Source organism: Antechinus flavipes, chromosome 1 (assembly GCF_016432865.1).
Source record: "Antechinus flavipes isolate AdamAnt ecotype Samford, QLD, Australia chromosome 1, AdamAnt_v2, whole genome shotgun sequence".
NCBI lineage: Eukaryota > Metazoa > Chordata > Mammalia > Dasyuromorphia > Dasyuridae > Antechinus > Antechinus flavipes.
In genome coordinates, this window is record NC_067398.1 from 326,301,223 (window position 1) to 326,373,311 (window position 72,089).

General features: G+C 35.1%; 1 protein-coding gene across 3 annotated transcripts; it reads left to right on the forward strand.

Annotated features, from left to right (window-relative positions):
• The first annotated feature begins 10,128 nt into the window (after nt 1–10,128).
• Nucleotides 10,129–46,284, forward strand: NR4A3 (nuclear receptor subfamily 4 group A member 3). 3 transcript variants are annotated; one of them, XM_051966762.1, is made up of 8 exons: nt 10,129–10,759; nt 13,891–14,228; nt 16,078–16,979; nt 20,393–20,522; nt 20,954–21,126; nt 29,812–30,011; nt 32,262–32,440; nt 43,229–46,284. In XM_051966762.1, exons 3-8 carry the CDS (start codon nt 16,080–16,082, stop codon nt 43,492–43,494), a joined length of 1,848 nt encoding a protein of 615 aa, XP_051822722.1. In that variant the 5' UTR covers nt 10,129–10,759; nt 13,891–14,228; nt 16,078–16,079; the 3' UTR covers nt 43,495–46,284. The 3 variants fall into 3 exon arrangements, with proteins under 3 accessions (XP_051822722.1, XP_051822719.1, XP_051822714.1); XM_051966759.1 differs by having other exon boundaries at nt 14,049–14,228; XM_051966754.1 differs by having other exon boundaries at nt 10,162–10,759; nt 14,049–14,228; nt 43,232–46,284.
• The last annotated feature ends 25,805 nt before the right edge of the window (nt 46,285–72,089 follow it).

The window sequence follows — 72,089 nt, forward strand, 5'->3', positions numbered from 1 at the left end:
CAATTGGAATTTCTCCTATGTATTGGCTTATCATATAACAGAATAAATAATATATCTATCTACATTTGTAAGTATCTTATCAACATTCTAATTGCATTTACTTTATTGAAACCTTCACATTTTTAATTTCATATCATAGAATGGTGTTCAATAAACTTTTTCAAAAGGAAGTATTTCAAACCAAAGTCTGAATTTATTCAAACCCTAATTGAATGGAATAGCACAAAGAGGACTGTAAAAAAGTAATAAAGGTACAAGTAAATCTGAATCATAACAGCTATCATTGACAGAATGCATTATTCCCACTTACAACTCTTGATGACATTTTACAGGCAACAAGATCAAATGATAGGAACTTGTTGGCAGGTAGAGAGCTGTGGACTTGCTTATTTCAACTGTCTCCAGTAATTTCTTTGTACATAGTCTTATGTAGTCAACTTCATATCATGTGGAGCAAAATCCAATAGAATGGTATTGGTTATTATTAGTTATTAGTATACTCTGGCTCAAGCACAGATCACTATGCTGATTTAAAAAAAAAAAAAAAACTTTAACCTTTGACTTAACTCTACCACCTATTTTTAACATAATTCTGGAATTAAATGGCTAATATGGCACAACTTTGTTCATCTATTTCCAGTTCCACACACATGATTTCAAGCATTTCAAATGGACCATTTATATCATTAAACCATTTACTTCATCTCTGGGATCTGCTAACAAGCAAATTAGGAGAGATTCAATGTTACAAAGAAAACTGAAAATTAAAGTGTGTCTTCCTTGGAAAATAATGCAATTACCACAATATTTTCTATCCTGTTGAAGTATATATACTTTTCTATCATACCTTTGGCTGCCAGGCTTCTCTAAATCTATACTAGATGCCTAATAATCCACTCATATCTTTACTTAGTTTTACCACTCCCACTGTATTAAAACCATTCTCCCAAAGTTCACCAACAATTTCCTAATTGCTTTTTATCAGTCATAACCCTTAACTTCTCCCTTGGGTCTATTATTCTACACTATACTTGTTTTTCTCTTATCCCTCTGCTCACTTTGTCTTTGTTATCTGCACCTTCTTCCTGCAACCTTAAAAGAGAAATATTGCCCAAATTTCTATCCTTGACTTTCTTTTATTCTGCCTATATTATTCTCCCTTAGCAACTTCATCCATTCACCTGGTTTCAACTATCTTCTGTGTGAATGATTTTCCAATCTTGGTCTGTTGTCCTGATCTCTTATCTCTAATACAGCAACTCCCAATTTTTCACATACAAATAACCCCTACATAATAATACAGTAGTTTTGCAGTTATTCACTGACTGAAAATACACACAATGACAAAAAGCTACTACAAATTCTGTAATACTTTTAACTATTATTATTAATCACATCTACATAATATTTTATATATTTTAAAATGCATAGATACTATTACTTAATAGACATAGTACATTTATCTACATTCTAGACAAATGTATCTTCTCCATAAACTTGATGTTATATTTCCTGCCTTTGTGCATTATATAAACCATCATCTATATTCTATGCCTGTCACATATCTCTTTTCATACGTACAGATATAAATAACCCCATCCTTATCTTCATTTAAGACTAAGATCAAATGCTGCCTCCTTCATGAAGCCTTCTATGACCGCAAATATTAGTAATTAGTAGTCTATTACTTTTTATTTCTTTATCTCTATACATGCTGCATACTTCCAATGAAATATACATTATGAGAGTAGAAAATGTTTTATTTTTGTCTTCATATCATCAATACCTAGGTGTCTTGTACATTACAAGCATTTAAATTCAACTGGTGTAAAGGGCTGAAACTAAGAAAAGGTGTACTTGAATCAGACAATCAATCACTTAAGGCTAATTACCTATTCAATATGAGACAATGACTCTATTAGCATATGTTTGGAAAAATGGCTCTTCTCACCACTGGTGCTGGCTCAATGTTTGATGTTAAAATAATCCTAGGCAAGGATTAGAGGGTGGGGTGAGAGAGATGAGAACTTACTTTGCAGCAGGATGAGGAAGAGAGAAGTTGGTGGCAAGCCTCGTGGCAGTTTGTCTCCTTCACTTCTCCCCCTAAAGACCAAGGACTTTAATTTATCCTGACTCTGGATGATCCTGAGGCCTCCAGGAAGCTAGCTTGGACTTAACAAACTAGTAGGTATTAAGCCCCTTACTATGTCTAGGACATGGAGCTAGAGAAGAGAAAAAATGAAATAGTACCTGTGCTCACAGAGCATGTAAAAAGCCCTTTTTGACATGATTTGAATGTGAATTTGTGGATGCCCTGCAATAACTAAGCTAACTCCAACAGGTCTACAATCCACATTCATAAGCATTATTCTAATCCTACCTTTCCAACTGTGTATCTATCCCATGCTATCCCACTGATAACTTCAAAATTAATATACAAAACTTTATAATCTTGTTCCGTAATCAGCTTCTCGTCTTAACATCCTTATTTCTGTTAATAGTACTACCATCCTCTGAGATTCACCTTTGGCCTTTGATCACTCACATCCACTCTATAATCACTAAGTCTTGTAGAGTCTACATTTGAAATCTCTCTTCTCTCTGTCTTCTTTTCTCTTCCCACAGTTATTGCCCTTGTGCAGGCCTCCATTCTCTCTCAGTTTGGCTATTGCAAAAGTATCTATGCCATGGCTCCCCCTGTTCAGTTAGTTCCTCCTCTCCTTTGATTCATTCAATGATCAAATCAATTTCCCTAACCTACACCTCTACTCATGGAATTAAATCTTTTCCCTGCTTGAAAAGATAGATTGTTTCATTTGTGAATTAATTAAATGATGCCTTTCCCATTTCCTATTAATTAAAGTCAAAATTCTTTAGTTTGCCACATAAAGCATTCTAGAAAGTCTCTAGAACAAGATACAGTGGAAAGAAACTTGGCTCTGTAATCAGAATATATGGGTTAAACATCTGCTTGTGATGTCTTCTCCCAACTCTCAATTTTCTCATAAAATAAAAAGGTAAGATCTCATTCATCTTTAGTTCTATACTATCCTAATATGTATCCTTCTTAGCTGTTACTCATTAAAATGAAAAACTATTTCATAATAAAATTGATATTACCAATTTTTCATAATTTAACAATTGATACTGACACTTCATTTTATCTGGTTGTTTAATCATTTCAGTGTTTCCTTAGCATAAAACACAAAACTGACAATAAACAATTCTAATTTTTCAAATTTCAATTAATTCTTAATGTTCTTGGCCCTCAAAAGCCCTCTTTTAAACTTCCAATACATAATTGCAACCCCATAGATCTTTGTCCTCAAGATTTTTGTCCCAATTCTACTTGTTTGGTAGGAATGTGAAATTCAAGAATCTGTATAAACAATTACTTGAACACAAAATTTGTGGTTCCAAATTTTCTTAAGTCCTGAGATAAAAACACAGAAAATTTACAAATAATTTGGGCTTTTCATTCTTAGCTCTTAGCTCTCTGTATACATTTCAAGTAAATGAGAATAAGGAGAAAAGAGAGTCAGAATAAAAAGAGAACCAAAAGTCTAGATGAAGAAATCCCACTTACTTTTCCAAAGTGTCATAGTAATAGTATATTTGGAGTAATTTGAAAATTTATGAAATCCAAGACTGTTAGTTATTAATATTCATGTATATGTTTTATGTTTTATAAGGTAAAAGTCATACAAGGTATAACAAAAAAATTATGTATTAAATCAATGATATCAAACTCAAATAAAAACAGCAGTATATTGGCTTAGAAAACTACAAATTAGGGGCAGCTAGGTGGTACAGTGGATAGAGCACCAGCCCTGAAGTCAGGAGCACCTGAGTTCAAATCTGTCCTCAGGCACTTAATACTTCCTAGCTGTGTGACTCTGGGCAAGTCACTTAACTTCAACTGCCTCACTCAGCCAAAAAAAAAAAAGAAAAAAAGAAAACTACAAATTAACATTATCTATATTGTATTGCATTTTTATTTATTTTGTTAAACATATTCCAATTATATTTTAATCTGGTTCAGGCTGCACTTAGAAGTTTTGTGGATCACTGGAAATTTGACATCTCTATTTTAGATAATACAGTTACAGTAACACCAGAAAAACTCTCTCCTGAAACAGTTTCTCCTTTCCTGTTTTCATCTTCAAAGACATATTTACTTACGGACATAGATAACTTATAAAATTTGGTCCTAAATAATTGTCTTTTGAGTGAAACAGACATTAAGTGGCAGAGAATATCAAAGGATGAACTCATATTGGCTTTTGTTTATCCAGTCAATTTTCTTCATTAAAGAAACTTCCCTCTCTGACTCACTACTCTGTATACAGTATTAATAGAGGTGCTGGAATATAATGGAAAGAATGATAGATCTGGAGTCAGAAGACTTCAGTTTCAATCCTGTTTCCATTTCTTAAGAATTGGTATAACTTAAGAAAAGTCACTTAATAGGGCCTCAGTTTTATCATCTGGAAGATGAGGGAACTGAACTACATTATCTCTAAGATCTTTTCCAGTTCTTGATGAAGAACAAAGTGATTCTTCATCACTGCTATATCAAAAAAGCACTTATAGTGATTTCAAAATTCATTTTTATTAAAATAAATACCAACTCAAACAAAATTACGTTCTTCTGGTTATTTTCTTTTCTCAGGAAAAGACATACTTTATTATATATAGGACTAGCCTACAAAACCAAAACAAAGCAGAAGGTACTATGAATCCAACAAATCTATAAAAGAATATAGTTTTTAAGATTACTATAATTTGTTTCTAGAGATTATCACAATTGCTTCCTTTGCTTTCTCTATGCTGACGAAGAAAGAAATGTACATTGAAGCAGCTATAGTTTCAAAATTTCACTAATTCAGACGTTCTTGCTCTGTTGAATATTCTATACTGAACATTTTAATACAAAAAACTTCTGTTTTACCTGTGCAAGAAAATAAAAAACAAAAAAATCAGGGAAATAATCAGCTAATTCTGCAAATTATATAATATTTGTGAATTTTCAAAATGTCATATACATATAAATATTTGTTATATTTCATGTCTGATTTTTTAAAATATATTTTACTATACATGTATTATATACTTCACTGGAGAAGCAGAATTGTCATACTGGTAGAGAATTGACACTGAAGCCAAAGAAACCTTGAATCAATATATTCTCTTAAAATCTACTGGCTATGTGACCCTGGATAGGTGACTTAATTCTCAGAGTCCTAGACCAGGGCTGTCAAAATGTTGGAATCTGATTAAAATGTAATTGGGAACTGTTTAACAAAATAATTAAAAATCCATTACAATGTAAATTAAAATATTAACATCTGATTCCACTGGTATCTGTTTCTATTTGAGTTTACCACCACAGCTCTAGGCAATTCTTTTAAGACTTTAACTTGCAAAGAAGATACCATCTTACATTAGCAAAAAGTTTCTTTACCTGGGAGTTTTTAGGTCCAGTTTCTATCCCTCTATGTTTTAATCAAAGTATATAATTAAGCATGTGTTTAGATAGATTAACATTTATTGATAATATAACCATATTTTACACACACATACAATTACTAATAAATCCACTTTTAAAAAGCATAAAACATCAGAAAATAATAAGAATTATTTTCATTTCAAGTAGCTTCAAGAACAGATCTAATCTCACAGGATTATGATAAAATTATGATTAAAAAATAAAAGTCCAATAAAATCTGAGTCACTCAAAATCCCTCATTGGTTTCCTATTGAACTAAGTTAAAACATTTTAACCTAATAATCCAAGTCTTCCTTTTTTTTTAAAGAAATCTTTTCCCCCAAGACATATATTGTTTAAGCATTTCTACCTTACATCATTTTCAGTTTCATAAAATATTTTAAAATGTATTCAGGTTTTCTAAAGGGGGGAAATGGGAGGGGTAGTGAAATATAATTTAATTAATATGGATTACTCCCTGTCCCCCTACCACATCTCAAGCTCTCGAAACTCTTATACATCTTTGATCATATTATTTCCTGATAATCTATAATGCTTTCATTAAAACTCCATCTCAGTAAAATTCTATTTGTTCTTTAAGGCCAATCAAATGCAAATTCCTTCATGAAAGAATTGGTCCTCCTTCCCCCTTCACAAATTATCTTTCTCCTTCCTGGTGTTCATATAGAGCTTGATGTGAATCTTTCCATACACTTATTTAACAGCTTTTTTCAAAGGTGTTTCATCTCCCCAACTAAGTTGCGGATATCAGGGATGGAAGAGACTGTTTTATTTAATATTTTCATCTTCCCCAGAATTTGTCACAATATCCTGCACAGAGCAGATACTTAATAAATGCTGACTATGTCTAAAGATCAAACAACTGAGCATCACATGAATTTAGGGATATAGGGAAAATTAAATAATCATTTGTAAGAAGTCTTAGTTCCAATACTATCTATACTTGCAAATTAATGCAACTTCTAAGTTATTACTGGAATCTCTCATCTCTAACTAGGTTTCCTTTTAAAAAGCACAATGAGCTAAGGAGTTGCCAACTGAATGAACTGAATCAGACAAGTCACAAGTGAAGAGTCATGGAGCAAAATAAGTAACTTGATGTACCTAAGATACAGTGAACATAAAACAATTACTATCATCCTACAGAAAGTAGTAACACAACCACCCAATGAGAAAATCTTATCCTGAGTTACTTATGCTAAAAGAAATGTCAAAGAAATAAGTGACAAATAACATGCAATTTTGAAAACATAAGTGAAGGAATTTATTGGAATGATAGAATAAGTATTCGGAAGTAAGAATAACCTTATTTCAGGTAGTACAATCCTATCAAAATATGACAATAAAAGTTTGACAACAGCCTAGATAGGCAAGGACTTTTTTTTTTTTTCATACTTGAAAGAAAACTGGGTTTGGAGGCAAGTGAAAACTAGGTTGGAATCCAGCCTGGCACTCACTAGCTCTTGATTATAGGCAAGTCACTCTCTGAATTATTTCCTCAACAATTAAATGTGGATGACAATAAACACAAGGGATTACACTAAAGATCCAGTAAGATAATGTGTAAAGAAACTTCATACTACAAAGTGTGATGTCGATTACTCTATAAAATAGTTATATTCATTTTTAATTTAATTAAACTAATCTGATTATATGCTAAGGCCCCTTCTATTTAATTTGTATATAGAGAAGAGAATTTTTTTAAGTAGAAGAGGCCTCAGCATATAATTTGTATGGTTAACTTCTGAAAACTTTCTCCAATTAATAAATCAGTCGAAAGACCTTTTCCCCAAGACTTTTTCACATTATTTTAGGAATTCTGAATGCCCATCTCAATTTTGCATATTTTTTTTCAGAAATGGATTTTGGTCCTTCAAAAGGGGAGGGCATGGAAATAAAAGTATTTTTAAACCTCTTTAGGGTGCAGTTAGGTAAGAAAAATACGTGGAAATTGTCAGATGCTTCTCCACATATCCACCCACTAGATACCATCAAAGCCTGCGTGGGGGAGTCTCCCCGATCTTGCCTGACAGCCTCCCTAACTTTCTTTGAGGTCTGGAGCTAGTTAGTGATCACACTGGCCCGTCATGGTATTTTCAGTTAACAAAGCAGTTACTCAACCAGGAGGGGGAAGGGAAAAGGGGGAAGCTACAAAGGAGGAGCAGCTGCTGCCGGCGCGGCAGCCGCTACACCCGTGATGTCAGGGCAGGATGAGCCCCGGGCCGCCACCGCCACCTCCTCGGCTCCTCCGTGACGTTCGGCCAGGGGGTATCCCCAAACTATCAGGAAGAGGCGGCGGCAGCCCGGATAGCTGCTGCTACTGGGGCAGCTTCTGCAGCGGCGGCTCCGCCCCTTCGAGCCGCAGCCGGGCACCTCGGGCCATCCCGGAGCCCCGCCTCCGCCCCACCTCCTCCCGCGGGGCCTCACAATAGATTCCCACTCACTCCCATCGACCATCGACGTGTGTGTGTGTGTACACGTACAAATGTGTGTGTGTGTGTGTGTGTGTGTGTGTGTACATGTACAAATATCCGGGCGCCCATAAGTTCAGGTCACTGGACAAGATTGACAAAAATGGCGAATGTCGCCGGGCGCGTACGCCTTTCCCCACCCCCCCTCCACAGACACACACCTCCGGGAAGCTCCCGAGGTCCTCAGGGCCGGGGTCAGGGCGCCCCCTCCCTGTGGGTTCTCATCAGGAGTGAACGGGCCTAGGCGGGAAGGGGAAGGGCAGGGAGCGGAGCCGAGGCCCACGAGTCTAAAAATAACTGCCCACTGCTATATTTGGTTCGGCCGGATCACAGCCCGGCCCGCGCCTGAATGGAGCAAGTGAGGAGGGAGTTGGGGGGGAGGGGGGTGACGGAGGGGAACCTACTCCGCTATCTCCGGCGCGCGGCGGCGGCAGGGCCCCGGCCAACTGCTAAATTTAGAAACCTCGCCTGCGTCAATCACGCGCCTCCCGTGCGTCAGCGCCTAGCTGCTCTCTGTCCGACTCCCTTTGAATAGATACAATGTAGCAGCGCCCTCCACCAGTCCCCGGATTGGTAGCAGCGAGAAAGAGGGCGGTGTTCCACGGTACTGGGCTACCTTCCGAGCTTTCTCCCACACTAAACTCCCCGGCTGCCCTCCAGTTTGAGAAAAGAAAGAAGAGGGCGAGAAGGTTGGAATATATACATATATATGTATGTATGTATTTCCAGATTCCTGTCCCCTCCCGAATCTTGTCTCAAGGAGTCCTGAAATGAAATATGCTGTCTCCATTTCTCAGGCTAAAATGGTGACATATTAAAGAGATGTAATTTCAACTCCCATTCAAGCAGGGAACCACGGGGATGGTCACCGATTGTGCGGACTTACCTAGACAACCACGATCCACAGCATTTGGTCCAAAAGATTGTTTGAATACTTAACAGTCGGAGTCCAATCTCGGGACACTTGGTGTATTTTTCTCATCGAGAAATTCATTCTCAAAACAATTTCCAGGGGATAGTGATGGAGGAGGCAAGAGTCTCACTTTCACTGGGTCAATAGCTATTTGTACATAATTCCATAACACAGTGGGACTATATATCCATACCAAATTCTCAAACGAATAATTGGTACAAATCTTATCACAATGTTCTAATTTGGGGACAAACAGAAGAAATTCATTTCCAATATGCAAAAAACAAGTGTTAGCTATGTATTCCGTTTTTGAAGTGGTCTGGGTGTGTGTGTGTGTGTGTGTGTGTGTGTGTGTGTGTGTGTGAAACAAGATACCAGTTCAGTTAAATCATACGTGTTCTGTGCTTGTGTTTTCAATGATTTTAATGTTAACAGCTAGACAAGAAATAACGTACCGTAATGAAATAAAACCTCACCCTGACAGTAACCCTCACACTGTGCAAAATACGCACCAGAGTCTGGAGAAAGGATTAACGCTTTTTGCTGAGGGCTGGATAGTAAATAATACAATAAGATAGTAAATAAACAACTTCCAAAGAAGTCATTAAATGAGGACGAAGCTTCACAATAAAAGGGCCATTTAACTATAGTGACCAGCCCCTGTGCATCATCCACTGCTAGGTAGGATCACTCAGTGAAATTGGATGGCAAATCCTTCACTTTATGAAGCACTGTTCCCCTTTTCACCAGGTTTCCTGGACACTCTGGGCAGTCCTGGAGTCGTGTCAACACGTCTTCTCTACCTTTATTCCGCCCCAGCCCAAGCAACCTGCGCTGACAGTCTCTGCCTAGAAGCAAAGACGAGCGATCTTCTGACAGTCCAAGAAGCGAACGTGTTCTGCAGAGGTTGGCAGCTACCAACTAGGATCTCTCAGAGTGACAAGCAGCTGTGCTAGGCTTCCATTGTAAAACAGCGAGTGACTGGAATACGCGCGTGAGCGCTCTCTCTCTCTCTCTCTCTCTCTCTCTCTCTCTCTCTCTCTCTCTCTCTCTCTCTCTCTCTCTCTCTCTCTCTCTCTCTGTCTCTCTCTGTCTCTTACACACACACACACACACACACACACACACACTCCCTTACTCACACACGCGGAACCGGCCGGGGTGAGGGGAGGGGAGGAGGAGGGTGACGTGAGCGTCCCATGGCGTCACCATTGACGTCTCGCATTCCAGGAGCTCTATGGAGAGGCCGCTAGGGCTCCTGTGGCATAAATGACGTTCGGAGAGAGCAAGCGAGCGCGCAGCCGGGAGAGCAGAGTCTCCTGCCTCCCCCCAGCTTGCAGCACCTCTCCCTCTCCTCACACAAACGCACACACGCTGACACATACACACTCTCATCCCCAAATACACACATCCAGAAGCGCACACTGCATACACACTCCACACGCTCACACACTGCATACACACTCCACACGCTCACACACCTCTCCGACAGAGCTTTTCGGTGCACAGCCGCGCCGGCGAACCCCGCCTCCGGCTCACATTGTCACCCTGACAGGAGCAGCGGAAACTGCAGCGGGAATAACAGAGGCTACGGCAGCGGCAGCAGCGGCGCGGCTGCATTTTTCCCTGGGTTTATTCCTTATTCCCTGGCTCAGGAGCAGCAGGAGCCAGGGCGCCCGCTGAGCTCCTCCTCCGTGCTTTCCCATGAGTTGGGATCGCAGCATCTCCTGCGAGTCCGCAGTCTCCGGGAGTTCCTCAGTTTGTACAAGTCAGCCCTTCCGGGACCTCGGCTACTACTCCCCCATGAAGATTTCGGGGCAGTCCTCTATAAACTCGATATAAAGACGGAACCGCCACAGCAGTCAAGTACGTATGAGATTCGCAGAGCTATTTAGGGGAGTTGCTAAAAGTTGCTCGGAGGGCTCTCTGGTAGCTACTGATTTTGACAACTTTTTGTGGTTTTCTCCTTTTCGCTCCCCGCAAGTGAGTCGTTTTGTAAGGAGTCCCGAGAGCTCTAATCTGAAACTTTTACCCCCTAGGAGTCCCGCTGGGTTATTAGGAGTTCGTGTGATTTCCTCCCCCTTTTGGAGAGGCTTTTTCTTTAACAAAGAGGAGGACCAGGATTTGTGCAATAGCAACTCCTGCGATATTATTCAGGGTATTTTCAGGCTCTGGTTGTTGTCATGGAAATGATGCTCTCGGCGGCGGCGGCGGCGGCGGCGGCGGCGGCGGCCGGGAGTTGCAGCTCCGGTGATGAATGGCAGTAATTTTCCTTCTTTAAGTAGGCTTGAAAATAGGTGATTTTGTTGGTACAAGTTAGTAGTACCTAATGGAAACTACAGGGCAGGTTGATTGAATTTGGACTGAGAGAGGAAAATAACTGGGGGCAGCGACTGCGGGAACTACAGAAGCAGCTCTGAGGAGCACAGTGGTAATTGTTGGAATGTGGCATATTGTAATGAAATGAGACGGGGGCTTCTCTAAGCACGTCTGCCCTGCATCTGCTCTTCTCACATTTACTCTTTCTCTTTTGGAGGTAATAAATTGTAATTACCAACTTTAGTCACCCAGCACGTGTGTGTGGTTTCCTTCTTCTCTCAGTCTTGGTTTGATGTAGAAATTACTTTTCCATTTTAAAAAAAATTGTTAATTGAAATAGCTCATGGCTCTGGAGGAGTAGAACAAAGTCATTTCTTTAAACGGCTGAAGTTCTCTGTAGAAGTTACAGAAACGTAGACAGTACCTCCTAAAAGATGTCTTATGGACGTATTGGAAAAGGTAGTGTTAGGATGTAAATAGTAGGTGTATATTTTTCTTCCAGTTTTCCAGTAATATTTCCAAAGAATGACATTTATTAGTGCTCCAAGTCAATAAGAGGTTGTAAATATCTTGATTATTTGAAATTTTTTTTGCACCTCCTCCCTTACTGAAATATAGCAGCAAATAAATACTTCCCATTAGAGGCAATGAATGCTCATTTATCTCGGCTAATGTGAAACTTTTCATAGAAAGCAAAAAGCTGGAAGAAATAAAATCTGCCTGACTCGGAAATTGAGCTTAAATGTAATTGTTAGCAGTCGTGTGCTAAACTTATTGTGATTTGATGAGATATTAAGAATAAATCTACCCTAACCTCCAATTTTACTATCCTTTATCCCCACCCTCACCTCTATCCCCACTCTTAATCTCAGAAGTACGTTTCCAGAAATTCTCTTTCCTACTTGCCACAAATGGGCTAGGACTCTACTGAGGACCCTAGCCACAAAGCTGCGTTTCATGGTTTCTTCCAAAAGTTGCAAAGGGGAGGGAAACCCGGGGGTGCCACTGGAGTCTGAATATAGGGAAGAAAGCGTCTTTGACAGGAGTAGTTATCCCTTCCTAATTTACAGCCCCCGAGGCTCTGTGCTCCAGGCTCTGGCGGCTGCAATCAGGAGGAGTGTTACGTGTTTAAAGGCGCAGAGAGTGTTTCTAGGTAACCAGAGGCTTTGGGGGCGGAGAAGAGCCCTAGGGCGCTCAGCTTAGAGAGCAAAGCAACCTCGTTCACCAGGGGGGCTAACCCCGAGAACAAGAAAGAAACAAAACCTCGGAGCACAGAGATGAACCTCTCACCTCCCCAGCTGAGACCCTGGTGAAACTCAGTGGTAATGGAATGGCACAGCAACGTTCCAAAAGTGTCTCCCCGGTTAGAAATCATTCGGAGATACGCCCATCAGGTTTCATCAGTTGGTGAACTGGGGGGACGAGAGACTGAGAGCTCATAGCAAAGATAAACATTAATAATAATAAATGTGAGGAGTTCGGTAGAAAATGAGATGCGTTACCACTTACATGTGGAACAGAGCTGAAGGTTTCAGGTCTACCATATGCTAAGAAACCGGAGGGGACCAGAGAGGTGAGAGATGGCTAAGGAATCCCCACTTTCCCAATCACTGATGCTGCGGCCGTAACTTCGCTGGAGTAAGAAGTTTAAATTTGCTGCTAAGTGTTTCTTCTCAGACACAATCCAGTGCCCCGCACTTCTAAATAGGAAATGAAAGTTTTCTGAGTCTCCCTCCAGATTATGTAACTAATGAAATTTTTGCTCCAAGTTCAAAAGCGAAATCTTAAATTCGTCCAGTGGAAGGGGGCGCTGCAAGCCGAAGGTTGTGGCTTGCCAAATCAAGAACCCAGACAGGCGCTGGAAAGTTTCACTGCTGCTTTTTGTGTAGGTATCTCCGAGAAGCCCTTAATAAAAGCTAAATGAGCCAGAAAAAGTTGTCCACTAAAGATACTGACAGTGGAATTAAAGAGGAAAGAGTGGTTGAGGGACAGATGTGTGAGGTAGCATACAAGTAGACTTCAAAAACAGATTCACTGAAAGTCTCGTCAGCAATGTCTAATTAACATTGTCTTTTATTTTTATTTGCCTTACCTCTGGAAAGTTAAACTCTGGTAATAGAACTGAAGATCTATTAGCATTTAGACTAAAAAGCAAAGATTTTTCTAATTCCCTGGAGTAGTCTTGCATTCGTTACGAAAAATGTGCACCAACTCTGCACCTTGTAAATTTGTATTCCTTGACAGAATAGAGGAAAAAAACCTTCATTCTGCATATTTACGTTCATTGATCCACCAGTTCTGTTAGAATCCCGAACATATTTTCATTCCTTTCAAGTATATGTATGTGTATCCCCCAAGTTGATTTTTTTTTTGAAATTTTGAATAATTTTGAGAAGTGTTTCTGGTTGATGAAATTATTCGGGATTTTCAAAGACAGTGTCCTGATGTCAGACATATAAGCAGTATGGACACAGTAAGTTTAGTTGATATTACTTTTTTCCGTGTGTTGCCTTCTCTCCAGAAAGGTATTAGCCTATTCTTTAATGCTGGAAAATGAGGAAATTTCTCTCTTATTACTGTCCCTAGAATAATTATTGATAGTTACATGGCATTTTCATTATTCCCTGTGCCTATCTCTCTCCCCTTTCTTTTCCCTTGCCAAATAACCAATCAACCAGACAAAAATCTAGCCCAACACCACTGCAGCGTCGAAGTCGGAAGATGTCACTCTTAATGTCGATTCCTTAGCGTCTGACTGGTTTCATTGCCCAGCTGAAGACCCAGCTGGTCTCACTGTGAACTTTACTCTCTCCCCTGCGATGCCTAATTCTGACAGAACCCAGTTCGGAAGAGCGCCGCCAGCCCAGCGCCAGCTCTCAGACTGGAACCACTGACGACCACAGCAGCTTCACAGCTACCACCCCGTTGGGCCCAACGCCCCCTCCTCAGCCCCTGTCTGTAGCCTCCTCCGGAGAGACCACCAGCCCCAACATTCAGCGCACAAGATTCCCTCCAGGTAACCCTGCAGCCCAAGACCCTAAATTCCTCTTCCCCTGGTGGATGGGGAAGGGAGATAAAACCAGAATGGGCTGGTTAAATCATTCCTCCTTGGCTTCCAGGCCCGATATCTATGAGAAAGAAGGTTTCACTTAATCAGGATCTCATGGCTTAATCATGTCGATGAAGCTCTGAATGTTCTAGTAATGGGACTTGGGGCTAAGCTATACATTTCTCTGAATCATTTTTTTCCCTGAGAAAATCACAGACAAACCCATAAATTATTATCCTTCTTAGGTTTCCATATATTCGTTTTAGTGTTAAAATGGGGGGGTATCTCTTTGGCATTTAAGGGGTATGGCATCATCCTTTAATATAAATAATTTTATTTCTATAAACCATAGAATTCCCATTTATCTCTACTGAAAGCAACTTTGTTATTATTAAAGGTCATGTAATGGACAGTAGAAGAGTTTCATAAAAGATAGGATAGTCTAATTGAGAACTTTAAAAAAAAAAGAGGGCTCTATTCATCCCTTATATTATTATTTTCTCTTCTTTCAAACATTTAAACAGTGATTGTTAGTCTTTAATTTCAACAATCCTAGCAGCTAAGAAAACAGTTCTTCTGATTCCAAATGACGCCAAGCAATCATCTCTTCTCTACATTTTGGAAGTAAAGATGGATAATAAATCAGTGAGATTTGGAAATATGGGTAAGATAAGGTTGTCAAAGGAAAAAGCAAATAACTTTTTTTAAGTCCTTCATTCTTTTTATATAACTCTGATCATATCACTTGACCTTCCTTTTTCAAAGAAAAGTTACTACAAGCTGCTGCATCCATATAACCATAAAACAAAGAGATGGGCTATTTAGACTTATAGTTAAGTAAAATATTGTGACTCAAAGTTACATCAAAGGGAAGTCTCAAATTGCTACCTATCTTAAGTACACTAAGAACACTTTGTGCCAATAACTGCTTCAGCAGTCTTGGTTGAAACTGATAGGGAACTAGATCCTAATTCTGTGACTGCTTAGCTTCTCTTCCCTGCCCTTCATTCCCCACTCACCCCCTCCCCCATTCCTCCACTCTCTCCATAATATTTCACTTAAATGAGGGAGGGGCCTATGTTCTAACTCCTTACCTAAAGGACTGAAGTTGATGGTTGGTTAGGGGGAGGAGGGGATACGGCAAGGGACAGATTGAATAGAGTTGCCTCAAACTTAGTAAAGCTATTGGAAAGGGGAATGGAGGAGGGGAAGTGACTCTAAAGTGGATTGACCTCCTATGTCCTAACTCATAAATATGTCATTGTTCCCTACGAGTACTAAGTCTGATGCTGGACAGTTTCTTATGAGCAAATGGTCTGTGGTTAGGTGAATGAAGTGGCCTCTTCCTTCCCAAAATAAACAAACAAGATACAAATTTACTAGTCTGTTAGTTGCCCAGCCAAGGTCTTGGTTGTCAAATAAGCCACTTCAGTTAATTCTCAGTAGAGTATTCTAGCAAAAAGCTTCTGGGTTTTAACCAGTAACACCTGGCGGAAGGCTCAGGCATTAACTGTGTCAAGCGTGGGGCTTGACTTCGGAGGACACCGCCTGCCTAGAATGCCCTTTGACAAAGCACAGCCAATGTGGGATTTTTTTTTTGGGGGGGGGGGGGGAGGGGGAGGCGGACGGACGTAGGGGAAGGTTGGGTTTTGTCTGCTAAAGGCAACAAGCCTCGGATTCGCCGAGTATCTGGAAAAGAGGAGGGAAGAAAACCTATTCACAAATTAGGGAGGGAGGGACAGCAATCGATCTTGCTAATTAATTACTTTAGGGAGAATTCACACGTTTCTGAGGGCTTTTTGCTTCTTCTTTGCAGATATGCCCTGCGTGCAAGCTCAATATAGTCCTTCGCCTCCTGGTTCTAGTTATGCTGCGCAGACATACGCTTATGGCTCGGAATACACCTCGGAGATCATGAACCCCGACTACACCAAACTGAATATGGACTTAAGCAGTACTGAAATCACAGCCACAGCCACCACCTCCCTGCCCAGCTTCAGTACCTTCATGGAGGGTTATTCCGGGAGTTATGAGTGTAAGCCCTCTTGTCTGTACCAAATGCAGCCGTCGGGTCCCCGGCCCCAGATCAAGATGGAAGATTCCCGGGGGCACAGTTATCACCACCATTCGTCCATTCCGCCGCCTTCCTCCTCCTCAGAAGAGGAAGTGATGCCCAGTACCTCTATGTACTTTAAACCGTCTCCCCCTTCCACCCCAACCACGCCCAGCTTCCCCACGCCGCAAACGTCCATGTGGGACGAGACACATCAGCTGCAGGCCACCCAGACTTGCCTCGCAACAAGTCACCTGATAAATGCCCCAATGAAAACTCGCTTCCCTCTGATCCACTTCAAGCCCTCGCCACCTCATCCTCCGACTCCCAGCCCAGTGGGAGGCCACCACCTCTGTTATGATCTCCTCTTAGGAGCCGCGGACCGGGCTGCTGCTAGTGGCCAGCCAGCCCCCATGGAGGGCCACCCTTATGGGCTGCCAATAGCCAAGAGGCCTGCCCCCTTGGCTTTCCCCCAGCTGAGTCTGACACCTACTGCTGCTGCTGCCTCAGCCGGGTCCAGCCTGCTAGGAGAGAGTCCCAGCCTTCCTTCACCTCCCAGTAGGAGCTCCTCCTCCGGTGAGGGCACTTGTGCTGTGTGTGGGGACAACGCAGCGTGCCAGCACTACGGTGTGCGCACCTGCGAGGGCTGCAAGGGTTTCTTCAAGGTGAGTATCTTTATTCCCTTTTCTTCTTTCTCTCAGTCTCCCTGTTAGGCTCCTTCCATCCTACAGTTCAATCCAAGTCCATGAATCTGTGTTATTCATGACTTTCATCATCCTGGTACTTAAGGTAACTACCTAGGTGTAAATTAGAAATGGCAAGGGGCAGCTGCCTGAATGCATTTGTAAAGATGCCTACTTTACAATTTAGGGGATTAGTTTAGACTGTAGGAGAAACTGACTCATTCAACCTCCCTGTCTTATACTTAGCTGTTCATTCATAGACTTGGTAGAACACTTAATTATTCCGCCTTCTCTCTAACAAAACACACAGACAACCCTGTGCATACCTGATTCTTCATCTCCCTCCTTTATATCTTCACAAGAATTCTAATACACACATTCACTCAATGTTTTGCTGAATGTTGTTTTGGAAGGTGGGGAAGGACAGCTAAGAGATATGGCTAGGTGAATGGAAACTAACATTAGAATGAAGGACAGAAAGTGATTTGAGTAAGTAATGTGCAGAACTAAACATGAATTGTTGTCAGTAGTTCACAGAGCTTACTTGGATAAATGAATTCTACAATTAAAACAGAAATTTCATTTGAGCCATTTGTTTTAAAACCCTTTTATTATGAAGGATTTGCCAGAGCTAATTTTCAAGCAATTGTATGCTTTTGATTTGGATTTTCCCATTTTATGCCTTTTTCTGATTACAACTGCTAAAGAATAAATAATAGGCCAGGTGATGAGCAGCAGGAGAAAAATAATGAAAATTAAGAAAGGAATGGATAATCTATAAACATAATCAACCTTGAGTGGTTGAAAGATGACGGAGATACCTAAAAGGCAATACATTCCAAAGGAGAAATCTTCACTGTGTCCTACCAATAACCCACCTTTCATGCCAGCTATTTTACTTTGGGGGAAAAATCTATACAGAAAAGGCAGAAAATAAACAAGCCAGACAAAAATAATCTGTTAATTAAAGAAATGGAAGCATATTTTACCCAGTGATCTTCCACCATTAAATTGACTTTTTTTTTAATGTGACATGAAGTGCAGTTAATGATGGGAATTCAATTATTGAACCATAATGATCTCTCCTGCTTCTTAAACTCTGCATTCCCACACAAATGCAGGAAATGTTTTAGATTACTGGGGGAAAATATATAAGGTACTTGAAATAAAATGCTAGTGGAATTCAATTGGCATATGCTACTGAAGGAAGCATAATTTTAGAAAGGGCTACATTTTCATTTTGATAAACACCATTTAGTAGCTAGATACTGTTACCTTTGAATAGATTTACCAATCCTCAAATCAGCTTATTCTGTAATATAAGTGCTTTATTCAAAGTATTATTAAAAAGGAACTTGGGAAGACACATACAGGTATATGTGTCAGAGTTAATATTGAATTTAAACTTTTGCAATTGAGAATATTCAGTCATATAGGTGAAATTTACATTGTCTTTGTTTAACATTTATCTTCTAAGAACTTAGTTTTTTTGAGTAATCTTGTTAAGTGAAGTTTGAAGTCTTAGAAACAAAAAAACAGGTTAGATAGTGAAAATTTGGATAAGAAAGCTATTTATCCCAGATTACCTGGATTTGTTTTTTATAGTGCTCTGATACATTAAATCATCTTTCATTCTCCACTTTATTTTGTGTTTAATCCTACGTTTGTAGTCATTTGTAAATTTTTATTTTAATTAAAGGCATATTCTGCCTGACTCCTTATTTGGTTGAGGGAGAAGAACATCATAGATGAGATATTATTACAGGAGGCAATTATGTTAGAATGAATATTATCAATAGGTCATTAGCTGAGTTATGAGTACATCTATGAGTATTGTAGTAGCTTAATTACAGTGTGTTAAGTTATTGCAGTGTGATGATGGGTAGACCAACTTTAGACAGAGTACTCATATTATAAATGATTAATCAGTTTACATAACTTTCTTGTAAGGACTGTATTATTTTTAACATTGGAGTATAAAAGGATTTTTTTTAAGTGCCTTTGCTAAAATATTTAGAAAAAAATAGAAAGAGAGAAAGGGGTAGGCCTTGAAGTCCCAAAAACCTGTATTCAAGTCTTCCTTCTGACATATACTAATTGTATGACCCTGAACAAGTCACAGTATCTTACTACCCATAGGCAACTCTCTAAAATGAAGAGTAAATTGCCTCAGTAAAAGGAATTTGCACACCAGAAAATTCTTCACACTGATGAAATCACAGATTCAGAACCAAAAAAAGAAAAAAGAAAAAGAAAAACTCAGAAACTGGATGAAAATAGCATAAATCTTTTCTAAGACTGCTAAATGTGAAATAACAAACCAATCGGTTATTCAAGACGACATTGATAGAATTTTTCTATAAATACTTGATTGTAAGAAAAGTTTTTGTTTCAAATATTAATGGACAAAAAATATCAAATGGTAATATTCCCTTTCTCCTCTGAATTAAAGAGGATTTTTTAAAGAGTAATTAAATTTGTTACAAATCGCTTTATCTCCACTGTTTCTTCTTCAAATATTTTTAAAAGTCATTCATATCATTGTTGTGGGTATTTACACCAATGAAACTCATCACAAACCCATTCCTGCCTTAGTAGACAATCTTCCTGAGTTTGCTGTGGCCAGACATTCCAAACTCAGCTACACTAGTATAAAGATAACAGACATACAATTCATTTGTAGGCACTAGCTGAAGTCTTTCTAACTTAGTAAGCTAGAGATAATAATAATTCAATGACATAGCAACATGAAACATTGAAACAAGAACTTTAGTGAAGGACTTTTAACTAATATGCTTTTGTATCTTAAAATCTGAAATTTTATTGTAGTTTTCTAACATCAATGAAGATAATATAAGCTAAATAACATTTTTATGGTAATATGGTAAAATTTTTGTATATTTTAAATTAATTTGGTCCCCTTTTTATTATTCTACCTCCAATCACTAACTTACCAGTTACCATGATGTTGTACTCACAATAAATAGCAAATCAAGTACATTGCAAAGAATCTTAATAAGGAATTCTAATAAAGCCAACAACAATCAAGGGGAGTGAAGCAAGAAGAAAATTGTTCCTAAGGGGATTTTACAAGTAAAGATAATCTAATCCATAAAGGTATGATGCATTGACCTGGTAATTTCAGATATTATTTTATCATTCAAAGTTGAGTGTCTCCTGAGACTTGCTTCACAACAATCCCAGATGATTTTCATTGTCAGCAGCTAACACTAATAAAATTGTTTTTCCTGCAGGCTAGCATGTTAGGAAATTAAATTTATCTAATTATACGAATTGCACTGTCACTTTTCACATTGTAATTAAAATACATCTTGTCGGGTCCTAGCTCTTTCAAGAAACTATTAGTTAACTATCTCTATATTGTATTTTGTCAGAGAACAGTGCAGAAAAATGCAAAATACGTTTGCCTGGCAAATAAAAATTGTCCAGTAGACAAAAGACGTCGAAACCGATGTCAATACTGTAGATTTCAGAAGTGTCTCAATGTCGGCATGGTTAAAGAAGGTAAGAAAGTTGTATTCTTTTTATTAATAAAAGCTACTTTTTCTGGAAGTATTTTTAAAATCTCCATTTAATACTATAGTAATGAAATTTCTGAATTAATTGTGCTCCCAAATGTTTTGTTACTAACATATTTGCATTTTTTAATATTTTGTCATTCTATTTTTCTAAAATCAATTGATATATGTAAACAAATATGGCAATCTTTATAAAATTGGTTTTCATCAGTATTTTATTATTGCTATAGGTAGAAAATGTCTTTTATAAAGCTTATTTTAGCTAACAGCTATGAATGGAGTGAACATTTAGAATTCACTGCTATTTATAGAAGACAATTCACATGAATGATTTTTAAAATCATTTAAAATATGTCTTGATTCTTATGATTTATGAATGTCTTTGAAGGTCAAAATTTTTTATTCTCTTGAAATCAGTTGTCCGTACTGATAGTCTCAAAGGAAGGAGAGGTCGACTGCCTTCCAAACCAAAGAGCCCTTTACAGCAGGAACCTTCCCAGCCCTCTCCATCTCCTCCTCCAATCAGTGTGATGAATGCCCTTGTTCGAGCTTTAACGGATTCAACTTCCAGAGACCTGGATTATTCCAGAGTAAGTTTTTATAAAACTCTGACCTCAAGTAAAGGAACAGGGTATCTCTCTATTTCAGTAATTCCAAACATTCAATTTGTAATTTACCAATGTGATAAGTGTCATTATAAGTAGTCAGTACCAAAGATGTGCAGTCCACATACTGCTAGATAATACCTGATTGTTATATCAACAAAAGTCTGCACAGATTAATTTTTAAGGTGGAGATTTTACAGAATCATAGAGTTGGAAATGACTTTTAGAGTTCATCTAGCCCAAGCCCTATGTATGATTAAGATTCCCCTACATTTATAACATGACCAAAGAGTCTAGATGTTTTCATTCACATTGCCAGACACTACTTAAGGATCTCAGTGATGAAAAACTCACAACCTACCAGAGTAGCCCATTTTATTTTTACATATAGCAATTGTTAGAAATTTTTCTTTAGAATAAACTCTAATCATCTTCTCTTTTAACATCCACCAACTGTTCATCATTCTGTCCCCTGAGATGACACAGTATAAATCTAATCTGTTCTACATCCCAATCTTTCAAATACTTGAAGACAGCAATTATATCTTTCTAGATTAAGAAAATCTGCACTCTAGGCTAATTACACCCAATTCCTTTAAGTAACCTTTCTATGATATTATTTCAAGTCCCTTATTGGTTTGATCATCATTTCCCAGATATGTTCTTACCTGTAAATGATCTTCCTAAAACTAGGTGGCCAGAAACAAACTGCTCTAGATATGGGCTGATCAGAACAAGAAACAACAAAATGGAAAAATCACATCTCTTGTTTCACACACTATAATTCTAATATTTCAGGCTACAATTTCATTAGCTTTTTTGGTTGTCACATCACACCATTCATATTAAACTCCAAATAAACTAAAGACCTTAAGACAGTTTTTTACATGAAATGTTACCTAACCATATCAGTCCTACCCTGTACATGTATGATTGATTTTTTTGCACTTCTCAGCATTTTCTATTTATCCCTATTAAATTTTATCTTATTCTATTTGGCCTTTTATTACAATCTATCAAAAATCTTTCTAGATACTGACTATATCATCCAATTTATAAATAGTTTTATACAGTTTTGTGCCATTGACAAATTTTATTAGCATATTTGTGTCCTTATCCAAGTCACTAAAACACCACAGAGAAGAAAAGAACTGAAGACTAAGTTCTACAACATATCACTAGAGAGTTCTTTGTACTTTGAACATCAGATCATTAATTAATACTCTTTGGGTCTAGTCCCTCAAACTAATCCCATATTTACCTATTTTGCCATCTTATCTGCAGAGATATCAGATAGTCTTTTTCCAGTGCTTTGCTGATATTCTAGCATATTGTGCTACAGAATTTCATTGATCAAATGTCTTATGTAAAAAAAAAAAAAAAAGAAACCATACTAGATTAACTTGACTTATTCTTAACTGAACCCATACTGATCGAAAGTGATCAATATTTCTTTTTCTCAATGCTCACCAAACATATATTTAACAACCTACTCTAGAACTTTACCAAGAATCAACATCAAGTTTACTGGCCTATAGTTCACAGAATCCATTTTCTTCTCCTATATGCAAATCAGTTAGTTTTACTTTCTCTAGACCTGAAGCCTATCTCTATGATTCCTCACAGACCACTCACAGTTCTGCATTCATATTCATAATGTCCTTCAGGATCCTGAGACATAATTCACTCAGATGAAATAACTTGAAGACATTTAAATTCTTTCTTGTCATCACCTCACTTATCTTAGTTTTCACTCTCCCTTTAGTTTTTGAGACTTTCTAGTTCTAAGAATATTCTCCTAGGTAACTATTGCAATAAATACAAGTTCCCATCAAAGTGAATACTACTTTTAATGATGTAAAATTACAATATAGTCTTATCCTGTGTTATGTGATTTTGGTCCATATTCTTCCATAAATCTGCTTTATGAAGGTTTTACTCAGTGTAAAAGATGCTTTCCTCTAGGTATCTTAACAGTCTGCATCTACCAGTGAAGACGTCAATCTATTTGCTCTCTTTCTCGTACTGCTGGAACATGACCAATCTGACTCATTTTCCTTTCCTAGATATTTCTAGGATAATCCCTTGATTAGGGAAACTAGAAGTAATATAAGTTTAATAATTGTATTTTCTCTCTGTATTCTTATCTATTCCCAAACAATGGGGAATTTTTCTTACTCTTCTGACCTCGAACACAGTAAAACTAAAAATTCCCTTTTTTTCTTATATATTTCACTAGTCTTGTCATTCTGAGCCTTCAGTAACCTTCTTAGTGGTATTCTTATAGGTCTGTGATACTTATCCTCAATTAAGTTCCATATTTTGTATCTTTAAAATCTAATCTCAACAATGAGATTCTATGTAAACATATCATAAAGATTTCCTCTTTTTCTTTCTCATCAATATCATTAGCAATTGCAACATCAGATTTTTCTTGTTGAGACTATCTTCAAATCTTTTGAGTCAACTTCATTTTTAAAGGTTCAGTTCAAGGGGATTCTGCCTTTCTTATCTCTGAATTCTTTGACATATGTCCTCCTATAAAGTCCAAAGTACAAGTATTTTTTGGCTAGTCTCTATTAGAAATGCAAAGATGACTTGATCACTTTTTTGAGGTTTTCTGTCATTTCTTCTAATTGATAAATTATGATCCATAAAAGCAGTCCTCCTTTTCATTTACTTTACATTCTTAAAATAAATTTATCATCAAGATTTCAGGAATTTGTCAGTTACTTTGCTTCTAGCAGGACAAGACCCCAAGCAGATGTCCACATAATCAAAACCTTCAAACATAGGTATATTTTGCCTCCAAATCAGTTTCATGATCTATAACAGAAAGTTATTATATAGTTCTTTCATATGGTTAAGCAGTCTGTGGCTCATACACACCATAATATCACATAATAAGCACTTCTTACCCAAATGCTTTCTAATGTATTTCTCATTCTTTGGCTTATAAACATTCCTACAAACATACGTGTTCATAATATAAAGTAATATCCTACTGCCCTTTATAACTAATCTATTCCTTCTGATCAAAGAATTCAGCTCCATTGTCAAAGATCAATCATAAGTTGCATCCCATTAATTCTAAGTGAAAGACCTATGAAGCTTTACTTAACCTTTTTATTTTAAAATCTAAAATTCGTTTTATGGTTCATGTTCTATGTATTATAATGTGCCATATGACATCCATTCATATTATGGCTTTTCTAGCTTTAAATGGTTTTGTAAGTAACTACTATGTCTCAGATACTGCATTAGGTACTAGAGATACAGAGAAAGCTGAGCAGGTAGGTAAATTGTTCTGTACCTTAAAGCCTATAATTTCTGCCATCAAATAAGAAGAGAAAGAGAAAATATGTTGATTAAAACATTTTTAAGTTTTAATATTCTTATATCAAAATGTAAGCCTTTCATATTGGCAAATGAGCATATTCCCCAAAACCTGTAGGAAGCTGAGTCAGGGAAGTTTTAAGTCACAAAGAGAGATAAGCTTTAAAAACCAACACAAGAATTCAAGAGCTCTTAATTCCATGACTTTTACTCTAACCATTGGACTAAACCTCTTTATTTTAAATGTACATTCAGGTTATTTTATATTTATTTGTCAAAACAAGTCATGTTAGATTTGTTTCTCTTTACAACTTGTTCATTTTTCTGTTTCACTATTACTTTTAATTTAATAATGCATTACTTTATGGTTTAGAAAATACAAAATACATAATTGCTAATTTTTAAAAATGTATTTTATGTAACTACTTGTTGACCACTTCATGTACTCTTCATCAGACTATGATGATTGCTGATAATTAGGGTAAAAATATTATACAGAATAAGGCACCACAAACAGAATTACCACTATGTGTTAGAAAGATATTAGAATTAAGTCAACAATACATTTAACATTTGTTTTGCCTGCTAAAGAAACATTCTAAGAAGAGAGACAGAGAGAAACAGAGAGAGAATGAGAATGTGAGGGTGAGTGTGTGTGTGTGTGTGTGTGTGTGTGTGTGTGTGTGTGTGTGTGTAGTAACTACTCAGAAGCCTCTATTTCCTCTTAGAGTTAACATAAAACTTTTCTTTCTAGAGAAGAAACCTGAATCAGAGAAATATAATTAAAATTTTGGAAACCATAACAGAAAAACCAAAATTTTTTGGAAGCAAAAATGAAAATTTTGGAATGTTTTGAAATATATGCATTAATTATTTTAGAACCCTTTATATATGCAACTTATTACAATATTTTGCGAATCTGTCCTAACATCTGAACCTTCTCTTTTCTCTGACCTTTTCTGGTCTTCACTAATGGCAAATTCAAATTCCATGTGGGCAAATATCATGTTTCCTTATGTGCATAGTGTATGGAATCTGAATCCACTAGGAGCCAGAGTCCAAGAGAAGACATTAGGAGGGAGGAAAATCTGATCTCTTAACAGATTTCAGGAATAATTGTAGAGGCAGAAAACTATTTAATTATTATAAAATGAGCACAATGATTACTAGAAGAAAGACAGTGAAGAATGGGCACCTTATTTTAATGGATACAAATTTGAAAATAGATTTAATTCCAAGCAATAAGTATGGATAAGTTTTAGATTGCTAGCAGAATCTTAAAGTATTGAACATTTGGCATGAATTTACTCACAACTTTAAATGAATTGACTTGCCATGCATGATTGCAAATCTCATAAAAGAAAACTACATTGAAATGAATAACTATATGTATGTATGTATATGTAGGTATAGAGCTACATGATACATACATATATAAATATGATAGTTATATGTGTAATGTTTCATGTATATAAATATGCATGTATGTAAAAATATATAATATATACATTTACATATTCATACATGATTGCATATAAGTATTGGACAGAATGCTAGACTTGAAATCCAAAGAACTGGGTTTTGATCCTGCTTGTGACTTTTATTAGCTTTGTGATCATAGGCTAGTCACTTACCCTCTTTAAAGTTTAGAATAATACCTATAGTACTAACACTAAAGAAGTTTTTGGAGGCTCTAATGAGATAACATATTAAAGTGCTTCCCAAAATATTATATAAGTATTATATAAATATGAGTTACTTTTAGTAACATTTAAGAGCATTTTCAGTGTCCTTACATCTATATCTAGTAGAAAACAATATTCTTTTTTTTTTTTTTAATTTTATTTTATTTAATAATAACTTTGTATTGACAGAATCCATGCCAGGATAATTTTTACACGACATTATCCCTTGCAATCACTTATGTTTCGTTTTTTCCCCTCCCTCCCTCCTCCCCCCCCCCCCAGGATGGCAAGCAGTCCTATATATGTTAAATATGTTGCAGTATATCCTAGATACAATACATATTTGCAGAAACGAACAGTTCTCTTGTTGCACAGGGAGAATTGGATTCAGAAGGTAAAAATAACTCGGGAAGAAAATCAAAAATGCAAATAGTTCACATTCATTTCCCAGTATTCCTTCTTTGGGTGTAGCTGTTTCTGTCCATCATTTCTCCAATGAAACTCAGTTAAGTCTCTTTGTCAGAGAAATCCACTTCCATCAGAATACATCCTCATACAATATCGTTGTCGAAGTGTATAATGATCTCCTGGTTCTGCTCATCTCACTTAGCATCAGTCCATGTAGGTCTCTCCAAGCCTCTCTGTGTTCATCTTGCTGGTCATTCCTTACAGAGCAATAATATTCCATAACATTCATATACCACAATTTACCCAGCCATTCTCCAATTGATGGGCATCCATTCATTTTCCAGTTTCTAGCCACTACAAACAGGGCTGCTACAAACATTTTGGCACATACAGGTCCCCTTCCCTTTTTTAGTATCTCTTTGGGGTATAAGCCCAATAGAAACACTGCTGGATCAAAGGGTATGCACAGTTTGATAACTTTTTGGGCATAATTCCAGATCGCTCTCCAGAATGGCTGGATTCGTTCACAACTCCACCAACAATGCATTAGTGTCCCGTTTTCCCGCATCCCCTCAAACATTCATCATTATTTTTTCCTGTCATCTTAGCCAATCTGACAGGTGTGTAGTGATATCTCAGAGTTGTCTTAATTTGCATTTCTCTGATCAATAGTGATTTGGAACACTCTTTCATGTGAGTGGTAATAGTTTCAATTTCTTCATCTGAAAATTGTCTGTTCATATCCTTTGACCATTTATCAATTGGAGAATGGCTTGATTTTTTATAAATTTGAGTCAGTTCTCTATATATTTTGGAAATGAGGCCTTTATCAGAACCTTTAATTGTAAAGATGTTTTCCCAGTTTGTTACTTCCCTACTAATCTTGTTTGCATTCGTTCTGTTTGTACAAAGGCTTTTTAATTTGATATAATCAAAATTTTCAATTTTGTGATTGGTAATGGTCTCTAGTTCATCTTTGGTCACAAATTTCTTTCTCCTCCACAAGTCTGAGAGATAAACTATCCTATGTTCCTCTAATTTATTTATAATCTCGTTCTTTATGCCTAGGTCATGGACCCATTTTGATCTTATCTTGGTATGTGGTGTTAAGTGTGGGTCCTTGCCTAATTTCTGCCATACTAATTTCCAGTTATCCCAGCAGTTTTTATCAAATAATGAAATCTTATCCCAAAATTTAGAATCTTTGGGTTTGTCAAACACTAGATTGCTATAGTTGACTATTCTGTCTTGTGAACCTAACCTTTTCCACTGATCAACTAATCTATTTCTAAGCCAATACCAGATGGTTTTGGTGACTGCTGCTTTATAATATAATTTTAGATCAGGTACAGCTAGACCACCTTCATTTGATTTTTTTTTCATTAATTCCCTTGAGATTCTCGACTTTTTATTGTTCCATATGAATTTTGTTGTTATTTTTTCTAAATCATTAAAATATTTTCTTGGAAGTCTGATTGGTATAGCACTAAATAAATAGATTAGTTTAGGGAGTATTGGAAAACAATATTCTTTTAATCTCTATGTATGTCCCCATCAACTTTCCAAGCAGTTTAGTATTCAAGTCAATTCAATGAATATGCATTAAGCAATCAGCACACATCTAAAGCCTGTTACTAGATGCTGGGTGTATGTATGTATGTATGTATATAAAAAGATCCTGCTCTCAAAGAACTTAATTTCTAGTGAGGAAATAAAACATTTTCACAGTTAGATAGAATGGAATAGAGTTTAGGGGCTTCTCAGAAGAGATGATAAAATCTTGAGAATAATCTTAATTATTACATTGCCATCAGCTTTTAATTCTCAACTGTGGGAAACTTTTTTAGGCCTTTAGCCTCCTCCTTTTGTAAATTAAGTAGCTCTGTAAACAAGGAAGTTTTACTGTCCTAGTATAATAAGACTGGGAGACTCCCGGGAGCAATGACATCAATCCCAACTACTCATTGGTATTTTGTTCTTCCCTGGTAAAAAGAAAAGACACAATCTTATGATTCAAATGAACACCTTATTTTCCCTCTCCCAAAGAGAATAGTTGAATAATAACAATTTTATCCTCCTAACAACAGAGCTGAATCACCAAAGAGTTGAATGGATGAATAGTACTGTATTCTAAATCCCTGGGTAGTAGGAAATCTAATATAACCTTTCTCTCCCATGTAGTTGTGAAAGGAAAATATGGGTCAAAGGGTAAACAGGTTTTTTTATTTAAAATAAAGACCACTTAATTTTTATATTTTTACTAAGAACCCTAAAAACAAAGATATTGATAAAATTAGATATGTAAATATCCTTTAGCTATAATATCACACATAATAATTGTAATAACAAATGCAATTGTCAGGCATAGGACATGTGCCCATAATCCCTGCTTCTGGGGAGGTTGAAGCTAGTAGATCTCTTCAAACTTGAAAACCTCTGAGCTGCAGTAGGCTAAGCTACTTGGATGCTTGCACTAAGTTCAGCATTAATATGACATATTATTATGATAAACAACCTAAGAAGAGGTGAACTGATCCATATTGGAAAAACAGAGCAGATCAAAATTTCTGTGCCAGTCAGAGTGGGAACAAGGCTGGGAGTAGCCCCTGTGCTTTCAGCCTAGACAAGATAGGAAAATCTAATCACCATCACCACTATCATCATCTTTGTACTTTATAATAATAGCATCTGTATAACACTTTAAGGTCTACAAAGCAATTTACATAAGTTCTCATTTGACCCTCACAAGAACCCTGAAAAATGAGTCTAACTGACCAAGTCACATTGCTAATATGTATCTGAGGCTTTTCACCTTAGATCTTCCTGACTGTAGGCCTAGGGCTAATTTACTGGGCCACCAATCCATGAAAATATGTAAATAAACATGGTATATATTTGTGTGTAAGAACAATAAGTCTTCACTTCATATCATACGAAGTTTTGTTAAATTTATGTTATTGTTAAATTTAAATTTATTGTCTTTTCACATGGTAGGAAGACTGCCTGTGATTGGTTGGGTTCATCCCTAGCTCACCAGGATTCTTATTCTAATGACTTCCACCTCCAAAAGGAAGCAGGAAATTTGAAGATACAAATAGAGCCTCTAACAAGAGGGAGGGATAACTGGTGAAGGTTTTAATACTCATCTCATTCAACAGATGTCAGTTGGGTTCTACAGGAAGAGTCTTTTTCATCATGAATCATCAGGTATTTTCATTTCTATCTATGGTTTTCATTCTAGTACTGTTCCGGTGATCAGGCTGCGGCAGGCACTGATGCAGAACATGTACAACAATTCTATAATCTTCTAACAGCCTCCATAGATGTATCTAGGAGTTGGGCTGAAAAAATTCCAGGATTTACAGATCTCCCTAAAGAAGATCAAACTTTACTAATAGAATCTGCCTTTTTGGAGCTCTTTGTTCTCAGACTTTCCATCAGGTAATGACTTCTCTTACTTGTCTATCATCCTTTTACCTTAAATTCTCTTAAATGTCCTGAAAGTTTTTCCATTTTTTAGAAAGATTTAAAGTTGGCTCTTTTGACACAAAGTTATTTTGTCAAGTAACTGAATGAATGGAACTCATACAAAAAAGTTTCTCACCTATTTCCTAAGCAAATTTATTGCATTAAGAAACTATATAATTCTTTCAAGACTCTAGAGTACCATGTAACAATTTATAGTTTTCAGTAGACATGCTACTTAATGGCCTAAAAGGGTTAATAGAATTATCCAAAGTCAAGTCAACTTTATTAAGCAATTACTATATGCAAGGCATTTTACTCCTAGAAAATATTTGAAGATTCTGACTCAGTTTTATATTCAATAAAATTAAGCTACAGATACTAATGAAGAAAAGGAAGTCTTTCAATCATTCAAGGTCTTAAATAGTTGTAGTACAATTCTAAATGTAATATATCTTTTAATGTTTCTTCCTTTTATTTTTCATTTATTGTCTTGAAAGTATTTTCAGATGTTTGTTCACTAATACTTTATCACAGATTTTGGAGAAAGCAGCACCTCTTACTTTCCATCCATTTATCTTAGAGAGGTTAAAAAAAATTTTTTTGTCCACTTTACAAAAAAAATAACATGGGAGGTAGATTAGATCAAATAAACATCCATTTTTTTTTAAAAGCACAATAGCCATTGTTATTTATATACCATGTTGTGATTTGTAAAGTGCTTTTTACCTAACAGCTCTGGGAAGGAGGTAATGTAAATATCATTATGACTGCCATAGAATCAGGGAGACAGATTTAAAACTTTGCCTCTCTTTGACACATATTTGCTTTGTGAACATAGTTTACTTGACTTCTTAGTGATCCAGGCAGCTCTCAAAAAGTATAGTTTACACAAGAATTCTTGGCCTGCATTTGGGAGGCAACTTCCACACTGGGAGTGTGGAATTATAATTATAATATATTGTTATAATTATAAAAATTATAACATTATATATGATTATAATATATAACTATCATTTTCAAATTATAATTATTAAATAAGATAATCTTTGTAAAGTTTTTAGCACAGGGTCTGTCACAGTAGGTGCTATATAATGATTCCTTTCATCTTCCCTATATTTGTTTCATATTGGAGATCCAAACCATACAAAGTAGTACAGTTTGAATAATATAAATACAGCTAAAAGAAAAGTATTAAATATTCAGATAAAAGAAAAGAAGTTATAATGTGAGGACAATTCTTTTTGAATCAGAATCAGAATCAGAAAAAAAGAACAGGAAAATACAGAAATATCAATAGAAAGAAACAAAAACAGATCAAGGCAGTAACACTTTGAAAAGCATAGAAGGAAAAGAAAAGAAATTTTATAAGCAATTTTTTAGTGTGTGATTATATTCTGGAACTTACACTGATTTTTTTTAGTCAATTTATATACATTTACATATTTTTAGTATCTATAACATGATGTTTTTATTCTTGAACTTTTTTAAGAAGCAAAAAGAAGCTATTATAATTACAGCTTTTAAATCATCTTTCATAAATTTCGTGGTAGTACACATCACTATTTTTCAACAAGTCATGAGTGGGCTCTCAGAGATGATCTATCTAGTTGGACCCCCTAATTTTACAGAGGAGGAAACAGGCTCAGAGAGGTTAAATAACTTGCCCAAAGCTCTCCCAGATAATATTTTAATGAACGCTTTGCAAAATATTTAGTATAGAGTAAAAATTTTCTTTTCCTTTATGTCTTTGGGCCAATCTACTCCCATTTGGACATGAGCATTAGCAATTAGACGCAATATGGTATACTGTGGTGACCTTGGGATATAGAATTAGAAGACATAAGTTTGTATCATGGTAGTAACACTAGCTGTGTAATTATGGCAAAGCTTACAATGCTTCTTCTCTGGCCCTTCAGTTTCCTCTTCTGTAAAGCAAAAAAAATCAATGGGGATGGGGAGAGTGACAACTATTTACTCTCATAGGACTGTTGTAGTGAAAGCATATTGGAAATGTGCTCAAGTTTACTAGTTAACTGGAGACTTAAAAGTTCTACCAAGTGTGTTGAAGTCTTACTCTGACTAAGAAGCATATTGTTAAACACGAGTGCTTCCATATGTTGGACATGTTAAATTCTAAAGGACACTGTATGGATATTTTAGTGCATATATTTTATGATAATATGTGTATTTATAAAAGTACTCCTGAATTACTTTCAATTTCAGATCTAACACAGCTGAAGATAAGTTTGTATTCTGCAATGGACTTGTGCTTCATAGACTTCAGTGCCTTCGTGGATTTGGGGAATGGCTCGACTCAATTAAAGACTTTTCCTTAAACTTACAGAGCCTTAACCTCGACATCCCCGCCTTAGCATGCTTATCAGCTCTCAGTATGATCACAGGTACATACTTTCTTATTAATTTTAAATTCTTCAATTCTACTTTTCTAGTGCTTTTCATGTCACAGAGAGTTTACCAGGTAGAAACATGATTTATTTATTATTCAGATTTAGATTATTAAAAATTGAGTTAATCTTTGAATTTTTTTTCTATTTTTTTCTCAATAATATTTTATTTTTCAAATATATAAAGATAGTTTTCAACATTTATTTATGTAAGATTTTGTGTCCCAAATATTTTCTCTCTCCTTCCTCTTGCCTCCCTCCCCCTTCCCAAGACAGTAAGCAATCTGATTTAAGTTATACATATACAATAATCTTTAGTTTCAAACAAACAATATTTCTGCCTTTTAGTTTTACTGTCCACAGACTTCACCTCCTGGTATCATGTTCCCCTCCCCACCACACAAATTTAGGATAGGGGAAAGTTTGAATAGATGTGATTTCTTTTAGATACTTCATATCTTTTCAATTCTACAAATCTTTATTAAACACGATTTATAGTAGTACTTGGGGGAAATGAGAAGTTTAGATAAGACAGGATTCCTACACTAATGAAAAATACAAATAGAGAAATATGATGTACATAAATACTATGATAAAAATAATGGGACTTCGTATTGGACATGTTGAGAATGAGATGCTGGTAGGAAAATCAGGAATAGTTGTACCATAGTATGCAATTCCAGATTCTGGTTTGGAATTCAAGGATTAGATGAAGACTTCGTTTATGTTCATATGATAGTTGAAATAGAAGAAAATGGAAGTAACTGAGAGAGAGCTTAGAGCAGAACTTTGAGAAAGACATACTTTAAATGATCAGAAATAGTAGGAGAGAAATATTTAGAGTCATAAGATGATTCAAAGTAGGTGGTGCCTTTAAAAACAAAAGGAAGAAAAAATATCCATAAGATGTGTGTAGTCAGAAGTATCAGATGCTACAAAGAGATCAAGGGGGCTGAAGACTGAATGAAAGTCATTGGTAGCATATGAGAGATTCACTTCAATAGAGTGGGGAGAAGGGAAATAATGTTGTAAGTTTAAAGGGGAGAATAGAGTAGATAAGGAGAATAGAGGAATTTGGAATGTAGACATCTTTTTAAAGAAGTTTGATGGTGAAAGGGAAAAAAAAAAAAAAGAAAAGGGGGGGAAGCCATTGAATGGGAATAGAAAAATCAATAGAAGTTTTTCTTTTTAATTAGTATTATTCTTAAAGAATTTTGGAGATCTGAACATATTTGCTGACAGATCTAGAGAGATTAAAGATAAATGTGTGAGAAAAGAGAAGAGATGATTCCTCGAACAATTCAGTCACTCAATACTCAATAAAAATTTATGAAGTATCTAGGCACTGTGTTAAAATAAGACAGTCCTTGCCCTCAAGGAGTTCACAGTCTAATAGAGAAGAGAATAAGTAAACAAATATGTATAAATGAGTCATGTACAAGATAAATAAGAAATTGTTAAAAAGAGGAAATGCAGAAATAAAAATTGAGAGTCTGGAAGTCTTTTTATAGCAAATGGGATTAATTGGGACTAAAGGAAGCCAGAGAAGGCAGTCGGTAATGACAAGCAGAGAGCCTGTTCCAGCATGAGAGACAGCTAGAGAAAATGCCAGAAGTCATGAAATGAAGTATCTTGTTTGTAGAATAGTCTGTCACTGGATTGTGTGTGAGAAGAAAGGACAAATAGGAGGAAGTTAGGTTATGAATGGTTTTGAATGCCTAATAAGAGGAAATGGATAGGATGGGTTTAAGGATGTAAACAGAAGGATTCACCATAACAAAAAGTTGGTATGCCTCTTCCTGCAGGTAGAAGGAAAGGAAAGAGTAAAAATCTTGAAAATTTTCAATTTCCTCACTGAAGTAGGAAGATAAACTAGTTGCTCTAAGTGTTGGAAATAGAGAGAAGAAGATTTGAGGAGAAAGAAAAATACTTAGAACATGAGAGATGCATTCAAAAATTTAATATCTAGAAAGATTAGATTAGATTCATTCTACCTGACCAAGGCAGGCATAGTTCAGAAAAGTGGATGGAATTTGCAAAGTGATATATTTGCAATAATATATTATGTTTGGATAATTCTTTGAGATTTATAAAATATTTGCATAAGTTATCCTATTTGATCCTTCACAACAACTCTATGAAGTAGATACATTCTTTAGCAATTAGGGTTATCCAAAGATATCTATAAGTTGCCTCAATAGGTTGCAAGCGCTTTAAACAGAAGTTGGATAACATCTTGTCAGGAATGTTGTAAATGGATTCCTAGTCAGGTGTAGGTTAAACTGTGTGACCTCAGAGGCTCCTTTCAACTGTCATAGTCTCTGTGAATAATGAGAGAGAAAATTTAAAAAAAAAAAAAAAAGTTGCCAAGCACTAGCAGAAGTTATGCTCCATAAATGTAGAATAGATGAAATTTGTTCAATTTCATGGCTTTCTCCAGTAATATTCAGTGATATGAGAGCAAAAATAAAAGAATTCAATAGTGGGGATTACTCAAAAGTGAGAATTAGAAATTTTGGAATGGCAGAAAATCTAGAGGAGAAAACAGGATATTTAAGGATGTTAGTTCATTCAAGTGGTAAACAATGAAATCAAATGTGGAAATAAAGGCAAGTGAAATCAGTGGAAGATATGGACTAGGAAAGAAAAGAATGGACCAAAATCCTGAAGACCTTATTAAGTTCTCTTAATAACCAGAGAAGGTTTACTGTTAAGTAAGAGAATGAAAGAAAGAAATGGGAGGAAAGAAGATGACAGGATGCAGAATAGGAAGTCAAATTCCTATAGAATTTTATCTATAGGAGATATAGAATTTTATCATTAAGGATCTTAGAAATGAAGCCAGTTCCAGAAACTGAGAGACTCTAAGATATGTGTGATGTGTTGCTGAAGAGCAATAGGGAAGGTTGTGGAGTTGAGAAACCATGTGACCATACTATTAGAAGGGACATCAATATGAATATCAAAGTCCCTGAAGATGATGTCAACCAGGTACTAAAGTTAATAAGTAAGTTGCAAAAAGCACCTGAAGCTCAGTAGATGATGACAGCAATTATAGGGGGAGAGTTATTAGTTCTCATGGATTCCAAAATAGGAAAGGTTATTAACAAAACAAGATAGGGGACTGGTCTGGATATGTCAGTGAAGAGGAAAAAAGTAATCCAGTCCTGCCCTAGCCCCTCTTCCTATTCCAGTAATCAGAGAAGAGAAAAGGAGAAAGAATAGCTTCCAAAGGACAGGATTGCAAAGGATGCAATGCTTTTAATGGAAAGAAAGCCAGATTTTAATTAAGGAAAAGAAGTGGGAGAAATTTTGGGGGAAATTTTCAAGGATATAAGAAAATTTGATAATAGAGAAGGGTAATATATGGGAGTAGGTCTTGGGAAAAATAAGGCTTATCCTTCATCTGCTATTAATTAGGGAATTCACCACAATAGTTATTTTCAAACTTTTTGGGCCCCCAAACCAGTTTGATGAGTGAAATCCCCCACAGACTATATGTACTATCCACTCTCATTTGGACTACCAAAAATCTTATTCAAATTAATAATGTACTCTGGTGTTGATTTTCATAATGCATTGATGAGATAATGTATAGTTTTAAAATTAAATATGATTAACAAGTGTTAATAAGGTATTAATGCCACACTTATGGGGAAAAACAACAGAACTATGATAATATTATAAATAGTTAGACTAAAAGAGACCAGTCCAGAGACTAATTCAAAGGCACATCTATATGCTTCAAGTAGGGAAAAACCATTGGACTGAAAGAAATGAGCCACACAGCTTTCTGGCTATTTCTTCAGTAGAGCTCCATTGCCATTTCAATCATATTGGCTGAACTCAAATTTTAGGAGGATTTTCCTGGTCTTGTAGAAAGTAAGGCTCTAAAAAACACTAACAAAGGAGTGCAGACTTAGGAGCAGAAAATAATTTTCAAATAGTGAAATAAATCATTAAAATAAGTCACTTGCATTTTTCTTAAAGATTATTTGTACTTTAAAAAATACTAAAGACAAAGGAATTGTTATCCAATTGTTAATTGTTAATTTCTGAATTGGTTATTTTATTTAATTGATCATTTCACTGTCAGAAAATATAGGTTAACTATCTTGTCTGCAACAAGAATGCCCTTGTATGGACATTCACATTCTGTTTTACTCTGGTTCTGCTTATCAGCAAGTGAGCAAAATGCAAGAATGTTAAACTAATTTTCCTCTAAGACAAGAAAATAGTTATTTAAGTAATAGTTTATTTTTTTAAGGCAATTAAGATTAAGTGACTTAATCCCAATTAAGTGACTTGTCCAGGGTCACATAGCTAAGAGGTATTAGATGTCTGAGGTCAGATTTGAACTCAGGTTCTCCTGAATTCAAGGCCAGCACGCTATCCAGTGAGCCATCTATCTACCCTAGTAATAGTTTCAACAAAGAAAAAATGAAACTACAAGAAAGTATTGTGCTTTTTGAAAATGCTCAATTTTTGAAAATGGATTTGGGGTAGAATCCATTTAATTTTCAATTGTATTTATTAATAATATATATTTTTAAATTTTAATCTATTCCTAAGCAATGGGAGTATCTCACTCTTATTTGGATCTAAAGAAATATTTTTTCTACAAGTGGTTCACAATATTTCCCAGGCCCAAAGCAGAATCAAAATATATTTGATCACTCTTTGACTATATGGAATCATAGAATTTTGGAACTGGAAGAAACCTTAGAGATCATCTAACCTAACCAGGTCCTTTTATAAATAAGGTTAGTGAGTTTAAGAGAGACCAAGAGGCCTAAGTATCATACAGCTCATTAGTGACAAAATGGGACTAGAATCAATGTGTTCTAACTTCTACTACAGCATTAGTTAATTCAACACCAAACATAGAGATTGGTTTTTAAGGTCAGAGTCGTGGAAGTATCATTCAGTATTTTAAGATTGTTAAACTATTTGTGTGAATCTAAAATGATTTTTAAAAATAGAAAAGCTCTTTGAAAAGTTAGATAACAGTATAACATTTCACTACATCTTTTAAATGACTTTGAAAACTTCTTACTGATATTGTGAAGTATTGTAGTATGATTGATCAGTTTTTTATATATCAGACCAAATATTTATTTTGTTCTATATTGATTGACAGGGCGTATGCGATTATCTTAAGAAATATGACAGACAACAACTTAATCCCTCAAGTTTTAATCAACATTTTAATATCTATTTTTAAAAATTCTTTGAGAGTGACTATCTTTTCACCAGTATTTCACATGTATCTAAAAAACAGAAGTCTTTGAGTTAAAACCTATAGAATAAAGGCTGTAGAGAACTCCAGTAACAATTGATCATGGACTTATATATAATTACATTTCAAACTTTCCTGTTTAGTTGGTAAATAGGAGAATCATATAAATTGTATATGATATTTGAGTTTGGTATAGATTCACATCCTATATATTCTCTTTACCTATTGTTCAAAGCAAAGCAAATATTTGCTAGTTAAGTCAAAATGCCACACACATGAAATAAAAACAAACATTAAGTTTTACATCATCTGAGATATAATTAATAGATTATAAGTAATGAGGAGGCAGATTTTACTTTAATATAAATTAAGTACTTTTTAATGATTAATTACCCTAAGTTAATATGGACCTGCTTATGAGTTAGTGAGCCCCTTGTCATTTTAATAACTAAAATGTTCTATATTAAAATAATGACTAACTAGATTGTAGGATCTTTGAAGGCAGGGTTTTTTAAGTCTAATAGAGAGGGATATAATATACACAAGTATGATACAGCAAGTAATTGTGTTACAACAAACATGAGATCAAGACAGTATTCTAGAAAAATTTTAGTGGGGAATGATCACTTAGTGAGAGGGATCAGGGAAAGCTTAATAGAGGAAGTGGCACATGGAGGCTTAAAGGGAAAAAAATATTTTAGTAAGTAGAAAAAAAAAGAAATTTTCAGACATAGGATAGAAGGAAGAGCTAATTGGCCTTGTTTTGAAGTAGTCGTTTTGGGATCAGAGTTCATAAGGGGATAGTGTAAACTAAATCTGGAAATGTAGAGTAGAGCCAAATTGTGCCATTTTTATTCTTATTTAGCACAATTCCTTGCACCTAGTAGATATTTAATAACTGTGTGATGAATTGAATTGAAAATCTAGAATTTGTGAATAAAATACCAAAAAAAAAAAGTTAGGAGCATATTTTACTACAGAATATAATCATTTAGACTAGCTTATATACTCATGATAGAATTTCAAAATTATTTTCAAATTTGCATTCCAATCCAATTCAGCAAATATATTTTAGCCCCTGCTATGGGCAAGGGACTATTCTATGTGCTACACAGGATACAAGAATGTATCACTCCCTGTCCTCAAAGAATGTATAATTTAGTAAAGAAGATAAGTATATAAAACTAATTTTGTATAATTATACAATGTTATTCAGTGAATTCATTATATATATATAATATATAATATTGTATATAATGTGTATAATATTAATCTATTCTCTTTGTGCAAGAGATAGGAATACTAATATTGTAGGAATTGGTTTTTGAGGATTCCATGTCTCATATTTATTGGTCAAGAATCTGATTACACTATCTGATATCTTCCTTATATTCCTAGGGTATTTTCTTCCAGGCTTCATGGCCATGGCAGATAAATCATTCAAGATACTCTTGCAACAGTGCAGGAGTATGAACTGGGATGGTAGCAATAGGGATCAAGATAAAAGATATTATGGAAGTTGAATCAATGTAACTTAATGATTTAATGGATGTGATTGTTAAAGAAAACAGAAGAGAAAAAAATGATTCCAGGATTTCAAATCTGTGTAAATTAGTGAAAGGATAAATAAGGAAAGGCTTATTGGATAACAAGGGAAGAAATTTGATTTGAAGTGCTAGTCAAATAAAGTGAAGTGAAAATGTCCAGTAGGCATTTGGAAATGTGGTAATAGGTCAAGTTTAGGAATCCAAAGGAAAGGTCAAGTCTAGGGATCCAGATTTAGGAATCATCTATGTAGAGGAAACAATTGAATTAAATGGTCTCTGAGAGTCTCAATCAATTCTTAAGAATCTCTGAACCAGGAAACTGCTAAGAAAGAAAAAGAGAAAGAGACAGAGAAAATTAAGGTATAAGAGAGAGGAGTAGGCAATGAAGAAAATTGGGAAGGAATAGTCAGGAAGTAGGAGGAGAATCTCAAGAATACAATGTCACAAAAAACAAAAAAGGAGAGAGTAAAAAGAATGAAGTGGTGGGCAATGTTGCAGAAAGGTCAAGAATGATAAAGACCAAGAAAAAACATTTAGAATTAAAGATAAGAAGACTAATCACATAGTTGTAGAATACTACAAGGGTTAGGGTTGTGAGTACATATTAAGAGTTTCATGAAAAAGCTCTTTGTAGTTTGGATGTGAAGAATAAGACAGGAGAATAAGGTCAAAGACAAAGTAATTTCTTTATTTTTAATATAAATGAGACATTATAGTGTAGGCATTGAAAAGAAGGAGCATAGAGACAGAAATTGAAGATGTGAGGAAGAGAGAATGATTGATAGAGTAAAGTCCCAGAGGAGGCGGGTAGGATTGTGATCAAAGGCACATGGAGGAGTTAGTATTTATATGAAAGAATTTGGCATTTATAAGTAAGGAAAATGAGAATGATATTGTAGAGAATTTGAAAATGGACAAGAGAGAAACAGAGTAAGCTTATATCACTTGGCCTCTATCTTATAATGTAGCAGGTGAGATTATTTGTGCAGGGTGGGGTTAGGGCTTGAGAAGAAAGAAAAAGATTTGTTTGGAAAAGCTTTGCAGGGAATGAAAAAGAGGGTCAGTGAAATGAATAAAAGGATTTCTAAACAATTGTCAGTCTTACATCCCTCTGTCTCTACTTCCCTCTCCCCCAAACTCTAGAATATAGCATGAATTGTTCTCCTCACGTTTATTCATGCTAGATGATATTTCTAAGACCATTTAACAGAGCATCAAGGAAAGGGTCCTTTAACTAAACAACTGGTGCTTTTAAAAAGCCTTTGAGAAGGCTATAAAACATGTTAAATCTTCAGTATTTTATATTTCTTACTGGAAGCTGAAACAGTTCTAGATTTATTTTGACTCTTTTTTAAAAATAAGCAACAGATCTAGCATGTTATCAAAATAACAAAGGATGGTTGAGATGTCTTTGGTTTCTAATAAGAGTGTCTTGTGAATTCCTTGTGGAATTCCAGGCCCAGCACTGATATAGATGGCAGTGAGTATTGATCTCCACTTGAATTCACTGAATAAATAATGGTTGCCATAGTTATTGAGCTTTCACAACTGGTAGGGAAGCAGGGAAAACTCCCAAACACCTTCTGTGAGTTTGGCTATAAGAAGGTTCAATTACAGAATTTCATTATCAATTTGCACCCTAAATTAGGCCTCAAACATTGCTTAGTTTCTTTATGTTGATAATTAACATGAATTCTATTCAAGAAAAAGGAGCATTGTATAATAAGGAAATTGTCACTGAATGTTGGGTATTTTTGTTATGTGAAAAGGTTGATCTCTGGGTTATTGTTAATCTTATTGGACTAATTTTTACAAACTCCCTTATTTATGGAATTTGAATTTAATATTAATGAGACGATATTTTACCTTGTTCAGTATGAAAAGCACTGTACTTAAGTTCCGGAAATCTAAATTCAAAATCCTAGCCTCCAGACTTACTAGCTATATAACATTTTGTAAATCTCTAAACCTTTTTGCATCTTAGTGTCCCTATCTATAATGTAACAGCTAGCATTTAAACACATGTCAATCTGACTCCAAAACCAGCACTGCATTCACAGGATCAGTTCTTAATTCACAATCATATTTTTAAAAATTCAAAACATAATATCTTTAAGGCTAAAATATGTGAAGATCATTCTTTGGATTTTTCTGGATCAAAGACACAATTATTATTTACTAAAGAACCAGAACTGGCTGTCCTTAAGTCTATTGCCAGTACATGCTACCTGTTTGCACTGTCAGTAAATTCAAGAACAGAAAAATTTGTTCCAGAGTCATTTGTAAATTAAGAATCTACCCAAGAGAGGAAAGCTTTATAGGTTAAAATCTAATAATATTCTACTAACAATCCTTTGGGAAAATGTGTTTGGAATTCACACATATCATTTAACCAAGTTTAATCTGGAAAATTTTGGGATATTTTCTAAACCATTTCAAAGATTAGGAAAATTTATTCTGGAATAGACCAGAGCCCCTCAGGGCACCTCAAAACCTCAAGTGGTGCCCCACTTTTTCTGGCTGCCAACTAATGGAAATTCTTCCTGCTCTCTCCCTAACCTGAACTCAGGATGTTTTCAAACTTCTAAGGTCTCCTTTCAGCCTGGATCATAACTTAGTAAAAAGACAAAATCTATATTTCCCATGTTTTTCTTTGATAGGGAGAGTAGTGGGAGCTTTATAAGATAAATGAAAAGCAAAATTTTCAAAGGCCTAGATAATGCAGACCTAGATAAAGCAGATCTTAGGTATGCTTCATCATTTAGATTTTTAAAGCTGTGTGTCTGAAGAAATGTATATAGTTAGCTGAATTCTATTAATTACAGAATAATGCAATTTAGAATAAGAAATCTAGAAGGTACCAAGATCTGACCATCGATAATCTGAGTGCAATATACAGGCAATATTTTGTGCTTATTACTATATGCAGCTTCCAATTGAAATATTGGCTGTATTTAAAAAATTCATTTCCAGATTGGTTTCAGAGAATATATTTGTCTATAGGAACAATGTTCAAAATAATGATAATAATAATAGTAAGCAATTATATAGTATCTACTATGTGCGCTATAACTATCTTATTTGATCCCTACAACAACCCTAAAAAGTAAGTGCTATTATTATCCCCATTTTACAATTGTGGAAGCTGAAGCAAACAGAGGTTAAGTGATTTGCCAAAGATCATACAGATATTAAGTATCTGAATCAGCTCTTCCTGTATGTCTAAGCATAGTGCTCTATCCACTGTGTCTCCCAGCTGCCTATAAATGTATTATAAATTATGGTTTCCAGATGATTTCATACACTATGGTGTGCCTAAAACGTAGAACAGATAACATATCATCTAACAATCTTCATAACAATGTCATTTAATAATAAACTGCTGTATGAGGTCACAAAATTTCCACCAAAGCTTTATTTGACCATTTACAACATTATTCCTGTGGCACTAACTACTTCCCTATTCCATCACAATAACACAATCACAACAGTTTTACCTAAACTTCCTATTTTCCTAATTTTTCCTAAGTTTCCTATTATTTCCTAATAAACTTTTACCTAATTTTCTATTTTTTTCTAAAAATCAACCATCATGAAGAAGGGTATACCTGTATAGTATTCCTGATATTATAGAACTTTGGGGAAATGTGTCCAAAGTTTCAACTTGGGATCCTAGGAGCTTATCTTTCCCTGCTATATATACCCCCTGAAAATAGGAACATGGATGTTACTAGCTCCTAACTATTGGGTTCCGGAAGAGTTAAGGATAAAAGACTAGTGAGAGGCTTATGATCTGGTCTCTCCATCATCTAGTGGAACAACACAGTAGAAAGAGCCATGGAAAGAACCAGAAGACCTGGTTCTGCTACTGACTCATTATGAGACCCTGGATAAGCCTAAATCATCAATAAGATAATAAGGATACATTAAAAGGCTTTGAGCAGAAGAATGGCATGATCAGATATTTACTGAGATTGACTCATCTCTTAATTCTCTCAGCAGAAAGACATGGGTTAAAAGAACCAAAGAAAGTGGAAGAGCTATGCAACAAGATTAGAAGTAGTCTGAACGATCATTTGGCATTTGGCTGCCAGACTAAAGGACAACCTCTTGAGCCTACAGAACCTAAGGTACTGAGTGCCCTTGCTGACTTACGTTCTCTCTGCACATTGGGACTCCAGCGTATCTTTTACCTGAAACTGGAAGATTTGGTTCCACCCCCTTCTATCATCGACAGGCTGTTTCTGGACACTCTACCCTTCTGAATTTTGAAATTAACCAACGGATCACTACTGTTTTTCTGAGCAGAAAAGCAGATTATTAATCACAGCTAGTATTTTTGCCCTTGCTTAACAGAAAAGCAGGTTCAGTGTTTAAAAAAAAAAAAGGACTTATTTACTGGCACAGTTCCTCAAAACCTTATGCCAGAAGACATAACTTCTTATTGTGTTGGGTTGTGTTTTATAGTCCTTTTTTGTGTGTGATTTGTTGGGGTTTTCTAAGAAATTGCTAATAAAGCACTTTTGGACAATGCTATCCCAGCAGGAAAAAAAAAGTTAATATGACTGTTTTCAATCTCTTTATGGGAAATAAAGTTGTAGATGCTTTGTATTTAAAACAAGAACAACAAACAGTTGTTTGCCAGGGTAGTATGTGTCTTGTGATTGATACCTTTAGTATATACTTCCTGTATCAAGGGCACATATGTGGTGCAAACTAAACAGAAGTTCATTTTTTTAAAAATTATGTGAAATTAAAGATTTCATATAATTCAAATAGAGCAAAAATAATCATGGCTGTTAGCTTCCACATTCAAGTGCCATTTTTAAAGTGCTGTCTTACTAAGTCTTGTTTATTAACTAATTTATTTTAATAAGGAAACTTTAAAAGAAGTTAAGTTTTTTTTTAATTACATGCACTAATTTCTACAACAAAGGCTTCACCTAATTGACCTAAAATATTAGACTGTGCTGTTCAGGCCAAGGTTTTTTATCTGTCTTCATGATAGAGTTCAACCACTGCATCACAGGTCTATTTATTTGCAAAACAGTCTATTCAGCAGCCTGAGACCAAACACATACAACTGATTTGGAGCCATTATACTAACACAACCAGAGTTTCCCAGACTTGCATTAGTGTAATTTCTAAAGAACATCTATACTTGAAAAACAAAGGGACATTTTGTGATTCATTTGAGCACTTGTTCCCTAGATAAGGAAGTAAATATAAGTAGTAATTGGAGCATACAGGGTGAGCATCAGGGATAGTAAGTTTTGTTTTGGTTTTGTTTTTTAATATAATTTAATCTAGGTTTCAAATTAGTTTTAAAAAGTAAAAAAAAAGAAAAATAGAAAAAAAAAATAGAAAAAAATAGACCTGAGACAATTTTTAAGAACAAGCAAGCCTTGTAAAAATCGTATGAATGTAAATGCTTAGGAAGGCATAGTGAGCGGGCTGCGATTAAACATTCCGTGTTCGTATTCCCTTTTTGTATGTTTATACTGTTGATGCCATATTAATGAGATACTTTGTTGCATAGTGTTCTTCTTTGTATAAACGTTTGTATGCATGGTATATTGTTATAGCTTTGCCTGTATTTATTACAGTGACTGCCAGCTCCTGGGAGCTGTGTTACAGAGTGATCAAGTCGGGTGTTCACAGTGGCTTGGATACACCAATTAGAAAGCTATAAATATATATATATATATACATAGGACAAGTTATATATACATATATTTATAATGTGTCTTTTTATTAATTAACCATTTGTATAATACATGTCACTTATACATGCAGTTCTTTTATGGTTTATTTGCAGTGACTTTTAAGACAGTCCTTACTGTTTAGCACTTTGATATTACAATCTTGCTCATGTTTTGCTAAATTCAAATAATATTTGAAGATTTTAAGCCTAAAATTCTTTATATTATATGCACTATATCAAGTCAAAATTTCTTTCATCGTTTTGCTAAGGAACAAACTTTGAATGTCAACCTAATGTCACCGTAGCTTTTGTTAGCTTTAAACAATTTTGGCTTTATTCTTTTAAAGAAAAAAAAAAACTATGTTGTTTATATGGAGATTAAATTATACAATCAAACAAATGCCAAATGAATTGCCTATTTGCTGCAAAGAGTAACCCGGATGTCAAGTCATTGTATGATTTGTCATAATCATCTGATATTTTAATCATTTATTATGTTTGTATTTACTTTAATGAAAGATTATTATCAAGACTTATAGCATGGTCATTAGGAAAACATACTTTTTAATCATTACAGTTAATATTCTCAACTTATCTGAAGATAACATTTAGAAAATAACTATTGCTATCTTCAGATTGCCTGAAGATAAATCTCTAGGACAGTGTTGTTTTTTGCATTCACTTTTAAGCTTATATGCAAACATAATAAACATTATTAAATATCAGGAAAGCTAATGTTTCTTAGTGTCAGACTAAGTTTAAAATGGATTTGAATGAATTGGAAAGTTTTGCATACACACATTATTAGTATTCAGAGTGAAATGCTAGTTTCATAACCATTTCATACCAATTGGGCTCACCAAAAGTAAAGGGCAAACAAGCTTTTCAGTTTGGGGTTCAGATCCTGGTGCTGAGCTGAATGTGGCCAGTATGCTTCAGTCTTCCACAATTATTTTTACTTCAATATCCTATGAACTCATCTCGTTCATCTTTATTGATATTGACAGACTTGTTTGTGCAGAATGAATGATCAATGAGAGATCACTAGGAAAAAAAAGACAGCAGATGATTCTTCCCCTTTTTAGAGCTCTCTCAGTGTGAACATGCCTTCAGTAGGCTGAAATCAGGAATATGCCAGCTGTTAAAGGAGAGTGCCTTGCTTTTCTTTCAGAGGACACAGAGTGTTTCAGAAGTTTCTCTGCTCTTTTAACAGCAGTGATTTGTGTGCGTGTGTGTGTATGTGTGTGCGCGCACGCACGTGTGTTTGTGTGTTTGTTAACCAATAGATTGAAAGAAATGCTCTTGTATATTAACAGTGTAAATTAAAATTATTAAATCAAATTACATTTTATCAGAGGCCCCATGTGTGTTTGAATAACTATTCTCAATATTCTCATGATAGTTTTAAAAAATAATTTGTAGATTGTTTTTGCATTTAAGCCTCAATTTTTTTGAGGAAAGAAGCATGCTTTGAAATGCTAAAAAATAAATATACTCTGAATTAAATATATTAAACTTTACTAATTAAGACTAATTGGGAAGAAAACAAATCTACATTAGTGAAATATCAGAATTATAATATTTTTAAGGAATTTTTTTCAAGCATTTATAGAAACTTGAAACAGGTCACCAAAATGTTCCTAGTACGAGTCTTTAGGAGATAAAAATTATTTGTCTTTATCTCATCAATTGTTTGTAATTTATATTACCAATCTAAAAATTTGTTTTCTTACATAACATATATATTCTTTCTGCAATCTTCCTTATTCTATTTCTTGCTTAGCAATTTTTTTCTTTACAAAGAGTATAGAGCTAAACTCAAGCCCAGCTTTAGTTCAGAATTTGAACATAAAATTTGAATTACTAAAATCTGAATTAATAATATTTCTCATTATTTACTTCCTTGAGAGGCAAAAGTAGCATATTAGATAGAAATAGACTCAAAATCAGGAAGATCAGAGTTCAAGTCTTATTTATATCAGACCTGGAGCAATACACTTTATCTCTTCCTTGCTCTGAGCAATTTCTTAAACTGTAAGTTTCAGAGGAGATACCAACTTGCTTTGGTAAAGAAAATGTCTTCACCAGAGTTGTCTACACCAGGGAAATGTCAGGTCTGGTCCATATCTCTATTTAGTTCTTTATATATATATAAAGAAGAGCTATAAAAATTTTGCATACTTTAGGGTCTCATCTAACTCATATAGTAAGGTATATCTAAGCAATGCCTGTTGACTGACAGATAAAGCAAGATGCCACATCTGATAATTGCTTTCCACACTATTGTCTCAATACCTCAGTTTCCTCACCTTTTAAAATATGAACAACATAAAAGGAAAAATCAATGATGTTTGAGGCCAACAAGTGAAAAATGTTGTATATTACTAATTGGACAAATTGAACACAGACTGAAAGGAACCTTAAATGGTTGTTTGGCCCATCAGTGCTGCTGTTAGACTGACCCACGGTTAGATCATTGGAAATAGATGAGAAACTATTCTCTTTTCAAGGCTCTCTGGAGCATATTCTATAGCTGCCCGCAGTCTACCATTCCAGTATTTCACAGACTTCACTGTGAAGGAATGCTACCTTTTCATCCATATTTTTTGTATGTTGTCTATTAGCCATTGGTATGGCTATTTTAGAGTTCCATTAGCCATCACTGACCTTCGCTTTTACTCTTGGGGCTCTTCTGAATGCTGCACACACACAGCATTTATGGGGAGATTTTCTAAAAGAGATTCTCCTAAGGCTTCTGATCTTACTATGTTAACCTCTCTTGGGGCTCTGACTTAGACTCTTGTTCATCACACGAATACTTAGTGACATAATCTCATTTTATAGCTTCAGTTACCATTTCTACAGTTGTTAGGCAGCTCTACTTTTCCAGAATAGCCTTCTCCTCATAGTTTGGTTCTACTTCTCACTGTTCACTAGAAAGTACAGATAAAAATTTTTTAACAGGGAGAACCAGTTTTAAGGAGGATCTGTCCAAAATTAAATGGACTCTTTAACATCTAGGTAATCTGAATCAGAAATAAAGACAGCACGTAGCTTTAGTATCAAAGATTTCTTGATACTGGGAACAAACAAATCTATATCCCAGGGTATGGAAAGAATTTACAGATGAGATTGCAGAATTGCTGGTGGTAATCTTTGAAAAAAAGATCACAGAGAATGAGAGTGATAAAGATTGGTAAATGTCCTGATTTTTAAAAAGAGAAAGAAAATAGATTCTATAAAGTGCAAGCCAGTGAGCTTGATTTTGATTTTGATTCCTAGCATGCATGATTAAAGGGAAAAACATTTATAAAAGGAAACTGGGATGATGGTAATGTTAGGTGACATTTGTACAGCACTTAACATTAACTCATTAGAACCTTCTAATAACCTTGTGAATGATGAGTCGATATAGATTCATTAAAATGAACTTCTAGGCTACTCTAATTTCCTTTTTGGCAGAGCTTATGTTAAATCAAGTGAACACTAAGGATATTATATATACAAATTTCATAGTGTAACCCAATTTTAGTAAGACATTTTACAAATTTTCTTACAAAGTCATTATAGACAAAATAAGGAAATATGAGCAGGATAATAATAATGGGGTAATTTGGAACTGGACTAATGGCTAGACCCAAAGATTGGTAGCTAAATCAATTTTTTTGCTGCAAACCTAAAGTGAGATATTCAGTGGAGGGGCTCTATATACGATTCTGTTTTGTTTAATTTTTTTTTTATTAGTGATTTAGATGAAACCATCTATAATATGAGCACCTAGGTGGCACAGTGAATATAGCACTGGACTTGGAGTCAGGAAAACCTGAATGCAAATGCAACCTCAGACACTTATTAGCTGTATAAGTCTGGGCAAATGACTTAACACTGTTTGTATCAGTCTCCTCATCTGTAAAATTAGCTGGGGAAGAAAATAACAAATCACTCCAATAATTTTGCCAAGAAAACTCTAAATGCAATTATAAAGAGTCAGACACTATTGAAAGAAATTAACATGTATAAAGCACTGTACTAAGTCCTAGGGCTATAAATACAAAACTAAAGACAGTGCCTATCCTCAAGAAGCCTGCATTCTCAGGGAAGACAGCATATAGAGGGTATTAGTAAACAGACAAGAATATTATGTTTTAGGAAAATTATAAGAATCGTGAGTACAGACATGGGGTAGCAAATTGACACATCCTATTCAGGAATAATATCAGAGTTAATTTGATTACGGATTCAGAATTAGAACTCATGAGAGGACAGAGTGTGAAGAGAATTCTGAAGAGTAAAGTAAATTGTGATTGAAGTCTAAACCTAGATGGAGTTAGTAGGCTACTAAAACAACTATCAATCAGTACTGTGAGACCCTAAGTAGTTTCAGACTTAGAACTATAGATCTACTACCATCTAGAAGATACACTAATTTGGAGTCAAAAGAACTGAGTTAAGTCATCACTCTGAAACTTACCAGAACTGGTCAAGAAACACAAACTTTCTGAACTTGTTTCCTTATTTTTAAATAGGGGAGGAAATCCTTACATGTTCATCTTACAAGGGTTGTATAAAGAAATTGCTTGTAAAATGGAACATAATTGATAAACTTGGGCTATTATTATTCTATCACTATCATTAAATTTCATTAGTCAATCTCTCATTAGATCTAATAACCGCAAAGCAGTTTCTGAAATGGAAATGATTTTAGACAGAGAGTTCCAATCAACAAAAAAAATTAACAGAAAATATCAGGAGTATAACTTCTACAAGCAACATTCCATAATTCCTATAATATATAAATTAAGCTATTAAAAAGTTCTGTGATGCTGTGCTCCCCATTTTTAAGAGGAGTGGATACTGCCTGCTGATGACAGTTTGAAAGTAAGAATGTCATATTAAAAACTTCCTCATTTAAGCCTGACTATAAGATCACCCCTAGGTTGCACTCAGTATATATCTTCTTCCAGATGCAAGACAGATGATAGTCTTTGTTACATACAAAAGGCATGTGCCCAGATAGTCTTAGGATATCCAGGAAACAGAGGAAAGAAACATATAGAATTAAAGTGCCTCTCTAAAAAAACTAGAGACTATTCTTTAAGATAACTATCACTTCCCTATATGACTATCTTTCTGGGTGCTGATCAACTAGTACTCAGAATCATTCTCCATCATGAGCTACCTAAACATAGTATCTCATGAACTCATATTATCCAAGTGATGGAGAACCCACCTAATCTTCAAAATATCCTAATTAAAACTAGTTCTCCTTGATAAATTTCCAGGAAATATAAGAAGAGATATTATTCTATTCAGTGTGAATAATGATGCAAAGAAAAATATGTCCATGAGATCTTCGAATGCTGGAAGATCAGAGTGAAATGATAGTATTTAATAGTTTGGAAAGATTATAGTTGTGGGGATTTCAATGAGGAAAAATACAAAGATATATATTCCCCTTGGTTAATAACTCTATGAAAAGCTATAACCAATCCCACCAGATGGGACTGGAAGAAAAAGGAATTGCAAAAAGATGAATGTGAAGAGAGAGGGAGAGAAAGGAGAAAGAGAGATGACGAGGAGGAGGATGAAAGGAGGGGAGAGAGAAACAGAGAAACACAAGCAGAAAAAAGAGAAAGAGAAAGAGAGATTTTATTATGTACTATGTGCCAGACATTATGCTAGGCAATAAGGATATAAATACAAGCAAAAAGAAAGACAGGACTCATCCTTACAAATCTTACATCCTAATTGGGAAAAGATAGTAAATAGTAAAAAAGTGTGGGAATAGGAAACAAGATAGGGAAGTTATAAAGAATTTGTCTATTTTCCCCTAATAAGATAAAAATATATGTTTCTGATAATAAAAATAAATTTTAATTTTAAAAAGTACCACAGGGATCACAGACAAAGAAACTTTTGAAATAAGCTTTGGTGGGCATTTATCAAATGGAAGTTCCAGGGAAGAAATCATTAATCAGAGGAGAAAGTCTATCAAATACTGTCCAAAAAAGGGTATTCTCACAAAATGGGAGGCAGGAAAAAGACAAGGACAACTAAAACCATGCTCACTATATAATGAGACAAGAAAAGCTGTCAGCAGAGGGAGAGGAGGCTACATAGTAAAGATGAATTACTCCTCATACATGTTCTAGCTTATGTCACATATTCACTGTTTCTCCTCCCTGCAATCAATTAGTGGTAGAGGGATAAACCCCAACAGAAGCAGTAACTAACTCCTCCACTGGAGGAGTATATCACTCCACAGTGACATATTGATTTAAATTTTTCTCTGGCATTTTTCAAGAGACATTATTATGTCCGTATTTGACAGAGGTGAAATTCACCCAGAACCATGTCCTTCAGGGAATTCTCCTTACTAGCAGTCATTTAGGAATTCCTTATTTGTCCATTTGTTTGAGTTTTGCAGCTGTCCCTGGGTTTCCATGTACCTATGTCTGGACAGAATGCTCAGATTGTGCATTCATTTGGGGAAGATAGGTTCCTGTTAGAGGTCCCGATAGTCTGAGTATATCTGTGGGCAAAAGGAAATTTAATTGTTTAGCTCTAACTGATGGATATAAACCAGTGAGGAAACCTAAGCTATGGAATCTACTTGAGTATCTATCTGAGATGATGTCTCCAAGGCTCTTTCTACTCAAGAAACTATACTTTAGGAAATAAGTAATCCCTTTTAAGAAATTTCTAACACTGTTGGACAATATTTCAAGTTTTAAAACTCACTTTAGGAAACTAATTCAGTATCACAGTACCAGGTTCAAAATTACAACATGAGAAAATCATTATTAAAGCCAGTGAAATAAAGCCTTATAATTATTCTAGGAATCAGATTTGCTCAACTGGCTAGTTCCAAAAGGAAAACACAATTTGCTCTTTCCTCCCTTCTTTCCTTTGTCCCTCCCTTCTTCTCTCCCACATTCCTTTCCCTTTCTTCTCTCCTTCTGTCCACATGGGATAGCATATTCTTACCAGAAGGTACTCTGCCCAAAGAAATGTAAATTTTGATTGCTGAAATCTCATATGATATCTTGAGGTTTACTGATTAGATTTCTTTCTTAAGGACCATGCCTTAAATCCAAATCACTCTGCCTCTCATTGATTGGCCAACAATAGGTCCCAGATGGCTCAAAGTGAATGTATATAGCAATTGTTTCTGTTTTGAAATCCTAAAGATCTTCCATTCCTACATTGATTTTTTTTTTAACAAGGTAAAAGAGACCATTCTTTGTTTCATTTCTTACCTAACCTCTATCACTGAATGGGTATTGCTTCAGTAAAACTGACACCTGGGACAGATCTTAGCTCTTAAAGGCCAAGGTCTCCCACTGCATCTAGAGCCATCTCAGTTGTTCCTACTCTCTATCTTGCCTTCTTCAGATGGCTCTGGAGGAGAAGATAAGGCTAGTGAGTTTTTACACAGCTCCACTCTTACTTAAATCCAATTCATTTGCATATCATACATCATCTCCCCGATGGCAAGATCTCTTAAAGAATGAAGTACAAACAACAACAACAACAGAAACCAGATTAATTCTAGGAATCAGCTTACTCTAAGGTCTTAGTTAATAATACTCTTATTGCCAGGCCTGAGACGGCTGGTATTCTGATACTTATTTTATTTTTCATGAAGCTGATGAGTAAGTTAGCTGAACTTGACAGTGACTATCTCTTTCCTCTAAAGTGAGTTTCATGAGTCAGTCACTTTTATCCTTTGTGATCCTCATTTGAAAAAAAAGATAATAATATTTCTACTACTTGCTTCACAGGGCTGTTATGAAGAAAGCGTTGTATAAATAAAGCACTATAGTTATCCTTTCTATATCACAATTTTCCCCAGCATGATTTTGATCTATCATGGATCATCATAAGAAATTAAATGGAAATTTAGAGAGGAGTTCTGTAGAAGTTGCAGATAACATGCAAAAGTTTGCAGATGACACAGAAATAGTTTAGAAACTCTGGAATGCATAAAATATATGTATAGTATTGTATAATGTCAACATAGTTATCCTTTTCCTCTGATATAAAGGGAGGGCCAAAAACTTTTATGTGCATTTTCCAGATTGCAGGGGCACTGCATTCCTAACTTCCATGATATGGAAGGACTGTCTATATAAATTGCAAAAATAAAGCACTATATAAACATAGGTTGTATAGTATCAAAATTAAAATACTGTTCAAAGACTAGAGTCTCTGACTCAAAGGATTCTCTCTAGCACTGTCTGAACTCTAGACTATTAGATGTAGAAATATAACTCCATCTCTTCCGTGGCCCCTGGGCACAGGCTGGCAGCTTTTGGTTTTGATAGAATATATTGTTTGGTCCCTTAATCATCCTTTTGCTTCGTCTGAACCTTTATTGTTGTATCTTTTTAAAAATTTTGTTTTACCTTAGCTCCGCAATGGTTCTTTTAAGCAAATCTCCCCCAAATGGATCTCTCAATCCAATCACTTTAAGTGATTTTGGAGGAATCCAGAAGCTCCACATTTAAAATTAATTTTTTTTTCACTCTTACCTTTCCCCATAAGTGCATTCATCAGTTTAGACCTAAAATTTCCTTTAAAAAGAATAACAGGTTTTTAGCAAAAAGCAGTTTCTTATATCTAAAACTTTTTGGTGTGTATGCAAGGGTATGCACAATTTTTAAAATATGCTCTCCAAACTACTAAGCATTTATTTAATATTCAAATATCAGCTAAGCTTCCCAAATAGTTTGTGTATGCCAACTATAAAATGAGAAAGATGTGAAATTCTATAACCAGATCTATCTATCCCTTAATGCAACCCCTTTCAGTAGTTTAATTTTAGAAAATAAATAGATGCTTTTGAACATTTCAATAAGGTTTTCTGGAGAAAGGCAAAGTAGTATCTAAGTTATTAGAATTCCACTTATCCTGGTCTGCTCCTAGACTTTTGGAGGAATTGGAGGATGTACATGGCTGTGATTTAAATGGAGACGAGAACTTTCAGTGAGGAAACTCCTTCCACAGATACAACTAACCAATTCAGTCTTGAAACATTACCTCAGGCACACAGTAAATGTATCAGAGGAGTGACACAACTGGAACCCAAGTTTTCCTGACTCTGAAGCCTGTTCTCTAGACACTATACCACATGCATCTAGCAATAATATAGATAAACTGGTCAACTTTCAGTCAAGGAGGGTCTTTGAAATTTTTTCTAGTTCTTCATAACTTTTCAACAATATTCTGTCATCACACGTTTAGCCTTTATGGGATTGCTTGATGTCTTGAGGAAGGAGGAGGGAGGAAAGGAAGAGAGAAAAAACTAGAACACAAAGTCTTACAAAAGTGAATGTTGAAAACTATCTTCACATGGATTTGGAAAAACAAAATACTAGAGGAAAAAAAGATTATTCCCCAAGAGTGCCTTTGGGTAAATCTGTTTATATCCTTGTTAGTTAGGTCATTCCACTTTTCAAATGACAATTTCTTCCTACTTTTTTTGATAGTAAAGTACTAATGTCTCCTAAGCCCTCTCAAAAAAAAAAAAGAATCAGTGCCACACCTTCACTATGATAGTTTCTGATCTTTCGTGAAGGAAAGAGTTCCAGGAAAATAAAGAAAGAGGATCTCATGAACCTTTTTTGAATGTCCTCCAAAAGACAAACCAGAGGATATCATATGTAAATTTAAGACACATTAAAAACAGATTTAAAACAAAATGAATTTATGAATACTAGGCTAAACACTAATTCCCCACCCCCCATACCTCTACCTCAAACCTCATCTGATTATATTTTCAACAAAAAAACTTCTCTATTCTTCATCCTAGTTTTCTCCTTAATAAACTCTTGGTTGGACATCTCATTCTTTCTAGAGAGTCAACATATCTTATCAACCAACAACATTGACTACTCTATCTCAGAAAATAATTTCTCTTCAGATTTCTCAGTTAATGACAACTCCTCAGGTTGACTCGATTCTTTCAGATCTATCTTCCCAAGTCATAGATCATAATCAGAAGTATAGTTGACTCTTCATCAAAGAACCACTCTTCAGTTCTCCTACTAGAAAAACTTTGCTTGCTTTTTTACATTTTAACCTATTTAAAATAGATTTGTCCAACTACAGTCTTCCAAACCCCATCTACCAGGGTGTTACCAAATCAATAAGTTGAATTATTGAACTCTGAGTTCAAAAGCCCCAGTGGATATTAACTTTTCCCCATGTAGGTAAACACATGCCCATTACCAAAAACAAATAAACAAACAAACAAATACATAAATGGATGAATGAATGAATGAATTAAATAAATGAAGTAAATCCTGTCTTAGAATGTGGTGAGATACAAAATCAAATGCAAAGACCCTTAACCATTCACAGTAATATTTCTCTTTGGATTTAATATCCTCTGTTTATGAGAGATTTCAAATTCAAAAAATTATTTCACCTAGATCCAAATCCTTTTCTCATCCAGTTTTATAACTGTGCAATTTTGGGAAAAGCAAATTCACACTGAGATAAATTAAAATCTTACAATCAGTTTTCAAATTACCTATTCCATATATAACAAGAATCTCTTACCAATTTGGGGGAAGACAAAATGGCATAAAAGAAAGGGTATTAGTCTTGGAGCCAAAATAATCAAATATTGACTTTAGACTCTACCATTTATTAGCTTTCTGATTGTGAACAAGTCATCTAATTTCTTTGAGCCTCATTTTGTTCATTGGTAAATTGGGTGTAATACTTTAATTACCTCCCTCAGAATTATTATAAGGAAAATATTTTGTAAACTTTAAAAGGCTATATAATCATTATTCTGATTATTGTTATTATTATTATTATTCATATTCCTAATAAAATTGGTACAGTGGATAAAGCATTGGGCCTGGAATAAGGAAGACAAGTTCAAATCCATCCTCAGACACTAGCTATGTGACCCTGGGAAGTCACTTAGCCCTGTTTACCTCAGTTTCTTATTTAAAAAATGAGCTAGAAAAGGAAATTGGCAAATTACTCTAGTATCTAGTATCAAGAAAATTTCAAATAGAGACATGAAGAGTTGAACACAACTGGAACAACCGAACAAGATTTATCTTTTATGATTCAATGTATATCTCCCCTACTAAGAGGAAAATTGCTCACTCAGACACCTGGAACAAATTTGACAGCTTTGTGAACACTGTATTATAAATGTGGTTTGCCCTTTAAGTAGATTGTAGACAAATTGAAACCTGCCTTGTCTAACCCATGTCAAAGCATGTAGAAGACTGGTCATCCTATTTCTCAACTCAATGAAGATTATCCTCACCTTCCAAAATTAGGGAAAAAACTTGGCAAAGGTATTAAAATAATATTTCAAATGAAACTCAATGAAAGAACCTATTAAATAAAAGTATGTTTATAAACAATTATTTTCTCTAAAACATTGAAATATAATCATTTCAAATAGGATCTCAGTCACCTTGAGGCAAATGAGGTGATATAATGGAGGGAGCACTGGGCCTAGAGTCAGGAAGACCAGAATTCAAATCCAGCCTTCAATACTGAGCCCTCCTTCCTAGGATGTTAGTCTGCTTTATTGTCATAAATGCAGAAACATGAAGATTTCCTATAGGAAATCCATTCTCTACGCCATAAACTTTACCAGCCACCTACTAGAGATGCCCCTCTTAATGTAAGAAGTCCAAGATAGTCTTGATCATTAACTCTTTTTTTTCCCCATCTATTCAATAAGGAGGGGTTCTGAGAAGTAAGAGAATGAAGTTCAGAACTAGTCATTCCCTGCAGAATAGTGATTGATGAATGGAATATGAGGAACAGGAATGTTGGGAGACGGCTGTTATAGATGTAATGTCTCACAATAAAGATAAAAAGAAAGGTTAAAAAAATTAGTCTTTGCTCTTCAAGGAACTCAATCTAAAGGGGGAAGACAATAAGCAAACGTGTAACAAACAAGTTAGATACTGGATAAATAAGAAATAATTAGCAGAGAGAAAGTATTGAAATTTAAAAAGATTAGGATTCTGCAAATTCCCATTTTAAAAAATCTTATCTCATAAAGAAGCAAATTCTGTCATAAATATATTAAGCCTTGCTCTGAAGAATCAACAGTTGAGCCTTAAACACAGGGAAAAGCAACAAGAGTTTGTCAGAAGTATCAGCAAAAAAATTTCTTTCCCTCTCACCTCACCTCCACCATTGAAAATAAAACTCTTGTAAACAAATCAAGCAAAATTAATGTCCATATTGACCATGTCCAAAAAAGTATGCATCTTAATCTACACACTAAATCCATCAATTCTCTGTCGAAGTTTGGTCACTGCATCATTGATCAGAATTCTTAAGGCTTTTAAGTTTTTTCGTTTTTTATATACATTTTTCTCACAATGTAAAATGTTCTGCACACTTCTGATTTCTACCTCTCCTGTTTGATCCTCATAAGTCCAGGTTTGATCTTGTCTAGTTGAGGGTATGAAATAGAAAAAATTGCAATAATAATTTATAACATGATTTATTTAGTGCATGTACACAATTGGTATAGGTTATTTATTTTCTCACACTTTGCATAACTTGAAAGGACTACTTCACACTTAAACACTAAATGTTTAAATGAATAGTGTTAGTTTTTAAACTCCCATGTAATGAGTGAACCTGAAATCTCAACTTTCCTATATAATCTTTATATGTCTGTTGTTTCAAAGGCATAGCCAAAGACAATATTGGAAAGCTGGGGGCAGGAGAGCTCCCTCAAGCATTTTTGTTTCAAAGGTAAAATAATTCAGAGTATTCTGTCACAGTTCAATACATGCTTTCCTAGTAGGACAGCCAAACTAAAGCTTTCTTCTATAGAAACAACAATAATAGCTAGTATTTATATAGAGTCTATTATGTATCAGACACTATGCCAAATAGTTTACAAATATTATCTCATTTGATCCTTACAACAATCCAGGGAGATAGGTGCTATTATTATCCCCACTTTATAGATGAGGAAACTGAGGTAAATAGCTGTTAAGTGAGTTGTATAGGGTACATAATACAGATAATAAGTTTCTGGGACCAAATTTGGGCTCAGGTTTTCTTGACAGCAGTCCAGCATTCTATCCACTGCACCTCCTAGGTGCTCCAGATAGGAAACCACGAGAGAAAAATCCTGCATAAATTGATATTCATACTAACTGTTCATTTGTTTGCTTTTTTTGTCTATTTTTCAATTTAAAAAACGACATAAGAAACAAACAAACAAATTTTTAAAAAAAGGAATGATGCCCTGAGTAAGGAAAGGACGGAAATATATTTAGAAAGGAAAATTATGCAAAAGCAAAGTTATCAACAGAAAGTAAGATGATTTTTAATTAAATAAAATGTAACAATATTATGCCATCATATGTACCTCCCCTTATATTACAAGTCCATGACAATTCAACTTCCAGGCCCTTCTATTTTCCATATTTGTCTGGTGTCCAGAGGATCTGGGAAATTGCAGAGGAGAAAATCCAGATTGTTTCAAATATGGGTTCCAGCTATATTATCACATAGACAAATGATAATTCACCTGCTGCTTGCAAACCTTCTGTGATAACTCAACAATCTCTCCAGGTAGCCCATTCTCTTCTAATTGTTAGGAACTTTTTCAACTCTAAATCTGCCTCTCTCCAACTATCATCCACCACTTCCAATTCTGCCTTCTGAGTGTAATCTCAGTTCTATTTGATGACTCTTCAAATACTTAAAGCTTCCTTTTTTTCTCCTCCAGGCTAAATAAATATCCCTAATTTCTTCAAAGAATACTTATAGAAGAATTTCTTTACCAATAAGATCTTTCTCCTCTTCATATTATTTTGCAAATGACAGCATCCTGAAATATGGCCCCCAAAACTGAACATAACACTGCAGACATGGCACCAACATAAACTTGTGCTTTCATTTCCAAACTCCTTCTCTCTAGTCTAAGTTCTCTTTGACGCCCTTTCCCAGAGCCAAACTGGCTCCATCTTCTGGAAGGAATCACTGGGCTCCTTGGCAGTCTAGGAAAACAGCAATGAGCAGAACCAGGAGATCATTATACACTTCGTCAACGATATTGTATGAGGACATATTTTGATGGAAGTGGATTTCTTTGACAAAGAGACCTAACTGAGTTTCAATTGATAAATGACGGACAGAAGCAGCTACACTCAAAGAAAGAACACTGAGAAACGAATGTGAACTATCTGCATTTTTGTTTTTCTTCCCGGGTTATTTATACCTTCTGAATCCAATTCTCCCTGTGCAACAAGAGAACTGTTCGGTTCTGCAAACATATATTGTATCTAGGATATACTGCAACATAGCTAACATATATAGGACTGCTTGCCATCTAGGGGAGAGGGTGGAAGGAGGGAGGGGAAAAATCGGAACAGAAATGAGTGCAAGGGATAATGTTGTAGAAAAATTACCCTGGCATGGATTCTGTCAATATAAAATAATTATTAAATAAAAATTTAAAAAATAATAAAAATAAAAAAATAAAAATAAAAACATTGGGAGGTCATAGATTAAAAAAAAAGAAAACAGCAATAAAATAAAATAGGGAAGCAATTGAATTAGACATATAATTAAGGAAACTTCTCAAGGAACTTCAAGGGCTAATTCTAAAAAGAATATAAATGCTTTTGTCTGATATTTAAGATCTTCAAATCTGACTTTAGTTTACCTTTCCAAGCTTATTTCATATTACTTCTTATACATTGTGTTACAACTAAACTGCCTATATATCTCCTAGCTCTGTGTCTTTGCATGTACTATCATTCCCATATTTGGAAGTTATTCCCTTTCATTTTTATTTCTTGGAATTCCTAAATTGCTTTAAAGCCAATCTCAGGTCCAGTTTCTCATAGGAAGCCTGTCCTGTTCGTAACCACCATTCTTACCCCACTCCACCCTCATTCCATTAATAGTATCATTCTCTCCTTCAACTCCAGTCTAAAACCTTTCTTTTTTATAATATTATATTTAACTATCTTGTATGTATCTCATACTCCCTCAACAGAATGTGAATTCTTTCTTTGAAGGTAGGGGCAATTTCATATATGTCCCTACTGCTTAGCATAGTATCTTGTACATAAATATCTGTTTAATTATCCTAACACATTTTTAGAAGTATCACTATTCAATCATCATTTCACTATATCATTTTTTCCTTAACATTCACATTTACTTTTGGATTAAATGTTCTACGTTACCCAATATATAAGATGAAAAACCAACATACATGTTTTAACAAAAAGAAAAAAATTCTTACATGCAATTTTTCTCACATACATACAAATTTCTCTTCTAGTGTGAGCACACTACTTGAACACACTCACTTTCTAAAATCTTCTTATAACAGTGATAGAAAATTTAGCCTTACAACAATAATACAAGCTAACATTTATATAATATTTTGAGTTTTATAAAGTGCTTTACAAATATAGGGTAGGGTCTATTAAACCAATCACTCTACTTCCACTTATAAGATGATCTATATCCTGATACCTTTATTGTAATCATTTTCTTTCTTTCTTCTTTTTTTTTTTTTTTGAGGTAATTGGGGTTAAGTGACTTGCCCAGGGTCACACAACTGTGTTAAACATCTGCTATCAAATTTGAACTCAGGTCCTCAACTTCAGGGCTAGGGTATTAGCCACTGTGCCATTTAGCTACCTATCTGATACCTTTATTAGGTGAAAATGGTTCCATTTAACCCAATAATTAAAGGCATTAAAATGTGTACAAAAATAAATTTGGAAAGAGCAAAACATCTCTTTCTTTGGGATGAAATAAAATGATGTTACACAAGAAGGATAATGGGCTTGGTGGAAGTGTTAGCCATGGCCAGAAGGCCTAAAATAAAAATAAAAAAAAATTTAAAAAGCTGTTGAAAAGGGTTTTACAATGTGAATCAGCCTGGAGAAAGCAATTTCAACTAACCCCCTTAAAGGGAATTATTTAAGGGGTAATTGAGGCATAGGCATGCTAGCAATATCTGGAGAATATTTGTTCAGATCATGAGGAAGACAAACTAGACACACTAAGGGAAGGGTCACTTTCAGAGTCTTTAAGGATCCCAGTAGAAAGCTATACCATTCCTAAGGGGAACTTCAAAGGACCCCATAAAGAGGAGAAAAAGATTTCTGATAATTGGGAGTTGCAAATTTATTGGGAATTGTAAAAAATCCTTTGTCACATACATGCAAAATTGGAACCTACTTTCCAAGACTCTCTTTGGACTTGTGAGGTGAGAAGGTGGTTGGGGATGGGAGGCAGGACAGGGAAATGGTTTTTACCAACTGTTCTTACTCTATCACCTTAGTAAATAATTGTTTTTAAAAATCAATTGGGCAGCTAGATGGTGCAATAGATAGAGTGCCAGACCAGAAGTCAGGAAGACTTATTTTCTTGAATTCAAACCTGCCTTCAGACACTTCCCAGTTATGTGACCCTGAGCAAGTTGCTTAACCCTATTTAACTCAGCTTCCTCATCTGAAAAATGAACTGAAGAAGGAAGTGTCAAACCACTCCAGCATTTTTGCCAAGAAAACCCCAAATGGGGTCTCAGAGAGTTGAACACAAGTGAACAACATTGAACACATCTATCTTCTATAAATTATTGCCCTCTTAACATCTGTAGCAATTGTATTCCCTTTTATGTTGATTCATTTTTCAATGTCCCTTCCTGCTAACTTCTTTTTCTTTTCTAGGAATCCCTCACTTTAAAAGGAAATTCCCCTTTATCTAGAAAATTAGTCCACTGCTGTCCTTTCCTACAGACTTCCATGGAAACTATGAATAGTACTAAACATATATGTAGTGATTTAAAACTGGCAAAGCACTTTCCTCATAACTCTATGCCTTTATGAATTATTCTGTGAGAGGCAATGTGAATATTTAGAATTCTTCATCTAGAACAAAATGGCAAGTTTCATATTGTTCCAAACTTCAAAAGGGGGAAAAATGTGTTTTTTTCCCCTCTCTTTTAGAAAGCATCTGTCAGTTTAACTTATCCCAAAATGCTGTCAGTGATGAGCATGACTGAAAATGCATTTTATCTGTAATTAGAGAGATTGCATTAAACACTATTATTTGCAGACACACATCGAATTAACCCTAATCAAGACTAGCAAATAGTAGAGCATGCCTATTTTTCTCCTCAAAATTTTTAGAAAATTGTGACAGTTGACACATAAGGGACAATGCTGACGTGATTTCTTTACATCAACGTCAAATGGTAACTGTAATTGCTTTTTAAAAATGTTTTATGCAATTTCATTAGTAAATCAAAAGTTGCCACAAATCATGCTGATACTTTTTGCAACATGGGCGTTGTTGGCTGTGCATTCAAAAATAAGCTTAGTGAAAGGATTGTCTAAGGACTTAAATACAGCATCAATTTTCAGATATAATTAATTCATGTTGATTAATGTGATTATAGTGAAAATCAGTGGATTATGTATCATGCCCTTTATTTATTCATTTTTTTTGATCAGTCACAATGTCCATATTAGAATTTTGTAGTGGTTTTCAGCAACAATCACTTTCTGGCCCTTAGACTGATCACTTACTCTAAATTACTTTTTCCCTAAGCAGAAACTATTGGTACACACCACTATTCACTGAACATAGAGTTACACTATTACACTGAATTAATTGCTGAGATGTTTCTTCAGCTCAGTTCAAAAATCTATGTACAAGGGCAGTAGGTGGTGCAGTGGATAGAGTACCAGCCCTGAAGTCAGGAGGACCTGAGTTCAAATCTGACCTCAGACTTAACATGTTCTAGGTGTGTGATCCTAGGCAAGTCACTTAACCCCAACTGCCTCAGGAAAAAAAAAAATCTACGTTCAAGATTTTATGTCAAACACTTGAAAAAGACAAAAACAAAACAATTCTTTCTTCAAGAAGCTTCCATCCTGCCAAGCCTACCAATTCTCAGATAATTATATTTACAATATTCAGATATTATAAACTAAATGAAAAATAATTGCAGGGAACATTAACAACTAGGGGAACCTGGAAAATCATCTTATGGGAGGTAGTACTTGAGCTAAAGCCTGGAAAGAAGCTAGGAATTCCAAGAGGCAGACATAAAATGGAAGATTATTTTAGGCATAGGGGAAAACCTGCCACATGTATAGAGAATAAACAAGTAGATGAGTATAGTTTTATAAATATTTTAGTAGATTTGTAGAGGACTGAAGAGAGAAGAACCTAGGAACAAGAACACTAATTAGAAGGAGACTGCAATAGTACAGGTAAGAGAGGCTGTGAGACTGGCCAAGGACAATAGCATATGAAGATAAGGCAGGGCTGGATATGAGAGGTGCTCTAGCAATGTGTCCTTGATGAAATTTGGCAACTTATTGCCTATAGAATAGAAAGAAATAGGAAAGGAAGAATGAAGAAATAGGAATTTATCTGAATTTGAAAATCTGTAAGTTTTTACAAAAATAGAGAAGGTAGGAAAAATAGGTTTGGTATTAGGTTTGGAGGTAACTAAAAGACCTCCAGGCAAACAAAGATACTCATCCAGCAGGCAGCAAAATGGCACTCAGGATATAAGTATTGGACACATAGACAAGGGATATTTCCTGGTTTCAATGATAACTGAACCCATGAAAATTGATTAGATAAGAACAGAAGAAGGTCCAGGATGTGAATATGGAAATATATTTAGAAGAAGTATACCTGTTCAACCTACTGGCTTAACCTATATCACATTGCTTGCTGTGTTGAAAAGGGGCAAAGGAGAGAGGAAGGGAGGGAGAAAAATTTAGAACACAAGTTTTTGTAAAGATGAATGTTGAAAACTATCTTTGCATATATATTTGAAAAAATAAAATACTATCAAAAAAATAAATTAAAAAATAGAAGGTCCAGGATGGATTCTTGGAGTATAGCTATGGTGTGTGAGATAGAGGTGTTCCACATGATTGATGATCCTTAAAGTCAATGAAGGCAAGTAAAGTTAGAGTCAAAAAAAAAAAAAAAAAGAAGAAGATGACAATGAAGAGAGATCAATGTTATGAAAACTGAAAGAGAGAGTATCCAGGAGGAGAGGATAGTTAAGAGTGTTCAGAACTTCAGAGACATCAAGAAAGATGATTACTAGTGGACAGTGGCACATTGGATAGAGTGTTGGGCCTCAAGTCAGAAAGACCTGAGTTCAAATCCTAATTCAAACATTTATAAGTTGTGTAACCTTACATACTCATTAAATTCTCCCCTTCTCAGTTTCTTCATTTACGTGAAGATAAAATGAGATAATATTTGTAGATTTCTTTGTATGCCCTCAAGTACTGTAAAAATATTATCTATTATTACTGAGAAACAGCCATTGTATTTAGAAATTATAAAATAGTTGATACCTTTGAAGGAAGCAATTTCAATTTAAGTTGATGTAATGAGAAGCCAGATTGCAAAGAATTAAAAAGAGGTTGAGACTGCCAAACATATGCTTTCAAAGACATAAATGACAAATAGAAAGTCCTGGTATACACAAAAATATTTATAGCAGCACTTTTGGTAATAACAAAGAACTGAAAACAAAAGAGACACCTATCAATTGAGAAATGGCCAAACAAGCTTATAATTCAATTGTAATGCTGCAAGAAAGATCCAGAAGAACAAAAGAACTGATACAAAATGAACTAATCAGAATCAGGAAAACAATATATACAATCACAATAGGAATGGAAAAAATAACAATCTAAACTGAATGCTGCTAAATTATAATGAATGTTTGGATTCAAAAATGAGATATAAGGAGACATTTACTTTCATTTCTCTACAGGGATAGGGGACAATGGGTGTGAAACAATGCTTACAATTTCAAATATTTTTCAATATGTTGATTAGTTTTGCTGAACTTCTTTACTTTATGGTGATGAAAAATCTCTTAATTGGCTGCTAAGCTGGAATTGATTAGACACAAAAAGTCACAGCTAATGAATTCTCTCTTTCCTGTGGTTTCAAATGAAGATGAAAAATTACTATAAACTGAGGGGAGAAGGAGAGAGGTGAGGGAGGAGAGGAAAAGGTAGTGAGGGATATACTTTGTGAGAGGACCATACGATAATTGGTGTAAGCTATATGGCACCAAGATACCCTATCACTTCGTGCCATATAGCTTACACCAATTACCATATGGTCCTGAATACAAACAGAAAATGTATTTCTAGCAAATTGTCTATAAAATTTGGATATAACTTTAGAATTCTAGTTTGAAAGGATAGTCAAGGGAAAATATATGCATATATATATATATAATATATATATATATATATATACATATATATATATATACACACATATAGAGACTTGGTCATATTAATAGTCAGTTTGAAATAAACTAGTAGATTGAGAGATTAATGATTACAGGAAAGAGGGGCAGCTAAGTGGAACAGTGCATAGAGCACCGGCTCTGAAGTCAGGAGGACCTAAGCTCAAATCTGGTTTCAGATACTTAATACTTCCGGGCTGTGTGACCCTGGGCAAGTCACTTTACCCCAATTGCCTCAGCCAAAAAAAAAAAATTACAGGAAAGATATGATCAATTAGAGACAGTTAAGTAGTACAATAGGTAGAGCATTGGACTCAGGATAGCCTGAGTTCAAATCCGGTCTCAGATACTAGCAATGCGCTGTTGAACAAGTCTGTCTGTCTCAGTTTCTTCATCTGTAACATAGGGATAATAATAATAGAAGCTCCCAGTATTGCTGTGAGGATAAAGTGAAATATTTTTAAAGCATTTTACAAACTTTGAAAGACTATATGAACATAAACTATTATTATTATTATTTCTATTGCTAGGGCAAGCTGGTGGAGAAGGCAAGAGGAAATGAAATCAAGAGCGCACGTAGAGGGGTTGGCCAAGAGAAAAAGGTCACCTATTCCTCAGAAACTGGAGGAAAGAAAGAGATGAGCATAATAATGAGAGGTTTTGAGATACAAAATTAGAGGGAAAAATAAGATAATAGAGATAGCCTCTTTTTTTTTTCTAGAAAAGTAGGAGCCATGGTAGTATATGTAGTCTGCTAAAAAGGAGAAGAAGGGCACAGAAATACTTTGAGAATATCCAAGAATTCGTGAATTAGTGACTTGGGGAATAGGAATAGTCAGTCTTGGAAAGATAAAAAGTATAACTATAGCAATGATCCAGTTAATTTTGTAACATAAATTTATATGAAGTAAGTTTGGAGAATTATATGACATCCTTCAGTAGAAGTCACCAATATAGAAGTGAATGTGTGATAAACTGAAAGTACAACTATTTTTCCTATGAAAACTGTAATGAAGTCAGAGCTCATACACCAGAAGATTTTGCTATAAAAAGTGGAAATCAAACTCTTCTTAAAATACATTTAGTCCTTAGTGTTTTGGGTGCTCACATAATGTCAAGAGACCTAGAAGAAAGCTATCAGCACATTTGGCTGACCTCTTGTGGAGAATTTTACTAGAGGACATTAGGTAATTCACACAGGGTAAGACAGCATAGACAGGTTGAGAATAGTACCATGGGAACAAAAATTCACACTTAGGAGATAAGGTATAAGCTTTCGGTCAAAAATTTAAAAAGAAAAAAATACATACTTATATATGTACATATAGGATGTATAAATATTATACATAATGTATAAAATTAATCTCTATTTTTTTATTAAGAAGCAATTAGTAGGGGCAGCTAGGTGGTGCAGTAGATAGAGCACCAGCCCTGAAGTCAGGAGGACCTGAATTCAAATGCGGTCTCAGACACTTAACACTTCCTAGCGGTATGACCCTGTGCAAATCACTTAACCCAATTGCCTCAGCAAAAAAGAAAAAAAAAAGCAATTAGCGAAATGTTTTTCCTGCTCAACTCTTTTCATTTTTAAGAAAAAGATAAGATAGTTCCTAAAGGTACTATTTCTTTTAGTAAACAAGAAGTCTAGAATCATCTTTATCAATCAACCAGCAAGTATTTACTAAGTACCACTTGATTTATATAAAATACAATCTCCATTTACCCTCAAAGACTATGACCTCATTGGGGAAAAAGACCAACATTAATGAAACAATTAGAGGGAGAGCCATAGTGATTTGGTTTCTCTAGTTTGTAACTTCTCCCATAAGTACCAAGTAAACAGGGCAGAGAAAATAAAAGTGGGAGGGAAGGGAATAAGCATTTATTAAGTACTCTTTGCCAAGAATTGCTAATTTTTTTTAACAAATATTAACTCATTTAATCATCACAACCCTGTGAAAGTTACTATAACTAGCTCCATTTTACAGTTGAAGAAATTAAGGCAGTCAGAGTTTAATGACTTGCCCAGGGTCACTAGTAAATAAGATTAGACTTAAACTCAGATCTTCCTGACTCCAAGCCCAGTGCTCTATCCACTATGCCACCTAACACTTTTTAAACATCTACTATGTGCCAGGAACTGCATTAAGTATTTTACAAATATGATTTAATTTGATTCTCACAACTACCTTGTGACTGCATTGGGACTAATTGTGGCCTTGGGTTCAGGTCAACACAGACAACTGACATGTCAGGAACTCCACATTTACAGACTCCTCCTCCTTCCCCCAATATCATTTATGCTGATAGCTCACAACACACATAAACTAGAATCTCCCTGATAGAAATAAGATGCTGTTGTACAAAGAATGAAGAGAATATTGCCTTGTCCTAAGTAAACTACTAGAGTCATGGACCCTGGGCAGGAGACATAGAATTCACATAATAAAGAGAAGAGGAACAGGTCTCCAACAGTTATTAAGGACAGAGGCATCCTGTGCAGGGGTTCTCAAACTACACTCACGGCCAGATGCAGCAGCTGAGGACGTTTATCCACCCTCACCTAGGGCTATGAAGTTTCTTTATTTAAAGGCCCACAAAACAAAGTTTTTGTTTTTACTATAGTCCGGCCCTCGAACAGTCTGAGGGACAGTGAACTGGCCCCCTATTTTAAAAGTTTGAGGACCCCTGCGAGAGTCTCTCTCTTCCTTTAAGATGCTTTTAAAATTATATTCCTAAAGCACAAGTCTGACCATGTCATACCTGCCCCCTACATAATAAATTCTAGAAGGTCCCTTTTACTTCCACTATCAAATACTAAATCCTCTGTTTGGCATTCAAAGCCCTAGTATCTATGAGCCCTCTATCACCCTATTCCCTGGAAATACTTTTGAATCAGTAATATCTGCATCTTTTTTTATTTCTTGAATAAGACACTTCATCTCCAGACTCTGGTATTTTCACTGGCTATCCCTCATGCTTTCCCTCCTCTTTTTTGCCTCCTGGGCTTCCTTTAAGTTCCACCTTTTACAACAAGCTTTTCCCCATCCCTTTTAATTTTAACAGCCTCCTCTATGCTATTATCTTCAATTTATGCTGTATATAACTCATTTGTACATAGTTCTTGTTGTTTCTCTCATTATCATTTAAACTCCTTGAGACAGTCTTTTGTATTTCTTTGTATTCCCATCATTTAAAATAATATCCAATAAATAATAGGTGTTTAATAAATGCTTATCAACTGACTGATAAAATACTACTTCCTCTAAGAAGCTTTTCAATGAAGAAAAGACAGGAATAGATAGGTTTCCCAAGCCAACAAAAAGCATGTATATCCTCAGTCCTTTCTCCATGAGAGGGTCAAAACTTAACTCCTTAAAATAGACTAAGTATATTTTCACTGAATGAAGCTTTGGGAACTTCAGAATTTATAGAATTTAATGAATAAAACTGGAACTGCAGGGGGAAAAAGAGATAGAGAAATTCTATGAAGAATTTGACAAGGATTTGTCAAATTTGTCAATCAAAATGATATATGCTCTTCTACTCTGTGACTTCAAAGTTGATTGTAGGGGAAGACAATGAAAAGTAATAATAAAAGTAATAGCTAACATTTATATAGGGCTTACTAAAACCAGGCACTGGACTAAGCACTTTACAATTATGATCTCATTTGATATTTACAACCTTAGAAGGTAGATGCTATTTTTGTCCTTGTTTTACAAATGAGGAACTGAAGTAAATGCAGTTTAAGTGCCTTGCCCAAGATAACATAGCTAGTAAGTAAGTGTCTGAGATCATATTTGAATTCAGGTCTTCCTAACTCCAGACTTGGCACACTATCTACTAAGAAGTCTTAGGAAGAATAAGCCTTTATTCATGTTAAGTGTAACAAATATCTCATTTGATCCTCATAGGATCCCTGGGAAGTAAGTGCTATTATTATCCCCATTTTACAAATGAGGAAACTGAAGCAAACAGATATTACATGACTCTCTCAAGATCACACAGCTAATAAGTGTCTGAGATCAGATTTGAACGTGAGTTTTTCTATACACTATGCCAACTATCTATGTGATTTTCTAGCATAACTACTTTCTTCATAAAGAAAACAACACTGGACATTGTGAGAACTGGATTAGTACATCTTTTTAAATAGTTTATTTTAAATTTAAATAGTATATTTAATTATATAAATTTAAAACTTTAAATTTAACCAAATAATATGAGCATTTCTATATACAAAATAGAATAGAAAAGATTTACATAAAACTGTGAGACTGTTACATAACCTACTTTTCCTTCTAAGTATATAGTACTTACTTCCCTCTGCTCCCCCCAATTTCTCTACAAATTAAAAAAAAAAGAAAGAGAAAAGGAGGAAGGGAAGAAGGAGAGAGGAAAATGAAGAGGACAGAAGAGAGAAAGAAAGGAAAAGAGGAGAGGAGGAAAAGGAAGGGGAAAAGAGTTTGATTTGTTATTGTGTTTATCAAAGTTCTTCTCCTGACCACAGGGTTCTCTGCTTGTTCTGGATCATGTTTTGTTGTAAATACTTGAAGATCACCTATAAGTACTTCTACTCATTAGTATTCAGTTAGATGGCAAAATATCATGAGAAAGAAACTCAACTTCAACTAACACAGAAATATAGATATCAAACTTTAAAACTTGAATTCTAAAAAAAAAAAAAAAGTTAAATATAGCCATAAGGAGGCCCTTGACAAATGAACAAAAGACAGTCTTAGTTATGCAAGGTTGACTATTGACTAAGAAATGAAAGAAAAAGCTAGAATATAATATTCTGAAAAGCAAATTGGTTTGTGCCCACAAAATAATATCTTAAAAGCTAACTTAAACATCAATGAAAAAGATGGATTTTCATCAGGAAGATGTAATTTGAATAATACCTGCTAAAAATAATCCCATGAGACAAGTGTTTTGCTAGCTTTAAAGTGAAATAAACTAGTTGTGTCAACTTAGGCAAGTGATTTAGTCTCTTAGGGCCCCCAAATAGCTAAGAGTATAAATTATGAGACAGGTATCTGTCTAAATTGGTGAACTGAATTCCACATCAAGAAGTCCCCTAAACCAATGAAATCATGTCTGTTCTCCCTGCCCCCACCCTCCCAAAAGTCATATATATATGTATGTATGTATGTATGTATATTATATGTATATAGAAAGATGGTAGATGGCAGAGGTGATAATAGTAGTGATGCTGCTGCCGTGATGGCGTTGATTAGATGAAATATAATCTAATGGGTGGAGCACTGGTCTTAGTGTCAGAAAGATCTGGTTTCAATCCCTACTTTTCTAGCTGTGTGACCTCCAGTTAATCACAAAATCTCTTGGGGCCTCAATTTTCTCATATGTAAAATGAATGTAAAATAACCAATAACATCTAAGGTCCCTTCAAGCTCTAAATCTGTAATTTTGTATAGTATTATTAAAAACCAAAAGTCATCTGGGCATTTCCTTTGATATTGAAATTTATCAAACAAAAGATCGCCTGATTAGCTAGAGTGAGCAATAAAACAAGTTTATATTCTACAAGAAGACAAAACTAATTTCTGTTAGAAATTTCAACTTATCTGTTGCCCATTGAGAATATAAAGGAAGAATTTTCTGAACAAAACCCATAAAGAGGCATCAAATAAAACTACTTTAGATGAGGGAAGGAGTTGAAAAATTAAGAAAATGAAATGATTATTTCCCAGAAAGTGGCACCAAGAGAAAGATTATTTAAATAAACAAACAAAAATATGGAAAGAAGTGAGGAAATTTTTGAGATAATTCTTATCTGTGTTAAACAGCATATTACACCAGAAAACACACTGATTGGAATCAGAGGACCTTACTTCTGATGTTTATTACTTGTATAATGTTGGACAAATCACTGGCATCCCTGAGTCACAGTTTTATCATCTATTAAATGAAGAGGTTTAAGTAGAAGATTTCTAAGATTCTGTCTAAGATCTTTGATCCTGAAGACAAGATTACCATCATTTAGAAGTCTCTTCTTGTTATTGTTAAAAGAAAAAAAAGAGAATATTATGGGCAAAGCCCAGAAGGAAAAACAAAAATTATTTTATAAGAGAATGGAGAAATGGGAAAAAGTAGCAGTTATCATTGCCTTGGAAAGGAACAAAATTTGAATTTGTCTGGTTCAAACCCAACCACTCCCATTTTCTGCATTTGGGGCATGTAAGTGGTAAATGGCTGAAGGTACTAGAATCTAGCCAAGGTACACTCTATCCACCACACCATACTGCCCTCCATAAATTAATATTTCTGGGAATAAGGTGCCACAGATGAACATCTCTTAAAAAATAGAAGTAGGAGAAAAGGGGGCAGATTCAAATGCATATTCTTATGTAGACTAAATCATGTGAATTATGTAGACAGATGATGGTAGGCTTCAAAAGTTGGGATTTGATCATGTGAAGAATTCACAATGGCCATTCTCTTTGGCAATAGATAGATTTATTTAGGGAAGAGGTTACAGATAAAATGAAGGGATACAATAGACACTGGGAACAGTAAATATGAAATAATGTGGGGGAGTATGGGAAAGACAAGTTCCTCAGTGGATTTCACAATTACCTTGTAAAAAGAGAGCACCCCATGAGACTTAGCACTCTAAAAGAGTTAGCTCTAAGGAGAAGTGGGGTTGGGAGGTATAGTGAAATTAGGGAAGATATAACATGTCATGGGAAAAGGTAAGGGGAGAGACACCTGAGACAAAGTGCCATGGCAGACTGACCTAAAGGAAGGCATCAGGCATAGCATGGCCTATGAGTAGATCTTATAGGGAAAATGTAACTTCCAGCACATGATGGGATTTCTGACAGGGTATAGCAAGGTGA

What these genes read in the sequence shown, in the direction of transcription:
- NR4A3 (XM_051966762.1), top strand. Translation starts at nt 16,080, where the DNA reads ATGCCCTGCGTGCAAGCTCAATATAGTCCTTCGCCTCCTGGTTCTAGT. An exon ending in GTTCTCAGACTTTCCATCAG is followed by an intron (nt 30,012 to 32,261) that starts GTAATGACTTCT and finishes TTTCAATTTCAG; the next exon opens with ATCTAACACAGCTGAAGATA. An exon ending in AGCTCTCAGTATGATCACAG is followed by an intron (nt 32,441 to 43,228) that starts GTACATACTTTC and finishes TAATTCTCTCAG; the next exon opens with CAGAAAGACATGGGTTAAAA.